This window comes from Martes martes (assembly GCF_963455335.1).
Source record: "Martes martes genome assembly, chromosome: 3".
Taxonomy (NCBI): domain Eukaryota; kingdom Metazoa; phylum Chordata; class Mammalia; order Carnivora; family Mustelidae; genus Martes; species Martes martes.
The window spans coordinates 94318209-94389214 of NC_137890.1; the positions used below are offsets into that span (position 1 = coordinate 94318209).

The window sequence follows — 71006 nt, forward strand, 5'->3', positions numbered from 1 at the left end:
CACAGCCTTCCAGTGGACCGCAGCACAGACACTGCTTCCTCCAGGAAGCCTTCCCCTGACTCCCCCAGTTTTGGCTTGAGTGTTCTTTCATACACACAGTGGATGCCTCCCACCCTCACCACATTGTCACCTGGATCTCATCTGGCCTTCCTTGCCTGTTGCTGTAGGTATGCATGCCTGTCCTTCCCAGAGGTGAGCTCTAGCCCAAATCATTCTGTGCTCGCCTTGCCTATTGCCTGACTCAGAACAAGGACCAATTGGAAGGCTCATGGAGCCAGTGAATGAATGAGTGAGCAAGTGATGCGTAGGACAGAAATAAAAGCCTGAAATTCACAGAACGTTAGGTGTTTATTTTTGCTGCTGCTTAGACAAGCTCTACAAGGTCAACACAAAACACACAGACTGTTTCAATGGCATTGATTTTAAACGTCAACCTCAGACCACGGCATTTAGGATTTCCGGAGCACATTGGTTCAGGCACTTCTGTACCCAGAGGCACATAGAGTTTACCAGGGTGAAAGGGAGTGACTCGCTCTCACGGGGATGCTGTTGCCAGCTGCCTGGTGAGGTAAGGAAGAGCAGCAGACACCAGATCAAGCCCAAGTGCATAGCGCACCCTGCCTTTCATGAGTTGATTGTCCAGCTGGTGGGTGGCCAGGTCCTTTACTACACCTGTTCCCTCCTGCCACCCACCCTGGAACCAGTTCCTTCCCCTAGGAGCACCTGCGGCAGAAGGTGGGCAGGGGTAAGGGAGGAAGCATACTGGATTTTGCTGGAGGTCAGCATCTTTGGTATAAGGAAATTCCCCGGGCCCAGGGAGGGTTAGAGAAGGAAGGCAGCCAATACAGACTGGGGTTGAGATCCCTGGTGGATCCCGGGTGCCCCTGTTCTCCCTGCTTCCCATCAGCAGGAAATGGATGGGCCCTCAGTTTGTGAAGCAAATGTTGGAACCTGTGCTTCGCCCGCCTCCTTTTCAGCGAGCCTCTCCGAGGATCGGGGCCCATTTGGAAGACAAGCTTCTGTCGCTCAGCCTTGAAGCAGCAGATGGAAAACATCTGCAGGAAGCAGACAGCTTCGCCTGCACCGCCTTCCCTCCATCAGTCACTGGCCTAATGAGATATCCTTGCACTTGGCTTTTTCCCCCTCTTTTCACTAAAGGACGCTTATGTGCTCTACAGACATGAAGAGCTCATGAAGCCTCCCTGGGGGGGGGCAGGGGCCTCTTCTTACAGCATGGTCTTGTCAGCCTTTGCTGGCTAGACTCTCTGTGCCTGAGATCCCCTCTGGCCCAGAAGACCTGAGACATGAGCATGATCAGCACTCCCCATTCAGAGCAGAATTCAGCATTTGCCTCACTTGTATCTTCCATTGGGACTTCATCCCCTCTATGTTCAAAGCTGCTTTTTTTTGTGGAGGTGACAAGATCGTCCTGGTTCTAGAAGCAGGGGCGGGGGTGGGAGTTGGGGGGAGGAGGGCTTGGCCAAAAACAGCTGTTTCGCCACAGGGGACATAAAAGTGGTTTCGGTAGGAACGAGCGAGCAAGGGATGGCATGGGATTTGAGGCCACATGTCCCATGACCCTGTCTGTGGTGCAGCCTCTTGCGCTTTGGGGCCGAAGCACTTCGAGTCTGTAGCTTTGGTAGAAAAGACCCTCCCAATGATTTTGACCCGCCTGGGGTTGGTGATTCTTGGGGGGAGGGGTTTGGGGGGTCCCGTCGCCCACTTTCTCCCTGTTTCCCTGGAGCAGTGGTGAACTTGGAGCCAGTCTGGTTTTCTGGCAGGTTCTTTCCCCGCCAGCAGAGGACATCTGACAAGGTCCCCAGTGTTTTTTCCACAGGGCCAATCCAGTGGAGACAATCAGTCATTAGTCCTTCATGCCCTGGGTGGGGCCCAGGAAAGCCTCAGCTGGGATGCCCAGCACTGTCTGCCTTGTTTAAACCTCCCCCTCGAGCTGACTTCCAGAGGGCCTGCTCTGGGCCTTCCTAAGAGATATCCAAGCTAATGATCTGAAAGGTGAGAAGGCACAGTGGTTTAAAGAACGGTCATCAGCAACTTAAAGGAGGGAAAGAAATTACACTTGTTCTCAAGATGGTTCATTAGTGGCTCCCAAATGGAGGTGACTTCACACTCCCACAAGAGATCAATGTGCCGCCACTGTTGGGGACTTAGGACTTCCAGGGGAAAAAAATCTCCCCAGCTCGGGGAGGACAAGGGAGATCAGCTTGGGCCCCATCCCCCGTCCCCGCCTACCAGGCAAAGGAGCCCTCGAAAGTTGGCTCCAGGGTCTAGACAGCAGGCTCACCCCCCAGGGGCCCTGGCTCCCGCCTGACCTCCAGATGCTGCCCAAGGTGAATGAGGGAGGAGGCCACCCCCTGCTCTGCCTGCTGGGTCTCGACTCTTTAGCCCTGTGCACTGAATCCGGCTCCAGGTTGAGCTCTTATCTGCCCCCTTAGAGCCCCAGCTCTGCAAAAGCCTCGGGGAAAGCAGCAAAAAGGAGTGGGGACACAAACGGACCGAATCCACCAAGGTACAAGCCTCTCACTGCCCTTTTTCACTGCAAAGAGGGTGTGTCCGTCTCTGCAGAGATCCCAACAGGGTGAGTGGCTGTTCTAACATCTGGCACTGGCTTTTTAAATCTGCAAGTTGAAATCTCAGAGACTCAACTTTTTAACTAAGTGAGTATAAATGCAAATCCCGTTATATATATGAAATCTATACAACACCTATGTCACACCCGCGTGTGTGCCCTTCTGAATATTACACCGCGTACATCAGGGTCCCAGGAATTCAAACCTCCAACCACCGCTCTGCACCCAATTTCACCATACCGCACGATCCAGAAAAGCAGCCCTGACAGGCCCAGGGGTACTGTCCAGCCCGGGTCTGGCTTCTGGGGCCGGAGGCAGGCACCTCACACGTGGCTCGTCTTCTGGGCCAAGGTGTGGTCCATTGGCAGAGTAAACTTGACGCCACCATCCTTCTCCCAGCCCCTCCGGATTCTGGAGAGCTTGAGGCGGAAGCAGGGGAGCAGGAAGAGGCCTTTGGCCAGGATCACGACGCAGGGCACCAGCAGCGTGAGCGTGAACGTGGGAGGCAGGTAGAACTTGTAATGGCTGTCTTCGAAGGCACGGGTCCAGCCATAGGTGAGTGTGTGCAGGGTGCTCAGCACCAGGGCCACAAAGCCCAGAGTGGACTGCAGGAGAAAGGAAGGCTGGGGTTAGGGACAGGCCGGTGACACGCGGTGATTCCTCCAAGCGCTTGTCTGCCTGCCCAGCCAAGGGAGAGGAAGGAGGGCTGCTCTGGTAGTTGAGACTGTGGGTTTGGATCCCAGCCCCGTCACTCCCTCTGTGCAGGACCTTAGCACTACCTAAACTCTGAGAGCCTCAGTTTCCCCAGCAGAAAAATGAAAATAATGTCTCTATCCTGCAGGTGTGTGAGGATCGAGGGAATCATGAGGATCTGATAAAAGTGATGCTGCTTTTCCCCGAACTGTGTTATTTGTACCTCTGGTGACTGCCAGGGGAAGGAGACTTGAGATGGAATGAAGTTCAACGACTTTACAAGTTTTGTGCATAGTTTAATGTACACTAGAGTCACAGGTGTCTGCCAGCTGACCAAAGCCAGAATTTCACCGATCATATTTGGCCTAAGATGAGCCCAGATAAAATAGTGGATTGGTTTCAAGTTGATTGAAACATGATCACAAAGTAACAAGCATACTCCGTGTGTGGATTTGGCACCATGAGTGAGGGCAGCTTGAAGTCTGCGGGCCGGGCGACCTGACACCATCTGGGAAGCCTGGCTTTAGAGCATCACGTAAATGCTCTTGGTGGGGGCTTGTCCCCCACCCACCCACACCTTGACTCATCAACACCTCAGATGGAAACCCCACCAGGTTCCTCTCTTGCCTGGAATGGAGTGGATACTGTGCGGAGACGGAGACCATCACAAACCCAAACGGAAGCGGTTTACGCCATCTTGCTGGGAAGGCGAGCGTGCCAGCCCTTGAGCCTCAGATGGGCTTCTGTGTACCCACTCACTCCAGCCAAGGCCTCTCTTTATCGCCCCAAGGGCTATACAGTCCTGACTTCCCATGGGAGCTGGGAAGTCCTGATTTGTAGCTCTAGCTTGGGAATCTCTAGCAGTTTCTTGTGGACCACAAGTGAGGCATTCCAGAGTCTACTCCAATGACACTGTGACCCCTGGGCAAGACACTAACTGAGCCTCAGTGAAAAGTCAGTGGTTTCCAGAGCTAAAGCTGGAGATGTGGGGGAAGCGCCGTACAGATGGGCCAGGGATGATGGAGAGCACGGGGCATCCAAGAGGCAGGGCACAGAGGCACAGAGGAGAGGCACTGGGTGCATTGAGGACCACGGAGAGATCTGGGGCAGGAGAGCCCTGTGTTTATTACATAAGGAATGAAAATAGCAGTGACTCATCAAGCCATGAACACGTATGCATTTTCTCCAAGGAGACGCCGGAAGGGTTCAACTGAAATGTGGCAGTATGACGGTACCTCGGGGTACTCTCCATAGGCTGGCTTGCAGCCTTCCACAGGGAAGCTACAGCTGGGCCTCCTGGATTTCCTTCCAGCCCCGCTTGTCAGCACCGATCCAGGGACTCGGCTGAGAGACACTGTCTTGCTTGCGCTCCCCCCAGGCACAATTCTAAGTGGGTCCGATTCTGCTATCTGGCCTCATTCTCGCTCCTCCCTTGCATGGGAAACGCCTTGCTTATCCCCACTCCAGTACAAACACCAGGATGGTCAACCTCGGTCCGTGGAAGAACACTGTTTGGAAGAAGTGCCTGCAATACTTTTATGAAAAAACAAACATTTTCTAATGGCTCTACACTCTACGTTCATAGACAGGTTCCCAAGTACAGCATTTTTGACCGCTGAAAAATACTAGGTGCCAAGAGATCCCAGTTTCTGGCCTTCCTAGCCATCTCTGTGTTTTCTTTCTTGGCTTTTAATAACTTCAAAGATGTTTTTATCCCATCTTTAACAATTTCCTGTTGGGGCCATAGTTGGCTCTGTGCTACTACCCACAGTTAGGTCGTATTAAAATGGTCAGCCCCCAAAACAAAGGCCCCCTGACTGGGAGTCACAACCAGACCCTTGTCACTTCAGAGGACTCTATCAGGAATTCCAAATCTCTTCTCAACTTCTGACTCACACCAACTTTGTCTAAGTTCTGATCTATCGATATTGAAGACTGGGGTTAAGAAGGTCTCCAACACTGAGGAAAGATTCAGAATATGCAGACTATAAAGAGAACTCCCAAACTCAACAACAGAAAACCAAACACCTCAACTCGAAAACAGGTTAAGTACTTGAATAGAAATTTCTCCAAAGAAGTCCTATGGATGGCTAAGAAGCACACGAAGAGATGCTCAACATCACTCATCCTCAGAAATGCAGGTCCAAACCACAATGAGATGTTGCCTCACACCCAAGAGGATGGCTACGGTCAAAAAACCCAGAAAACACGTGTTGAGAGGATGTGGAGAAATTAGAAGCCTTACGCACTGTGGATGGGTGCGGCTGCTGTGCAAGGTGGGGGCAGGGGGAGAGGGGCTCCTCAATAAATTGAAAATACAATTACCACTCACTTTGGCACTCCGACTTCTCATCTACCCCCAAGGAATGGGAAGCAGCATCCTGAAGAGATATGTGGACACCCCATATTCCCAGTAGCCAAAACACGGAGGCAGCCCCAGTGCTCACCAGCGGAAGAATGGATAAGGGAAATGGGTTATTTCTAAACAGTGGAATATGAAGAGGAAGGCAGTTCTGACACCTGGTGGGACATGAACGAACTTGAGGACCTGATGCTACGTGAAATCAGCCGGCCAAAAAGACAAATACTATAGGACTGCACTTATGTGAGGCGGTGAAGTCATACAGACAATGTGGAATGGTGGTCGCCCGGGGCTGGGGGAGGGGACCGTGGGGGTTAGTGATTCATGGCGACAGAGCATCAGTGTTGCAGGACGGAAAGAGCTCTGGAGATGGATGGTGGGGACAGCTGTACCACAGTGGGATGTACTTAGTATCGCTGAACTGGTTAACACTTCATGGTTAAGAGAGTGTATTTTGTGTTAACGTTATTTTACTACAATTAAAAAAAAATTGAGAGGGGAGGAAAGGTCCCCAGCACTGACCATCAGGAATAAAACTTGAACAAGCTGGACAACCACCCTGATGCTCCTCAACGAGCTGCCTGCCCAGCTGCCCGGCCCCAAATCCTTGCTCCCCTTACTCACATGGATTTACTGGGCTTTACTCGGATGGCTGGGAAGCCTTTTACTCCTGAGTCTGAGACTGTGGTTTTCCAATCTGGCTTCATGGTAAAATCACGGGGAGCTTGGGAAAAACAGGAATGCCCAAGCCTGGCCCGAAAATGCAGATGAGATTGTTTTGGGGTGGGGCTCCCGCATCATTAGCTTGTAGGAATTCAGCGACCATGCTCATGCGCAGTAAGGACTAAGAACAATGATTAGGAGACTCTCCTCAGTGGAGCCTTTCCAGTGTCAGAGATGAGAAGCCCGTGTGTGCCCCCCTGCCCAGTCTGCTGGATTATGATGGACCTGATTCTGTATGTCTTTCCTCAACGATCCACTGAGCCCTCGATGGGCCCATGCTCTGCACTTGGGGCTTCCCCAGATGCCGAAACAAGAAGAACCCACCCAGGCCGAGGGAGCAAGCCCTGGTGGCCCTGGGGAGGCGTCAGCATTTCCCTTAGTGACATGCCCTGGAGCTCCAGGGTTTGACCCATGTGGGCCACCGTCCCTAGCCCCTAATTTGGAGGGATGGATTGTACCAGACAATGTGGATGTGCGCTGGGAGGGCACCGAGATAGCGGCTCCCATTCCCACATCACCATCCTTTTGCCATCCCAAATTCCACGGTGACAGATGGCAGGAAGCCCCAGCCTCGGGCTAATGGTCTACAGAGAGGGCTAACAGCCAAAGATCAGACAGTAACAGAGGGCCTTTGGACTTTGCAATCCCAGTGGGACGCCTGGATGGTTCCAGTGAGTTCATTTTCCTCAAACTCTCTCCTTGGAAACAATCTGAAAATCCCACACTGCCCTGCCCCCAACCTCAACATCCCCTGCACTCGCCAAGCTGAGGTGATTTACACTGTATGTAAGCTTGTTAGCAAAAAAGAAATAGCCAGGTTGCCAGTGTCTCTTGCTCCTGGTCAATTACTGTGGCGTAGAGGGGCTGCGGACAGTCGTTCATGAAGCTGGGGTCAGAGATGGTCTCTGTCATTATTTTAGGCAGGTGGCTGGCGTAGGCAAGGTCACGGGAAGTCCCTCTCACTCTGGGGCAGAACTGAGCTGCTAGAGCAGAACCCTGATGTCTCCGAGCGGCCCCGACCCGGCAATTCGGCAACCTGACAAGGCTTAACTGGCTTACTTCGAGCAGTCAGCACAGCCAAGACCAAACCAAAGCCATATAGCCATAACCACAAACCCCCAAATTTAAACCTGGGGAAACAGCCTCAGGAACAAAAGGATGAACAGAAGCACAAGTCACCACCACAGCGTCAACACGCTGTTTTGGTGGCTTTCAGCTCCCTAAATCATCAGAGACCCAGGAGTCAGGCCAAGTACGTCGAGGAGCAAGGGTCTCCACGGCCTGCGGCTCAACTGTGGTGACCTGAGGTGGTCGGGTGTGGCAGCGGGAGGAGACAGGGTCCAGGCAGCCGGCTTTGGACTGAAACCTGGAATCCAGTGGCTCTGCAACCTCGGCCCACCACCCCAGCAGTTAGCACACACGTACACCTGTCACTCAAGGAGCTCACAACAAGACTTCTCGGGCATCTGAGTCCTTAGGTCAGGGGTAGGTCTGGGTAACTGTAATTCTCCAAAAGAGCCTTGTGACTTCAGACATGGAGATGGTGGCTTGTAGTTAAGAATCACATTTTCATTACTGTCCCGGACACAACCAGGTATACCACATATGTAGATACAACTACTAAATCAATATAATTGAAAAAAAAAAATCTCTCCTTAGGACATGCAAAGCCCGCTGACATTTTTGTAACATTCTGTCCTATTTCATTTTTTTAAAAAGCTGGCTGTGATCCATTGAATTCATTTCATGACCCACCAGTGAGTATCGACCACAGTTTGCAGACCCAGCCCTGGACCATTCTGATGCTCAGGGCGGGAGTCTCTTGGCCTCTTGTGAATTTAGACATTGGTAGCTTAGTCAGGGATAATGGAAATGTGGCCATATACCCTAAGAATAATAGCAAAGTGCTTTCTACTTTCTTCCACATGTCGTCTCTCACCACAGCTCTGCAGGCATGAACTCCATCTTACAGGTGAGGTGAGGTTCAGGGGGCGTTCGTCACCTGCCCATGATTCCAGAGCTGGGACAGGGGGAGGCAGAGCTGGACTCCAGGCCCTGGGTGCTGACAGTTCCTCCTCCCCATATTAGCGCCCTCGGGAGACAGGGCATTTGTTTTCATGGACAGAATGTGGGCGTCTGACTTTCCCAAGTAAAGCCCTGCCTCTCTACCCATCTCCCAGCCTTGCAACCCGCCTCCCCTTGCAGTGGCCTAGGGACTAACATATTTACGTTTCAGCTCTTCAATATGTAAAGTTGAGCACAGCCCAAGAGGTTCCAGCCCGCTTTTGCTAACAAAATCAAATCCTTGGGCTTTCTTGGGCAGCCAGAGCCCGGCTTGTAATCTACGGCTGCTTAGTGGAGCAACTTTTCGGTGAGGGGAGCGACCTGCAGTCCGTTTTAATTGCGGATAAACCATGCACTCCAGGATACTCCAAGCAGGAACAGGAAAATCCGAGATTTGGGTGTGCAACCCAAGGGGATTAACGGCAGATAAATAAAATTCTGTTTTTCCCCCGTTGCTGCTGGCATGTGTCGGCCCGGAGCATTCCTCCGGAGACCTTCTGAGATGAGCAAAGCCAGTGACGTTCAGAAACAGACATACTTCAAAAAAAAAACAAAAACAAAAACCCAAAAAAAGCCCAAACAACCACAACTGTGTTTTGTTCTAGGGAATGTAAGCGTCACCAATCAGGAACAATTCATTTGTATTGCATAAGAGCACTGCACGGTCAGTGTCCCTCTGTGAATCCAATACTGTGTCCTTAACATACAGAGAAGAGACGTGACAGATTTGTGTTGATACCGGGGGTGGATATGAGCGCTGTTCTCTGCCCCGATCCAGTATCAATGACAGAATGTAGAATTAGTCAGCACCCCTCCACGGAGGGATGAGTTAATCCACCAACACTTGGGGGGCTGACCGCGTACTCTGTACAGAGAACAGTGGGGGAATGCCAAAGCAATGTGAAAATGGTCCCTGTCCCAGTCATCCTTGTAACTGAAACGTGGCTGTGCCTGTCTTGTTCCCTATCACACCGGAGGCCTACCGCGGGGCCTGGCATGCAGTCACCGCCCAATAAACACTTCCCGAAAGAACACCTGTGGAAAGGCCCCAAGCCCTTTAGCAGCATTTCCTAAACCGTGTCTGGTGGATTGCAGTCGCTGTTGTCTGAAAACCAGAAACAAAGCAAAAAGCCAAACCTGCAAAAGTGGGGGGAAGGAGAGTGTTCATGGTCAAAGAAGTCTGGTTAACAAGGTTGGTTTGCTGTAGACATAACTAGAATCTTCGATGTCCCAAAAGTACACTGTGAATCTCTTAGGGAAGCAAATCTTTTCTCAAGTGTATTAGACTACAGGTCTCCTTTTCTCTGGGTGTGTCACAGGAATGGTGTCCTTTGGGACGTGCAGTTTTATCCCCTGTAAATGGGTGATCTTAATGCTCACCTCCTCTTGGGCCAAAAGGGGACAACAGAGCTGGTTGAAAGGAGGCTGCTGAGCGGTCAGCGAGCTCACTCACTGGCTCACTGACTCCTAGGCTAGACCAGTGACATACGCAATGATGGCGCATCATGGAATTTTGTTTGCAAAGATCAAGAACTGTAGGAACAGAGAATGTTTTAGTTCAGGGTTGACTGTTCTGTTGTCTAATTCTTTCACATGTCTACATCTGGCTTCCCCAGATCTCCCGAATACAAGCTTGTCCTGTAGCCTCTTTATCAGGAGACAGGGAGGAGCCCTCAAGGCTTGGGAAGGCCCCAACGTCTGATGGAGCAGTCCTGTCCCACAGATTATGAAAGCCAAGGGGGTTGACGGAGGGTCAGGGCCAAGGCCAAATGGGCTGATGCTCACCAGCGCAGGCAGAACTGCTTTACCTGAACAAAGCTGAACTCCCTCCAGTTGAGCGAGTTTGCAATGGAGGGCAGTGACGTGACAGCCAGCAGGGACAGCGTACCAAGGGCCAGCACTCCCAGGGAGAGGTAGATCTCCATCCGCCAGACCTCCTCCTCGATCCACAGATGACTCTTGTTGGCCAAGACCTGACGTGGGTGGAGGAAATACCATGAACATAGCAGCAGAGGTTCGTGCCCTGGGGTGAGGGCAAGAGGGTATTGTAGGGCTAGGGAAACACCGGAATGAGTAATATTCCCACCACGTCCCACATGGGCCTGGTCCTACTCTAAGTGCTTTTCAGGCATCAGCTCACCTAATCCTCAACCCTATGAGGTCGGGGGCACTGTTATCCCCACTTTATAGATGAGGGAAACGAAGCACAAGGATCAAGTAATTTTCCCAAGGTGACACACAGGGCTGTAGATGGCAGAGCCAGGGTGGGAACCCAGGCAGTCCGGGTCTTGGCTTTCTCAAATCTTCCTGGGGTCAGTCACCCAGTACAATCAGCCATGCAGACCACCGGCTTCCACTCAGGGCACACAAAGACACACAGAGACACTAAACCCCTCCACATTTCCTGACTCAAAGCCACCAGCTCCCAACTTCCCACTCAGTTCCCCATTTCCGCTGAGGAACAGAGCTTTGGCTCAACCATTGCCAGGCAACAGAGACTGACATCTATCACCATCACCAAGTCGTGAGTACTTATGGGGCACCTGCTGTGTGCTGAGCCCTCGGCTGTAGGGAGCCAGGGTGCCTGGCCTCCCAGAGTGCTGGGAGCCCCCACCGAGCTAGGGGCTCAGGGAGCCCCTGAGGGCCCAGAGGTTTCTACTGCCCACCTCCCCACTCCCAGCCCAGCCGGCACTTCCTCGTACGGCACACACACTCAAGGAAGCTTTTATTAAGGTCTTTTCATTGGAACCATCATTTGTCAACTGGACCAGCTAGCAGAGTTCCTGGAAATCAAGGTGTTCTCTGAGAAACCCCATGCAATGCTGGTACTTTCACTCTAGCAGCAGATCAAGGAAGAGTATTTTCTATTCGGAAATGTGACTCTGCCTTAGCAGGCAGGTCTCTGCTTTGCAAAACAGAATGACTCATACAAGTATGTGAGAAACTCTTTCAGCAGGGGAAAAAAAAAATAAGCCAGGACCAGTTACCAGATATAATATTAAAAATGAGTCCGGTGGGCTGAGCGAAATTGTTGAAAAGCTGATGACACAAAGCTTAAAGAAACTGAGAAAATGCCAGCCACTGGGTACCTTTCCTGCAATTGAGAAATGCAATGTCTTCAGTTCTATTTTGGAGGAGGCTGGCTCGTGTCGGTGTCCTTAAGCCACAAAAGGACCAAGGAGTCTGGGGACTCAGGTTCTCATCCTGACCCCAAGTCGTATGTGACCGTGGGCAACCCTGGGCTTGAAGAGGTGATGTCCACAGTTCCGATCCCATAACTGGGCTTGTGTACCAAGCACGCCTTGGCATTTTTGGGAGGGCTCTGACCGACACTGCCCTGCACAGGGCGGAGAGGTCTCCTGTGTAATGCGGCTCCAAGTCTTACTCAACCCTTCATGGTGTTGACAACTGCCACTAAGTAAGTCATCTCATTGCAAATTGTTTGTTCTTCCGATAGACTTCATTAGTCATTCCTCTCTGCGTTTCGGTAAGATCAGGCAGTTAATGTCACAAGTCAGAGCCTGGATGATTACACTCACATACCACACTCGCTTGCAAAATGTCTTTTTTTCCCCCCTCTAATAATTTCCACTCTGCAATGCCTCCGGGAAGCAGTGGGGTGAGGTGGGCAGGCGAGCAATGGGTGGCAAGGGACCTGTGTGAGGATCTGCACCCAGGCCGCCTTCGACAGCCTGTGGGGTTCTTGCCACCTGGCCGGACCACTGTGCTGGGCTCAGGGCTCTCTGGTGCCCAGAGTCACCCACGGCTACCTGGAATGTCTATTCAGCAGCTCTACATTCTCCTGGTAATTCTCCCGTGTTCACAGCTAGTCCAGCTGGCCACCTTGAGAATGACAAGAATAGTGGCTGCCAATAGGAGACGGAATAGCTCCATTCACATGTAGGATTTCCTTTCCTTGTGGGTTTCGGGCTCCAGCCTGAAGAACCCAGGAGCAGGAGGACCAGCGAGCCTGTGGCATGAGCCCCTCTCCTTGTCCCAAAGGTGGTGAAGAGGGTGGCGCTGACCCCCAGGGTAGCCCAGAGAAAGTGGACACAGGATGTGGAAAGGGTGGCCTTTGGTAATGAACAATGAATGGCTTCAGTCCGGAGACTGGGTGCCATGCCAATGCTGCCACGAGGGGGCAGTGACGAGACCCTGGGCAGTCCCTTCCCTGGCTAATTGCACCACGGCCTCTTACTGGCTGTGTTATCACAGAGGAAGAAAGGACGATGATGTGCAGTGAGTCCCATATGACTGGCACACAGTAGGTGATTAGCACAATAAATGGCTGGTGCTTTTTTTTTTTTTTTTAAAGATTTTATTTGTTTGACAGAGAGAGAGAGACGGCAGGAACATAAGCAGGGGAAGTGGGAGAGGGAAAGCAGGCTTCCCACCGAGCAGGGAACTCGATGTGGGGCTCGATCCCAGAACCCTGGGATCATGACCTGAGCCGAAGGCAGACGCTTAACTGGCTGAGGCACCCAGGTGCCCAGTGCCGTTGTTTTTAATAGCAGCTAGGAAGTTAGACTAGTTCTTGCCCTAAGCTCTACATGTCCTCCTCCTAAGAGATACCGGGTATTGGATTCACGGTGGCTAATTTAACAGCTGTTCCATGAACGTCCACTGGGAATCTCTCAGGAGCCATGGACTTCAGGGGTGGAAGGCGCAGTCACAGAACAGAATGGGGGCAGAAGACAGACCTATCAATGAGGGATTACGAAGAGGTGCGTAATAAACATCATGGAAGCGTGGACAAAATACAGCAGATTATAGAGGTGGGTATGGGGAGTGGGTGAGACAGGCAGGAGGAGCTTAATAGAGGCAGGGCTGACAAGGGAAATACAGGGGCACCCTGGATGGCTCAGTCGGAAAGCATCTGCCTTCGGCTCAGCTCATGATCTCGGGATCCCGGGGTCCTGGGATTGAGCCCCACATCGGGCTCCCTGCTCAGCAGGGAGACAGCTTCTTTCTCTCCCCAACTTGTGTTGTCTCTCGCAAATCAATAAATAAAAATCTTTAGGGGCGCCTGGGTGGCTCAGTGGGTTAAACCTCTGCCTTCAGCTTAGGTCATGATCTCAGGGTTCTGGGATCGAGTCCCGCATCGGGCTCTCTGCTCAGCAAGGAGCCTGCTTCCCTTCCTTTCTCTCTCTGCCTGCCTCTGTGCCTACTTGTGATCTCTCTCTGTCAAATAAATAATAAAATCTTAAAAAAAAATCTTTAATAAAGAGAAATACAAGTTTGTCAGACAGGGTGTCCCAGGTGGGTGGTCCGGGCCAGGAGGAATGAGCTGTGGCCACTCAGTGGGCAACATGGGACCTGAGTATCACCGGACCAGCAGTGGGGGCGGGGGGAGAACGCCACTGCACTGTGAAGGGTTTCTCATTACCCTGAGGATGGTGGGGGATCACTGAGCTGCTTCTCATCAGGGACAAGGTAAGATGCAAATTTTAGGTTCTCCAACCGCCTAGAGGAGGGTGGTGGTAAGCGGTCGGAGAAAACAGTGTGTGGGTTAATCGTTTTCTTTGATTTTTGCTTTTGATCTTTGATTTTGATCTTGAAAAGCATTTCTAGGGAGCCACACAAGCAAATCAGAAAGCCCTGTACAAATATTAGGTATTGTAAGGTGATCTACTGTCGATGAACACGGTCTCAGGGACTCTGGCTAGGATACCACTCTGTTTCCAAATCTGCAGACTCAGGGGATTGAAGGGAACCATGGAGAGTTTCCTGTGCCCAGGCTAACGGTGGTCCCTTTCCCTGCCAGGGTGGTGAGTGTTGGCTTGCCTGGAGGCCCCGTTGAGGATGGCCTGGGGGCAGGCAGGAGCCTGAAGTCAGGGGCTGAATACAGAGCAGCTTCAGCCGTCCAGTCTCAGGGCCTGAGGCCACAGACTACCCAGCCTCTCCCCCAACACTTCCAGGTTCCAGCTGCTGGGCTGCCCTGCCCAGTGCTGGCCTCCTCCCCACTCCTTCCCTCTAACCCTTCCTCCTCCCCGACACTCTCACACCTGCCCTGGGTTCAGCCCCAGCTCTACCTTCGGAACTCTGCAGGACAAGTGAAAGCCCGGTGCATGACAGGGCTTCACAGTCTCCAAGTGATGCTGTCCTGTGGGAGTGACAGTTGCCTGGCAACCTCCATGTTGGGGGGTGCGCCTGCAGCCCTACAGGGCTCGCCCCTCTGTGCTCTGGTTATTTGCAAATGGAGTTAATACAACATCAAATAGAGCCTTGGCAGGGGAGAGAATTGAGAGAATGGCAATCAAGAAGGCGGATAGGAGGAGGTGGGCGCAAGGGTCTGCCTTGTGCTCTAGGGGGGAGGAGGAATTACCTTCTTCTCCACCCACTGCCTGAAACACCTGCCACCCAGATCTGCCACCTCCTGGGCAGCAGACATTGTGCCAATCCCTGAGAAGCCATGCAGAGCCTCCTGCTGAGCGGGCTGGCTCATTTTAGAAGAAAATATCATCAAAGAGCATCACAAACAGAAGCAATGGGAGAGGCCTCACTCTGCATTAGGGCCTTCAGGACAAAACGGGGGCTGTGACCTGCTGAAGGTCAAGGTCTCTGTTCTAATTAGTGATGCTGGAGAACAAGGGTTTAGGGCTCTGGCCTTCAGGCGTTTTCACCACCCCCACTCCCACTGCAGAATCAGGACAGCAAGAGACAAGCCGGGTCTTATGCCATTCTGCAGCCCCAGGGCCTGGCAAGAGTTGGTGCTCAGGGAATGAATGAGTGAATGACCTGAGTTCTGGGATCATTTACTCAACTGTTCATTTGGACTTAGTTTCCCCAAATAAAGCAGTAAGGATCTAAGCATGGATCTGAAGTCAAATGGCTAGATCTGAATCCCAGCTCAGCCACTTACAGGCTGTGTGACTTTGGTCAAGTGACTTAACCTCTCTGTGCCTCCATTTGCTCACCTATAAAATAAGGGTAGCCTAGCACGTGCATTAGAGGAATGAGGGTTAAATGAATTCCTGGGGAGTCCAGGAAGCACTTAGGATGGTGCCTGGAATGCAGCATGTTCTTTTTCAAGGTTTGTGCCCTATTATTTTTCCCTTCTTCTCATTTCCAGTGGGCATCTTGCTTCTCCGCCTGAAGTCTGGGGTTCTTCCCTTCTCTTGGGAAAGCCTCAGCCCACAGATGCAATGATGCCAGGTGTCCGTGGGTAGGGAAGGATGGGGGCACTTGAGAAACTACCAGCAGGGGAGCCCCAAGAGTGAATGGGGGGCTGAGGTCCATGGTCCTCTGGAAGTGGCCCAGACTTGCCTCCAGGTCCCGTTCTGGAAGGTTGCTGGGCTTCTGAGGGGATGGCTGCATGGTGGGTCTACCTGATGAGATCCCTGTCTCCCCCGCGAGAACAGGAACTACAGGGGCTGCCTGGACTGGAATGAGGGTCTCACTGGCAACTGGGCCAAACTCTAGTGGGTGACTAGTGTCCTGCAGTGGGAAGGACCCATGTGCTTGGCCAGGGGCTGGAGGTAGCATTAACACATGGTAGGGGAAAGAAAGGCAATGTTGCTTATAGACTGGAGCCTGGGACTCAGAGTCAGGCCCTGTGAGCTTTGTAAACCGGGGGGATCATCAGGGGGCCCTTTTCTGTGGGTACAGGTGCCCGCTGGTGCTGCCTGTGTTGCTACCTGGCTTGGCCTAAAGGCCCTCCATTCCCCAGGAATCCTGCTGGCAAAGAGTGCCATGGGGTTTCCTAAATGAATGAATCATTAACACCTCTCCCCAGCCCCCCAACTCTCCAGCTTGCTTCTGTGGCCTTCCCTACCTCACCTGATGGCAACTGCCTCCATCCAGGTGCTCAGGCCAAAAACCCAGAGTCATCCTTGACCACCCCACATACCTTCTATTTCAAAATGCTGTGCACCTTGGCTTCAAAATTTGCCTTCAATACTTTCTTGCCCTCTGCTGCTCCCACCTCACTCCGGGCCCCTGTGACTTCTCATCTGGGCTCCTGTGCGGGCCCCCAATGGGTCTCCTGACATGTGCCTTTGTCCCCTGCTGCCTGTCCTCCCCACAGCAGCCAGAATAAGCCAGCTAAAACATTAGGCAGAGAATCTCCCCTCCTCAAAACCCTTCCCTGGCTCCCTGTTTCACTCAGAGCCCAAGGGCAAAGCCTTTCCTCTGCCGTCAGGGCCTCCCCGGTCTGGCTTCAACTACTCAGGCCTGGCCCACCACCCCTCGCTGGTCTCTTGGATGCTCCCACTGGAGAGCCTCTGCTCTGGTTACTCCCTGGGCCAGCTGGCCGCTCTCAACCTCCTTCCGCCTCTGCTCACCTGTCACCACCTCAGCAAGGCCTTCCCTCTAACCTGCTTTAAGACAGTTCCACCACTCTCCCCTGCTTGGCTTTTCTCCTTAGCACCCAGGTCCTTCTGCGGAACCTCTAAAACTGTCCTGTGCCCATCCCCCCCACTACTTCCAGCCTTGGGCTGCATCCCCCAGCGTCCACACCACCCCGCCTGGCTCACCAGTCCTCGGCATCTCGTGCAGCTGCCCTGGCAGGACCCCGCGGGCTGGGGGTGGGGTGGTGGCTGCACACGCAGGCCGTACCTGTTTGATGGCGAGGTTGACCACCTCGTAGCGGTTGACGCGGCCCAGGGGCAGGCAGAAGCTGTAGAGCGCATGCAGTGCGGCGCAGAAGAAACTCAGCAGGCCTATCTGTTTGCGGTGCTGCAGCCAGTGGTCCAGCCAGTCCGGGAAGCGGCGGTACTTGGTGCCACGGTGCAGCTGAAGGGCGGCCGCCAACACGCCGGGCAGGTACACCAGGGACAGCAGCACATAGGCCACACACGGCAGCGTCGTGTTGACCACGGACACAGGCAGCTTGTAGAACTTGCTCTTGCCATCCCGCACGTAGGGCTGAAGGACGTCCCGGACAAAGTTGTAGACGTAGAAGAAGATGAAGAGCCCCAGGGCCAGGAGGGTGGGCACCTTCCAGCCTGGGAGAAGGCGCAGGGGCATGGCTTCCACCTCCCGGGCAGAGACCAGGGACCCCATGTCCACAGGCATGAAGCCCATGGCCTGCACCATCTCCGAGACCGCCCGCTTGGCTTCCGGGTGGTCACTGCAGATGGGCACCTGTGGGGAGGAGGTAAGGGGAGAATCAGAGGGGGTCATAGGCCACAGGGGCGAGCAGGGACTGGGGGGCAGTGTCTCCACCCAACTCCTCACTGAGCAGCAGAGGAAGCTGAGGCCACGGAGCCACAGCACAGAAGGTGGCTCTGACTCCCAGCCCAGGCTCTACCCCTGGCCTCCTGTAGCCTCCTGGCCCCTGGTCCAGCATGACCACGATGCAAAGAGAGGACCCAGGGCTCACCCAACAATGAGCGTTTTTGTCCGGTTCATGGCTATCGGCAACCACAAGCAACATGGCACCTGGGGAGCCCCCAGGAGCCCCTGGAGTAGGTACCTGGAGAACGGTGGCCTGCTCTGGGGCTTGCTCAGTAAATGGGCTTCGAATATGGCCCAGAACGTGCAGCCGTGGATGTAGCTCTGTCCCTCAGTCCATGAGTGTCCCCTTTGATGGTGTACCTCGGCCCCCATGGCCCTCAGCCAACACACAAGCCAGTCCCAGACTCATAGCCCATGGCTTCCCACTGTGAGCTCCGGGTGGTGTCCTTGGATCTCTGAACACTGTGGCCTTGCTCACACAGCTATGGTCTGTCTGGTCCACTGACATGGACTCAGCACCTTCTATGCGCTAGGCTTTACACACGTAGTCCTGCTGCCTTACCAAAAGCCTACAGGTCAGTACAGCCCCATTTTGCAGGTGAGGAAACTGAGGTCCAGAAGCTTCATTACTCACCTCTGTACCTTTGCAGGTGGTCCCCACAGCCGGGGATATCCTCCCCGCTCCCTGTACCTGACACCAGGACCAGGCCAAAGCCTAGTCTTCCCTAGCCAGCTGCTATCTCTGTTCCCTTCTAGGCCCTGTCACCCAGTCCTCACACACTGTTCCTTGCCTGTCCACACGCGGGAGTCCTATGGTGCAGGCTACACGCAAGGCCCTCCAGTCAGGGGCAGTGAGACCCCCGAATGCTCTCCCACAGAGTGGCACAGAGTTGGGCACAGGAGGCATCTGGGCTGGATGAACTGGTGGAAGTTCTCACTCATGTAGAGCCTGACATCCTTTCGGCATTAAAAACCACCTTGTCGGGGCGCCTGAGTGGCTCAATCGTTAAGCATCTGCCTTTGGCTCAGGTTGTGATTCCCAGGGTCCTGGGATCGAGCCCTACATTGGGCTCCCTGCTCAGCGGGAAGCCTGCTTCTCTCTCTCCCACTCCCCCTGCCTGTGTTCCCTCTCTCGCTGTCTCTCTCTCTGTGTCAAATAAAAAAAATCTTTAAAAATAAATAAATAAAAACCACCCTGTCTTCATAGGAACCCCTCCTGCCAAGAACTGTATGCAGCTCTGGCCATTTCGGGGAGCCATTTTCCACCCCCCAGGAAAAAAAAATCCACTATTGACTATTCTGGAAAACTGACTCAGTTCTTGGAAGCCCTTGGAATTCGAGTGCTCAAGTTTGGGACCTGGCACATAAATGTGTTACTTTCCTCTTTCTAATAAGTCCATTCTCATAGCAGAGTCTCTCTTCTTGACTCCAGACAGTAAAAATAAAGTGTCTTCCACCTTGCCCCCCCGGAAATCGAGTTACCATGGAAGAAAGGACATGGGTTTCAGATTCGTATGAACAGTTCGTATGAACTGGGTTCACATCCCAGCTCTCCAGCCATGGGACCTGGTGTGCATAAGTTCATTAACATTTTCTGAGCCACAGTTTCCCACTCTGTAAAATGGAACTCTACAGTGATGTGAGATAAGCCTGGCGTACTAAGGGGCCTCAACAAAAATTAGCCATTTATATTTATTGTTTTGATGGCTGGTATTCCCCCCGCCCCCAGCACCTACCTGTCTGTTCCCATCCCTTGGGCCAGACTGCAGGGTCCAGGCAGAGATGACATTGAAGGCCTTGACCACTGTGCATGTGGGGAAGAGGGAAGCCAGGTACTCAGCATTGGATTCGTGGTGCTGGAGGTGCTCCTGCTCTGTGGGGTTGCTCACATCCACGAGGATCTTGCCAGCCAGCTGGTCGCTGAGGCCACACAGCGAGGAGTAGTGCTCCCGGAACATGGCCACGAAGATGACGTCAGGGGAGTCCACTGCCTCCGCCTGGAAAGTCACTTGTGCCGCTGAGGGGAAGAGCCCGGCCGTGCGTTTGGGGTTGCGGCTCCCCACCACCACGCTAAAGCCAGAGCCCACCAGGCGTGTGACCAGGGAGCGGGCAAAGTCCCCGCTGCCCAGGATGCCCACTTTGGGGGCCTCACTGGGGGTCTCGGCAAGGCTCCCATCACTGTCCACCAGGCGGCGGCTGATCAGTGGCTTGTCCATCTCTCCTGACACTTGGGTGGCTGGAAAGAAAGCAGGACTTGATCAGCGGAGAGCTCCCAGACTGTCCTTCATACCACCTTCCTCTTACTTGTCCACTGTAACCACATGGTGGCCAAACATTCACCCAACGGACCTCCATGGGTGTTAACAGGTGCCGGTACCGACTGAGCGAGGCCTTCCCCAGGAGGGCACAAACTCAGGAAGAGTGGGAAGGACCTCTGCCTTCTGACCTCTGCCTACCACCCTCTTCCCACTGTCCTGAATTATTTCCTTGGGACAAACACGCAAATTTGTGTAGTGCTGAGAAGGAAGTATATAGAACTTCCATGATGAGGGTGCCTGGGGGGCTTAGTCGGTAAAGCATCTGCCTTTGCCTTGGGTCATGATCCCAAGGTCCTGGGATCGCGTCTGCAGCGGCCTCCCTGCTCAGCAGGAGTCTGCTTCTCCCTCTATCCCCTGCCCCCACTCATGATCTCTCTCTCTCTCTCTAAATAAATAAATAAATAAAATCTTTTTTTTTTTTTTTAAAGTAATGCTTGGGGCGCCTGGGTGGCTCAGTCAGTTAAGTGTCTGCCTTTGGCTCAGGTCGTGATTCCGGGGTCCTGGGATCCAGCCCTGCATTGGGCTCCCTGCTCAGTGGGAAGCCTGCTTCTCCCTCTCCTACATCCCCTGCTTGAGTTCCCTCTCTTGCTGTGTCTCCCTCTGTCAAATAAAGGAAAAAAAATCCTAAAAAAGATAAAAAATTTAAAAAAGGAATGCTTAAAAAAAAACCCACCAACTTCCATGATGAATGCTATGCGGTGCCATACTTCTTTTCAGAGGAGTATGTGAGAGATGGATGGACAGTGTTACTGTTCAGGAGTGACCCCCACCTCACTGCCGCTGGGTATTTTCTGATTACTAGGAAGGGTGACATGTCCCTGTGCTTGTTCACATTTTGCACTTTGGGAAGGCACCTCTGTGCTCTTCCTTGAGTAGATGACGAGCAGCTTGAAGGCAGGAACCTCATCTTATTTGACTTTGGGTCTCAGCAGGGCCTGGTACAGAGCTGGAGTTCAATGTCAGCTGAGTGAACCAATGAACACTGACCTCTGCTCTCTCAAAGGAGGGCTGGAGTGGGACGTGACAGTGAGCGGGACCCTGAGATTGCGTGGGTGCCCTGGGATCTCCTTTACTGACCCGGACACATGAGTGGCCATGGTGGAAAATCTGGGCTTGAGCCAGGAGCTCACAGTGAACTCGGGCAGGAAAAATTCTGCTGACCTTGCCACCAGCTTCAAACTGAAATTTGCCATTTCCTTCGAGCATGAACGTAAGCAGCAGACCCCAACAGTACTGGTTGTCAGTGCTGACCATATCCCAAGTTTAATTGTGAAAGAGTTCTTCAAATACTATTTAAACTTGTCACTCACTTAAAGTTATGGTAGACATACATTTATAAAGCAAATATTAACAGATGTGAAGAAATAGATGGCAGCACAATAATGATAGGGGACTTCATTACCCCCCCTCAACAATGGATAGATCATCCAGAAAATCAGCACAGAAACGTTGGACTTGAACTACCGTTGAGATCAAATGAACCTAACACATATACAGAACATCCCATCCAACAGCAGCAGGATGCACATTCTCATCCATCCACAGAACGCTGTCCAGGACACATCACACATTAAGTCATAAAATGAGTCCTACAAATTTATAAGGATTGAAATCATAGGAAGTATCTTTTCTGATCACAATGGTCTATAACTAGAAAAAGGGCAAATTCACAAATATGTGGAAATTAAGGCATACACTCTTTTTCTTCTCAATTTTTTATTTAAATTCTAATGAGTCATCATACAGTGTAATACTGGTGTCAGGAGTAGAATTCAGTGATTCATCACTTACATACAACACCCAGTGCTCAACATAACAAGTCACTTCCTTAATGCCCAGCACCCATCTAGCCCATTCCCCAACCACCTCCCTCCACCACCCCTCAGTTTGTTTTCCATCTTTGTCTCTTATCGTTTGTCTCCCTCTCTCCATTTCTGCCCCTCTCCTTGTGTGCATCTGTTTTATTTCTTAAATTCCACATATGAGTGTAATCACGCGGTATTTGTCTTTCCTGACGGACTTAGTTTTGCCTGACATACTACACTCTGGCTCCTAAAACAGACACCTAGATCAATGGAACAGAACAGAAAGTCCAGATCGCCTGGGTGGCTCAATTGGTTAAGCAACTGACTCTGGCTCAGGTCATGATCCCGGAGTCCCAGATTCGAGTCACACATTGGGCTCCCAGCTCCATGGGGAGTCTGCTTCTCCCTCTGACCTTCCCCCATCTCATGTTCTCTCAAATAATAAATAAAATCTTAAAAAAAAAAAAAAGAATAGAAAGTCCAGAAATGGACCTACAACTATATGGTCAACTAATCTTTGACAAAGCCAGAAAGAATATCCAGTTAAAAAAAGATCGTGTCTTCAACAAATGGCACTGGGATAACTGGCCAACATGCAGAAGAATGAAACTGGACCACTTTCTTACACCACACACAAAAATGAGTTCAACATGGATGAAAGACCTAAATGTGAGATAGGAATCCATCAAAAATCCTAGAGGATGGGGGGCCTGGGTGGCTCAGTCATTAAGCGTCTGTCTTCAGCTCAGGTCATGATCCTAGGGTCCCGGAATCGAGCCCCACATCAGGCTCCCTGCTCGGTGGAAAGCCTGCTTCTCCCTCTCCCACTCCCCCAGCTTCTGTTCCCTCTCTCTCTGTGTCTCTCTCTGTCAAATAAATAAATAAACTCTTAAAAAAAATATCCTAGAGGAGAACACAGGTAGCAACCTCTCTGATCTCAGCTATAGCAACTTATTAGAAATGTCACCAGAGCCAAAGGGAAACAAAGGCAAAAATAACTACTGGGATTTCATCAAGAAAAAAGCTTCTGTACAGCAAAGGAAACAACTAGAAAACTAACAGGCAACCTGAAGAATGGGAGAAGATATTTGCAAATGACGTATCTGATAAAGGGTTGGTAGTATGTAAAATCTATAAAAAAATGTATCCAACTTGGGGTGCCTGGGTGGCTCAGTGGGTTAAGCCTCTGCCTTCAGCTCAGGTCATGATCCCAGGGTCCTGGGATCGAGCCCCACATCGGGTTCTCTGCTCAGCGGGGAGCCTGCTTCCCCCTCTCTCTCTGCCTGCCTCTCTGCCTACTTGCGATCTCTCTATCAAATAAATAAATTTAAAAAAATCTTTAAAAAAATGTATCCAACTCAATACCCAAAAAAACCCCTACTAAACTCTTGGACAACCAATGAGCCAAAGAAGAAATCAAAAGGGAAATTCAAAAATCTTGAAACAAATGAAAATGAAAACTCAGCATACCAAAACTTATGGGATGGAGCAAGAGCGGCTGTAAGAGGGATGTTTGTAGCTTAATGTGTATCTTACAAAAGAGGAAAGATCTCAAACAACCTACCTTTATGCTTCAAGGAGCTAGAAAGAGAACAATTCCAAAGTTCTAGCAGAAGGAAGGAAGTAACAAAGATCAGAGTAGAAATAAATGAAATAGAGGCTAGAAAAAACAATAGAAAAGATCAATGAAACTAAGATCTGGCTTTTTAAAAAGATAAACCAAATTGATAAAACTTTAGCTAGACTAGGAAAAAATAGACTCCAAATAAAAAATGATAGGTATATTATAACCGATACCACAGAAATACCAAAGATCATAAGAGACCACTACAATTATCAAACAATTATATGGCAAAAAATTGGACAACCCAGAGGATATGGATAAATTCCTAAAAACCTACCATCTACCAAGACAGAATCATGAAGAAGTAGAAAAGCTGAACAAGCCAATAATGAGTAAGGTGACTGAATCAGTAATAAGAAATCTTCCACCAAGTATTTCAAGAAGATTTTTAATGCTAGCCCTTCTCCAACTGTTCCAAAAAAATCAAAGAGAAGGGATCACTTTCAGGCTCTTTTTAGAAATTAGAGTCACCCTGATACCAAAGCCAGATAAGGATACTACAAGAGAAGAAAATTATAGGCCAATATCCCTGATGAGCACAGATGAAAAAATCTTTGACAAGTTACTAGCAAACTAAATTCAGCAGCACATTAAAAGGATCCTATACCACTATCAAGTGGGATTCATCCCTGGGATGCAAAGATGGTTCAACATATACAAACCAGTAAATAAATGTGACACGCATCCACAGAATGAGGGATAAAAATCATGTGAACCTACCAACACATGAAAAAAAAATCATTTGGCAAAATTAACATCCTTTCGTGATGAAAACTCCATTCATAGTGAAGGAGTACACCTCCACATAATAAAGGTCATATACGACAAGCCCACACCTAACGTCACACCCATTGGTAAGAAGCTGAAAGCTTTACCTACCTCTAAGATCAGGAAAAAGACAAGGATGCCCCTCTTGCCACCTCTATTCAACATAGCATAAGAAGTCCTAGCCACAGCTTTTAGCCAAGAAAAAAGAAAGAAAAGGCATCCACATTGGAAAGGGAGAAGTAAAATTTGTTTCTGTTTGCAACTGACGTGATCTTACATATAGAAAAAAAAAAAAGTAAATGAAGGAAAACAAGACAACCCCTCCCCAAACAAGTAATTCCGTTTAAAAATGGGCAAAGGACCTGAACAGACATTTTTCCAAAGACAACATACAAATGGCCAACAAGTATACGAAAAGATGCTCAACATCACTAGTCATCAGGGAAATGCAAATCTAAGCCACATTGATGTCTCTCCTCAAACCTGTTAGGATGATTATTATCAGAAAGATCAAAAAGTCAAAAGATAGTAAGTGTTGGAGAGAATGTGGAGACAAGAGAACCATCGTGCACTGTTGGTGGAAATATAAACTGGTGCAGCTATTACAGAAAACAGCATGAAGGTTCCTCAAAATATTAGAAATAGAAATACCACAGGATCCAGCAAGCCATCTTCTAAGTATATATCCAAAGGAAATAGAATCACTATCTCAGGGACGCCTGGGTGGCTCACTTGGTCAGGCGTCTGCCTTTGGCTCAGGTTAAGATCCTAGGGTCCTGGGATGGAGTCCCACAATGGGCTCCTTGCTCTCTGGGGAGCCTTCTTCTCCCTCTGCCTGCTGCTCTCCCTGCTTGTGCTCTCTCTCTTTCTTTCCCTGACAAATTAACAAATAAAATCTTTTTTTAAAAAAAGAATCACTTTCTCAAAGAGATATATCTGTACCCCATGTGCACGGCGTTATCAGTCACAGTAGACAAGATATGGGAACAATGGGAAGTGTCCACTGGTGATGAATGGACAAAGGAAATGTGGTATATATACACAAAGGAGTATTATTCAACCTCAAAAAAGAAGGAAATCCTCACATTTGTGTCAACATGGATGAACCTGGAGGACATTATGTTATGTGAAATAAACCAACACAGAACAACAAATACTACATGATCTCACTTGTGTATGTCACACTGTACACCTTAAATATATAGTTTTATCAATCAAACTTCAGTAAGGGTGGGGGAAAATAAAAAAAAATAAAATGACAGTAAATATCACACCAGCCATTAGATGTTGTTATTTAATGTATTCATAAAGAGGCACGTCTATTACTATGACACATTTAAAAACACTTGGGAACTATGTTTCACTGTAACTGGTCTCCTTTGCAATCCTATGTTATTTTGTGCATGTAGGAGCATTATTTTTTTTTCAACTGACATCTTCTTGATTGACATTGGAAGTGTTTATTATCATTATCATTATCATTATTAGTTTCAGGGGTAGAATTTAGTGATTCATCAGTTGCATACAATAGCCAGAACTCATTACATCACGTGCCCTCCTTAATGCCTGTCACCCAGTCACCCCATCCCCCCAGCAACCCTCAGCTTGTTTCCTAGTGTTGAGTCTCTTATGCTTTGCCTGTTTTCATCTTATTTGTCCTTCCCTTCTCCTATGTTCATCTATTGTTTCTTCAATTCTACATATGAGTGAAATTATATGGTATTTGTCTTTCTCTAATTTTACTTAACATAACACCCCCTAGTTGCAGCCACATCATTGCAAATGGCAAGATGGCATTCCTTTTGACGGCTGCATAGTATTCCATTACACACGTGCGTGCGCATGCCACATCTTTACCCATCCATCTGCCGATGGACATCTGGGCTCTTTCCATATTTTGGCTGTTGTGGACATCGCTGCTATAAACATTGGGGTGCAGGTGCCCCTCTGAATCACTATGTTTATATCCTTTTGGTAAATACCTAGTAGGGCAATTGCTGGGTCCTAGGGTAGTTCTATTTTCAACTTTTTGTTTTCCAGAGTGGCTGTACCAGTCTGCATTCCCACCAACAGGGTAAGAGGGTTTCCCCTTTCTGTAAGAACATTATTCTGAGTAGAAGTCCAGGGGTCTCACCAGCCTATGGGGCCATGGGAACCCTTGGCAAAGAAGAGGTAAGACCACTGCCACCACTGGAGCAGCAGGGATGGCTTAACCCCCTCTTCCCACTTTCCACAGCAGTCTCTTGGGTGAGGGCTGTATATGTGTATGGTGGGTTTAGGGTCTAATGCAAGGGAGAGCAGGGGGAGCAGGAGGCCCAGGAGGCTTTGCTCCAGCTCTGTCATGGACCAGCTGTGTGTCCTCAGACAAGCCCCTGTGCCTCTCTGGGCCACAGCTTCCACCCTTGCAAATGCAGATCGTGATCTCAGCTCCAAGATGACAGAAAATGAAATCTTGAAAGGTTTTGGAAAACTGTGACCTGGACATCTGACAAGGTGACACCACGCATGCCTATCATATGCTGGACATTTCTCTAAGACCTTTCCACGAGTGATGGTTGTCTAGGCCTCATACAACCCCACAAAGTAGGTGCTATGATTCTCCCCAACTTAAAGGAGGAGGAAACTGAGCTCAGAGAGGTTGAAGAACTTGCTCCTGGGAGCACAGAGGGTAATGGGGAAAGGAGAACAGGATGCAGGTCTGCCAGCCTTTGCAGTGAGCTTCACCAAGAGTTCTATTGTCCAGACAGAGGAGCTGTCCAGAGATCCCTCATAGGTGGTAGAGCTGGGACCCTGTGGCTGAGAAGAGGGGATCACAGTAGAAGGGTATGCACTGACTGTCCATTCCAAGAGTCAGAGGACATGCTTTGCAGCCAGGACCCCCAACCTGTTCACGTGGGACTCAACTCTACGCCCTCATGGGCACAGTACCTCCCTGCAACATGGAAAGCATTTTCCGCCTGGTTCTGGGGACAAGGATATTTTTCCAAATGGTGATGAGCTAGGCTTCGCAGATGCCAGTGGGGCTCCCGACGATCCCTCGAATGCAGACCTGGAGTCGCGTGTCCGTGGAAGGCTACCCTTGGCACCCAACTCTGCCTGAGTTCTACTTCTGACTCTGCCAACTGCTAGCTGTGGCTGTGGGTCTGCCAGTGCCTCCTCCATCTCCCCAGCAATCGAAGGGAGACAATCACAGCACCTTCCTTAAGGGGAGGTTGTGGGAATAAATAAGTCAATATATGTAAAGCACTTAAAACAGCGGGTGTGGCTCAGTAATCGTAAGCAGATGCTGGTGCCAGCACTGTACCCATAGCAGGGACAAGGCAAAGGAAAGATGCAGAAAGCCCTGCCAGCCCCTCTTCAGCCCTGGGAATGTGGGGAGTGTCATGACAAGGACTCTGCCCGTGGCCTCGAGCTCCCAGGCCTGCATGGGGGATTTGGCTAAGCTGAATGTAAACCCCTCATGGGGACCCCAGCATTTCCCATGGTCAGTCAGGGCTGGGACAGATCCACAGGGACCTTCCCCCATCCCTGCATCGGCCACCTGAAGACACCTGCCCTGGGGTGAGGCTTGCCTTTATGGGTAGGGGGGCCATAACCACCCCGAAACCCCCAGACTACCTTCTCCATGTCTGCTAGCAATTCGGAGGGTCCCATGGAGGTCCCTCTGGGCCAGAAGTGTCTCCTCTGCTCTCTCCTCCTCAACACATGTGCTGAACAGTCTTAAGAGAATAAAGATGAGAGGGGCGCCTGGGTGGCTCAGTGGGTTAAAGCCTCTGCCTTCGGCTTAGGTCACCATCCCAGGGTCCTGGGATCGAGCCCTGCATCAGGCTCTCTGCTCCGCAGGGAGCTTGCTTCCTCCTCTCTCTCTCTGTTTACCTCTCTGCCTACTTGTCATCTCTGTCAAATAAATAAATAATCTAAAGAGAGAGAATAAAGATGAGAAAGACATGGCCCCCACTCTTGGATGGTTTACAACTGTGCACGCACATGTGTGGTGCAGAACACATTCTGTAAGACGCATCCACCCACGACTGGACATAGAGTGCCACAGGACGGAGCCCAGGAGTAGACACTGCATCCCAAGGGGAAACCAGGGAGGGCTTCCTGACATTTGCAGCATTGGCAGGCTAGGGGAGAAACCCTCGTGGTTTACAGCCTCATGGCAAACTAGACCGAATGGAAGAAGTCGGTGACAGCCAGACTTTGAATCTCGTCCATGCTGAACCCCAGACTGAGCACCCCAAGGTGGAAGTGGGGAGGACTTATGTGGGGCTGGTTCCCGAGGCTCTGTGCTCAGAACCTGACTCGGTATTGCTTCCCTTCCGGGGGCCGGGGTGAAGGCAGATGCAGCATAGGGAAGCCCTGGGCAGGGGTTGGGGTTGGGGGGCGGATCTGGGGCTGGTCCTGGCTGTGCCCGGACCTGGTGGTGGGATAGCGGAGTGTTGCTGAGCCTCTCTGGGCAGCTTCTCTAACTGAGCGGCTGTGCCAAATCACCTGCAGTTCCCTCCCAGGGTATTAATGGTCCCACACTTAGGGGCCTGCCTTCAGTTATAGACTGCATGGAAACCAAACACAAAGCATCCCTAAGTGCTTCTTGCCACCAAGACTGGGTCCCTGGCACTGGAAAGTGCCCGGCTGTAATGCTATCTTGGGAGGCCTCCCACCCCAGGGGCAGCTCCAGCCACTACAAGATTCGATGCAGGGACAGAGCTACCTCGGTCGGGGCGCTGGGGTCACTTACTGGGGAGAACCCTTTGTGCCTCAGTCCCCTCCTTTAAATGGGGCGCTACTTGTACTTCCTCCAAGGTTGTTCTGAGGATGAACTGAGTTAATGGGCAAGAGGTCAGAGCCGGGTTTTCTGACGCGTGTGCTTGCGTGTATGTGTGCGTGTATGACGTGCGCATACTTGTGCGTGTGCATGTACTGTGCTCTAAGGGGCTTCACAGGCCGCCTCCCAAAATTCTGCCTTCCCGGTGCCCAGCACAGGGTCTGCTGCCGGCATGAAGGCCAGAGAAGGAAGAGCAGGTGGTACAAGTCCCAGAGGCCCAGGATGGGGGGTGGCGTGGGGCCAGTGGAGCCCTGTCTCCTGTCCTGTCCTCCGGGCCCTAAGGTGAGTGACTGATCCTGGCTGGGCCCTGGCTCCCTGGTGGTTCTATTTACAGAACTGGCGGAGGAGGGGGGAGGGGATCAAATTACAGCTGGAGTGGGGATGGCAAGCTGGGGCCTGCTGCAGCGGTGTGTGCACAGACCGGTCCATCTGCCTGCGTGCCCCACCCCCGCTGCCCCCCACCAAGCAGCAGACAAAACCCCGCACTGAGGCTCCGTTGTGCAGAAACTGGCACAGACCACAGGTCCTCATCCCCTCTGGGTGTTTGCCCAGGCTTGCCTGGTCCCTCCCACTTCCCGGCAAGGTCATGGCATGGGCTGTGTTTGTGGCTGGGAGCCATGTGGGGTCCACTGGCCTGCCTGCCTGCTCCTGCCCACTCCCGCCCACTCCTGCCTACTCTCAGGCAGGCCACTAATGGTGGCCAGTCACGCCACGGACAGCCTGACAGCCTCTTCTGCGAGGGCAGTGGACAACCCGCAGGCTCACGTGGCCAGCGCAGTCTCTGTCCATGAAGGGGTCAGGGAGGGGTCACATGGGGGTGGCGGGGGTGGGGTGGCTGGCTGTGGCACCTTGCTGCTGGATGGAGGAGAGGTGGCTTGTGGGTGGGCTAGCGTGCCTTCCACCCTCTCCCACGCAGAGGCTGACTTAAGCCAACATCTCTGGCCCTAGCTGTCCCTGGAGACCCAGAAAGAACTAGGGTACAGCTCTTAATCTCCAGAGGCCCACCGTTATCTTCTAACTTTGTTTAGGTTTTATCTGGTCAGTAAAATTAAATTTGAGGTTGGGGGGAAGACACATTCCTCCTACTACTGTTATGTTTACCTGTAAGATAAATATATTGAAAATGTAATTTGTGCTGTATAATGTTAGGCACAGAATAAATCCTATGTTAACATAAATGTCAATGTAGATAAATGTGAAAGGATAAGGCTAAACTTTAAAGAAACTCTAAGTATTCTTGCTGGCCCCAGGGAATGATCCTTTACAATCCATGGGAGGCCCATACCCATCCTGGAGACCTCAGCCCAAAGGCACCAATAACTGCCCAGGTTCCCTCCTGGGACAGCTGGGGGCCATACGCACCCGGGGCCTTGCTCAGCAGCTGGGGACTTGCGAGTCCTTGCCTGGTGGCTCCTAGGCTCACTGAGCTGCTATACCCTCCTGTCAGCTTTGGCAAGGGAGAGACTGCCACGATCGGTTGCACAGCTATTAACTCTGCAATCCAGCCCTGTGCTGGGCGCATCACGGAGGTTTCATGTATATTTCTGAAGAAAGGCAAACATCCTGGATCTCACAGCTTCAAAACTTACTCTGCTTATCCCTGGGGACCAAAAATCCTTCCAAAATGCAGTGCATATTTCAAGAGAAACAGTCAGATCCTCACTGAGCACCCTGGCATCACCCCAAACTACAAGGAGGGAATGTCCTTGGGTTTTGTCCTCGTTTTTGTAAAACCCTTTCATAAGTTTACAGGTTTAAATCCTCCCTCGTCAGGACATTGATCACAGCTCGCTCTCTGCCTACTTGCCTCTTAAAGCCCTCCCAGGTCCTGCTGTGGACAAGAAGTACCGGCCACACACCACTGAGAAAGCACAAAGACAGCCCACAGAATGGGAGAAAAAAATTGCAAATCATTGATCTTATAACGGGGCTTGCTCCCAAATATATAAAGAACTCTTACAACTCGGTACCTAAAAGACAAATAACCTATATGACCATGGGCAAAGGACTTGGATCCACGTTTCTCCCACGAAGATACACAAACCGTCATGAGGAACACTCGAAGCTGCTTAGCCTCATGAGCCCCCAGGGAAACACAAATTAAAGCATGGCAGGCCACTTCATACCCCCTTGGATGGCTTCAACAAAGGCAGACCTTGGAATTGTTGGTGAGGATATAGACACATCGGAACCCACAGCCCATGTTGGCATAACAACAATAAAAAACGTGTACCCACGGGGTGCCTGGGTGGCTCAGGGGGTTAAGCCTCTGCCTTCCGCCCGGGTCATAATCCCAGGGTCCTGGGATTGAGCCCCACATCAGGCTCTCTGCTCGGTGGGGAGCCTGCTTCCCCACCTCTCTCTGCCTGCTGCTCTGCCTACTTGTGATCTCTTTCCCTCTGTCAAATAAATAAAAATCTTAAAAAAAAATAAAGTGTACCCACTGCGAGAGAGTCTGGACGTTAGGACAGAGGGTTTCTCTACAACACAAACCGGGACAGAGGGTTTCTCTATGACACAACGATCCCACTCCCAGTTAAACACCCAGGAGAACTGAAAGCACACTGTCCACACAAAATAATGCTACCAACGTTCCTGGTAGCATTATTCATACTTCCCCAAATGTAGAGACAACCCAATGTCCACCAACTGGAGAACAGAGAAACCAGACATACTCTTGCTACACAACAGAGTATCATTCAGCAACAAACAGCAAGGTAGCACGGCTATGGGGCTAGGGAACCCTGAGTCTTGGAACCACTAGGCTAAATGAAAGAAGCCAGTCACAAAGGCCACACGCTGTACGACTCCATTTATATGAAATGCCTACAAGAGGCAAGTCTACAAAGACAGAAGTAGATTAGTGGTTGCCTTGAAAGGGGGCTGTTGTGGGGGTACGGAAAGTGCTCACGGTACAGGGTTTCTTCTCGGAGGTGATGACAGGATTCTAAAATGGACTGTGGTGATGGCTGCCCAACTCCAAGAATATACTAAAAACCATGGGGTTATATACTTGAAATGGGAGAGTTGTATGGTAGGTGAATTACAGCTCAGTGATGTTGCTATTTAAAAAAAGAAGAAACTGAAGGATGCCTGGGTAGCTCAGTTGGTTAAGCGTCTGCCTTGGGTTTGGGTCATGATCTCGGGGTCCTGAGATCAAGTCCCGCATCAGGCTCCTTGCTCAGTGGGGAGCCTGCTTCTCCCTCTCCCTGCTGCTTCCTCCTCCTTGTGCTCTCTCACTCTCCCCTAACAAATAAATAAAACCTAAAAAAAAAAAAAAAAAGGAAATTGAGATAGTACAGCCTGATGTGTGTGAACAAAGAGTAAACTTGCTTTGCATGGACTCCAAGGCCTCCTCATGAGATTAGAACATGGCTCCCGTGACATCAGTGCTGGTGGTTCTAAGTTATTCCCTGGTTGTGTCCCATATATCTGAGTTTCTTGGCCCCATGACCTCTAGAAAAGTAAGTGTGTAGTCAACACTATTAATAACTGTTGTAGGGGAGCAGTGCCACAGGCTGGTCCTCTGGCTTCCGGGTGGACCCTGCAGGTTTTGCTCATACAGCTCCCACTCTGAGCTCCAACCCATGCAAGCAGACAAGTCACCGAGGGCCATGGTGCACGGCACATGAGGAAGGTGCCGAGGTCTGAGGCCCGCCCTTCCAGCTCCCGGGATGCATCCATGAACAAGGCTGATGCATGCCAATGAGAGGGGGTAATGAAGCATCCTCTGCTACTCTCGCCAATGGCAGAGGGTTTTTATAAGGACACGCAGCTGGAAACTAGCACTAGCCACGAATCTGCCAGCACTAGGTTGGATCCTTTCCTCATTCCCCCACCAAATGCATTCCCTCCTTAATGAAGGAGAGGAGCAGCCCCGGGGTGCCATCAGGGTCACTGGGAGCCTGTCTGGGTGGGCTAGGCTGGCTCCCCTGAGCACAGCCATCAGAACATGGGCTCAGGAAACAGCTGGATGTTTCCGACTTGCGCAGGTTCAGTGGCCTTGGTAAACTGCAAGGCAGGCCAGCAAGAACACAGGCTCGGAAAGAGCTGGGGTCAGATTGCAGCCCTACCACTTACTTGGGGGGTGGCATCAGCAAGTCCCTTTACCTCTCCGAGCCTCGGTTTCCTTATCTGTACTACAAAGTAACATTACCTACTTAAAGGAGACTTCTGAGGATTATACGGATCAGTGAAGTGCATGATCCGAACCTGTTCAATTCACTCCCTTTTCATTTTGTTCCTCCCTGTCCAGGATTTTTGAAAACCTTCTGTCTGTGTAAAGCAGGAATAGACGCGCACAAATCAATACATGGCTTTCTCTGCTGAATGGAAAAATTTACTCTGAAATTTTCTAAAAATGTGCTCTGAGATAATGGCCTGGAGCTATGCACACATTTCCCACAAAGGCAATTGCAGGGAGGGACCTGCGGCTCTTTGGGGTTCAGGGAGTGGGGAGAAGAGGGGGCGGCGGAACAGGGACAGGGGGAGGACAGGAGGGAGAGGCTAGGGTCAGAAGTGGGGCACCAGAGTGGTCTGGGACTGGGCCATGGGCTTCCTGAGCTCTCCAAGGATGGCTAGTCCCAACATCCGGCTCCCCACAAGGGACGGTCGTCATGCCACGGGTGTCCCCAGGCCCCCCTTCCTCACTGGGAGCCCCAGTTCCTGGATCAAACCTGCACCAGCTGCTTCTCTGCTTCCACAGCCCTGAGAGCATCCCCTTTCCCACTGACCACATTGCTCTCTCTCCCGTCTGCCCTCTCCCCGGACTCTAAGCTCCTCAAGCGTGGGAAGTGAATCAAACTCACTTTTGTTAGCCTAGCACCCAACCCCTATCGGGTCAAACCTGAGCCTCACCGGGGTCATCTGGAGGGCTTGCTAAAACTCACTGTTGGGCTTCATTCCAGAATTTCTGACGCTGCTGCTCCCAGGACCACGCTTTGAAAATGACTGCAGGATACCTTTGCAAAAGGTGTTGTGTGAAGGGTGAACCACTCCAGGTTCGATTTTTTTCCTGGGTTTTTATAGTCAGGCCCAGCTCTTCACCTGCCTCCTCTGTAAGTCCTCTCTGCCCCCCTGGGACCCCTCGTACCAGTGCTCTCTCCCTGTGCTCCTCCCAGCCCTGAGGGTTAGGTGCCCATGCCTCACCCCTGCAGCCCCTTTGGCCGCCCAGAGCTGGGTCCTTCTGGGGTAATGGAAACATTACTCCCTGAGCCCATGAGGCAAACTCTCCACGAAGTGCTCCCACGGCCCCTCCCCTCCCGTCCCACATATGGGGTTGCCAGACCCACTGCAGCCAGAGGGTTAAGAGGGGGCAGCACTGGGCTGTCCCCATACAGATTCTGGGGACCCAGGAGCCCCCAACACCTTGACTGGGGACATCTTCCAGTTACCTGGCTGGCCAAGAATTCGGATGGCCTGATTTAGCATCCGGGGCTCTTCCGCTACCTCAGTTTGACAGCGAGGCCGGGAAGAAGTGTTCAGCGGACCAGTTCATTACCACCCACGGCCCTCACACAGGCAGGATGGTGGTCCATGCTGGTTAGGAGGAGTGGAAGGGGGAAGTCCCCATGGTCAGCACCAAGGCTAGTGGCTTGATGCAGAGAAGACACTCAAACCCTTAGGGTCCTCATGCTGCCCAACCTCAGGGGGCCCCATCCACATTGTAATCCATATGAATAGTAACTTCTGGAGTTGTGCAGTGCACAACCTGTGCAGTGTTACACAATAGTTGGTCCTACCAATCCTGAAAAATGTCCTCATTTGATATTCCCTGAAAACCTACTATGTCCCCAGTAGGTATTCTGGCAGGTGGCCAGAAAACAGTCTACCCTCTTGGGGCTCTTTAAGGAAAGGCCAGCTACAGCCTGTGGTGAGGAGAAGAGTGCTCACACGAGGGCATGCCCAGGCGCTGTAGGAGCCAGGGAGTGGCTTATCTCTGCCCAGTGAGGTCAGGGCGCTGGCACGTGGGGGCAGCCAGCTCCCTACAGGCTGGTTCATCCAGCCAGGCTGGAGGCTATCAGGTCTGGGCTTGGGTGCCTTCTTGCTTTCCAGGGATACCTGGAGCCACAGAGCCTGGGGCCAGATGGGTCTCATGGGCTGTGGCAGCCCTGGACCCCTCTCCCCTTGCCATGGTGTAAGTGTGCAGAATCAGAGATTAGAGCCCTCTATTCCTGGGCAGAAGGAGGTGTGGAGGCAGGGAAAGGGGCATAAGCAGCTAAGACAAACCAAGGGCAGCTCCAGGGGCTTTGGCCAAGGAACTCAGCCTGCCTCACTGGCCTGGTTGGGGATGGATGCATGCTTCTCCTGCTTTGTCCAGCCAATGGGACACTTTTTCAAAGAAGCCTCGAAGAGGCCCTCCCGGTCCTTCTGCAGAATCTTCCTCTGGGCTCCAAGGGACACTGAAGTCGGTCTCCAGTCTCCAAATGTGGGTAAGGTTCTGCACTGACTTCCCACCCACCCACCATGGGCTGGCTCTGTGCAGACCTCTAACTTTGGCAAGAATCCCTGAGAGCTCAAAAGGCTGGTCCAGGCAGCCTTGGGAGACCTCCTGACTTCGTCCCAGACCCTTAAAACAGAGGGGATCTCACACTCTGGGCTTACTTTGCATTGGCATGGGACCATTGACGGCACACGCTGGTTTACTTTTCCATCGATACGGGCCACTTCGTACTCATTTCTATGTCCCTAGCACCTAGCCTGGGGCCCGGCACCGACTAGGTGCTCAATTAATGTTTGTGGCTTAAATGAATCAACCGCTAGTTTCTGTACCTACGGGCAGAGCATATTCAGAAGTCCTTGGTTGTTCTCCTCGGAACCTAATGGGCCCTCTTACACTCAGTGGTGATTAAATATCACGACTTTCTAACCCTTACCACGGCCCCGATCCTATTGTTAGACCTGGTCAGGCATTTCACTATTCGATACACTTAATCACACAGAAGACTTATGTACAGATGAGCTTAAACATTGAAAATAAACAGAAAAACACAAAGAGACTCATGCAGCTCTGGCCAAAGTAGAAAATCAAACAGCAACTGTGAGCCCTATCAGGGTACAGCCTGGTATGTGGGTACCCACAGAAGAGGGCTTCAGGAATGCTGGGTCAACGGCTCCAGGGCCTGTGGGCTTTTGAGCCTGGAGGGGGTTTGGTGGGGGGAATAACCATTTGCGATGGTCTCCCCAGTCTCCATGAAGCAGGGGTGTCCAGGGGCCGGCAAGGTCCTGTTGTGGCCTCCCCACTCACACCGCATGCTTTTTTCTGGACATAGATGTAATCTTTTTGCCTGGAAGTCCCCTTCCCTCCAAATGACAAAATTCAAGGTCCAGCAGAAAGGCCACCTTTTCCATGAAGCCCTCACGGTACCTCTTGTTCGACACAGAACGAAGCCCCCCACCCACCCCAGTCCTCTTGACTCGGCAGGGGTACCAGGATGGGACCAGCATACAATGGTGGGTACTTTCCCTTAGAGGTCCAAGGGGTGGATGGTGGTGAGGTCCCGGATGCCCCCCACCCCAGCCTCAATCACCCCGCACCCAGGTGCTAATGTTGACATTAAAACTAATTCCCTTTGAGAGAAATAATTCACATTTCCCATGCAGGTAAAAAGAATAACAGTTTCTGTAAAACCTTTCCTGTCGTATGAATCTGAAATAAACAATCCAAGTAAAAAGCAGGCTACTTACTATGCAAAGAGAAGCAGCTTAAGGGAAGTCCCTTAGTTCCCCCTTCCCTCCATGTGACAGCCCCTAAAGCCACATTGTGTAGAAATTCTGGGCCTCCCCGGGGCAGTGAGGTCCGTGCTCCCACAAGGGCAGCTGGGCAGTCCCATTCCAGCATCTAGCCGGCGCCTGACACGTAGCACACCTGCAATCATGGAACAGCAGTCACGGGGAGATGTGGCCAGACTCACACCAACGAGATCTGACCCTGGACTTGCACTCTCGGGGTGTGGCCTGTGGAAGGCTATCGTTACTTCCATTTTACAGATGAGAAAACTGAGGTCCAGTTAGTCCCAGCCGGTTCCAGGATTCCGGCTGCCTCTAGGGTAGTGAGGGCGGGCAGCTCGTTGCTGCAGGAATGACTAATAGCTGGTCACCTGGTCACATGGGACTCTGGGGTGGTCTGCTCCCTTCCTCGTGGCTTTCCTCTGCCCTGCTGAGCTGCCCAAACTCAGACTTTCCAGCCTCTCATTCTCAGCTATTTCTGCAAACCCGGGGCCGCCCTCTATCCTAGCTTCTAAACCACAGCAGCTCGGGTCCCAGGCCCTCCCTCTCTCCAGCTGGGGGTTCAGGAGGCAAGAGCAAAGCTCCACCTGACTCCGGGTACCCCACCCTCCGATCCTTCAGGGCTGACCTGAGGGTCGGGGGGTGGGGGGACAGGATAAAGGATGCCAGTCTCAAATCAGGGTTTAAAAGCTGGGTTACAGCCACGCACACCTTAATTGGTCCATTTCTATGTTCTCTGTGGCCATTTTTCCTTTCTGATGGACTCTTACAAACATTTTACTGTTATATTTCTTGTAATACTGCCTAGAATCATTATTTAGACATCATAAAAAAATCATCATATTTCTAAAAGAAAGGCTGACGGTTCCTACAAAAGGGAACAGAAAAAGCCCGGGCACACGCGCAACACACACACACACACACACACACACACACACACACACACACACACGCCAATCCTCACACAAGTACACATACCAGCGAGTTTAGTGTGACAAAAAAAGAGAGGTCTATCACCACACCGCTTTGCAAAATAGACATGAATGAATAATTTATAGGGCTCTTTACAAACATCTAGATTTCTTAATCATTCTAGAAAAATCCGGTTCGATTACTTACAGCAGCAGGTCTGTGCTAAACCAACCCAGAAAAGTAAAATTTACGGTTCCCAATGGGCCAGCCTTTCACAGACCTGCACTGTAAACATCTTTTTTTTTTTTTTTAATACGCCAGAACCCACAAAGCCATCGCTCTTACTAGCCAAAGGCACCATGTGTGATAAATCCTCAAACCCTTTACTTTGCAAGAAGGTTCCCGACTTCGCGTATGGATGATCATATTTCCCGCTTTACTTTGGCAAGAACTCCATGACGCTGCGCTCTTTGCAGCCAGTTCCAAATCAGGGGTGCCTGCACCAAGGCTGTGAAGCCCTAATTCTTTGGACTCCCTGAGATGCTGGGGCACAAGGAAGCAGGCCAGGGGTTGGCGGCGTTGGGGGGAGAGGCCCACATGCCATCCCATGCCACCGCGGATCCGTGCCCTGCCCAGACTTACCGACAGCAGGCTGCTGTGACATGTGGCCAACGCCAGCGTCTGAAGCCTGAGTCCCCCGGCAACCCCGCTGTGATCCAGGCCACAGCCTCTTGCTTAGGGCTCCCTCTGATGTATGGGCAGCCTGACTCTGTCTTTTAAGTCAGGGCTCAGGCTGACCCTCAGAGGCGAGGGACCCGCTGGGCTACGGCCCCCCTCAGCTTACACTCCAGCTCCTGGCCACAGGGACCGGCTCCTGGACTGGGAGCAGTGACTGATGCCCGGTTACAGAGTGCACAGCAAGAGAGCCGTTCTGGCTGATACTTCCTGTTTGGGGAGGAAACCTCACTGGGGATAATGAGTGGCTCAGACTCCAGTGCCTCGGCCACAGGAATTGAGGCAGGACAGCCAGCAAAACCCAGGATGCCGATAGTAAATAAATGTCATCTACGCTAGGTGGAGGCTGCCTCCCCGTGTGTGTGTGTATGTGTGTGTGTGAGAGAGAGAGAGAGAGAGAGAGAGAGAGAGAGGTGCGTTTACTCCCCATGTGTGCGTGTGTGTGTCATGTGTGTGGGGGGGTGTGTTTACTCCCTGTAGAGAGAGAGAGAGAGGTGTTTACTCCCCGTGTGTGTGTGTGTGTGTGTGTGTGTGTGTGTGTGTGTGTGAGAGAGAGAGAGAGAGAGAGTGAGAGAGAGAGAGAGGGAGGTGCATTTACTCTTCGGGTTACAAAGCCAAACATAATGGCTGCAGAAAGCGGCAATTTGTCAATTGCCGTGGGGGTAATTTATTGCAATCACCGTGGCTGGCATTGGCTTCGTGATCATTTTCTCAGAGTTTCTGTGCCGACAAAGCGTCCATGGTCGTCCTTGTTAGTCAGTGCCCACATGGGGAGAAGGACGGACAGAAGGACCCACAGACAGAAGACCTCGCCGCCACAAGGGCGAAACCAGGATGGGCGTGAGCCTGCCTCCTGCTGATGGCTTTTCCGGCGACCCCAGAGGCCACGCTGGCAGACCAGAGGAGGGCAGAGGCTTGGACTCTTTTTTTAATCACCAAAGTTAATTATACCATGTCCAGTCTTAGGACAAGTATATTCTACAGCTTTCCACTTGTTTGAAAACTGGTGATCTTGGAAAATGGAGGTTTTGAGTAACCCTGCTCATTTTGAGAACCAGAATACATATACCACCCAGCTCTGGGCAGGTCACTCTGTTATTACAAGTGGCAGAACAGGGGCTGCACAGTCATCTGACTGCTGTGTCTGTGTCCTGTCTCTTCGGCCAGAGAGAGACCTCCCATGGACAGGGGTATTCTTGAATCCCGTGTCCAGCATAGATCAGGGCGCACAGATTGCAGTGTGACCTTGCCCAGATGCCTTTCCTTCTCTGTTCTGATCATTCAGTTAAACACTGAACGTGAAAGCCCCCCAAACCCCATTTTGGTTTACACCTTTCCTGTGCTTTGCTGTGGGCACTCACTGACTGCTACCCCAGAATCTTCTCCCTCTGCTGCCTGCTGGTACTCTGGATGGTCACTCAGCTTCCCAGTGAGACTGTAGGCTCCCCAAGGGCAGGGACCTGGTGCCCTGTACCCCTAGGTATCCCCACCCCTGCTCATGGTATTCTGCTCACTGGGAGTGCATAGGTGCCTGTGGGGTCCAGGGGGGTTCTTAGGCTGCAGGTTTGGGGCAGCCCCAGCACCCCCGATTCAGTAGCTGGGGTGAGCTCCGCGTTCTCTGTCTCCTCAAACTTCTGGGTGCTCTTGGAGAAGCCATCCCCTTGGAGAAGCTGTACTTTCAGGACCTCATCCATCCATCCATCCATCCTTCCTTCCTCCCTCCCTCCCTTTCAAGATTTTATTTATTCATTTATCAGAGAGAGAGCAAGCACAAGCAGGGGGAGCTGCAAGCCTAGGGAGAGGGAGAAGCAGATTCCCCACTGAGTAAGTAACCTGACACCGGGCTCAATCCCAGGACTCTGGGATCATGACCTGAGGCTGAGGCAGGTGCTTAACTGACTGAGCCACCCAGGCATCCCAGGACCTCACCCTTTCTTATGAAAGCAAATGCTCCAGGTGTGAGTGGACAGGGACATGCCCATGGTTCTGAGAGGTCCAGGCTGGCTGTGATTCCCCCATGTCCTGGGGTTGTCAGTGAGCCCTCAGCTGTTGCCCTGAGCTTCTGCTCTACCTTCACCACACACAGCCCTGGCAGATCAGAACACTCAAGAACTGGAGCAAAGTTTACAGGAGGACAGACAGGCCCAACAGGCAGCACACAACAGGTCACTGTCAGCTCTCCAGTCCAGGAACACCTGGAGGGCAGAGCTTTCCTGGGCAGAAGTCCCCAACCCCAGCACAATCCTTGGCTGCCCGGCCCAGCACAAGCTCTTTTCCTTCCATTCCAGTTCCGGTACTTCTGGCCAGCCGGAAGCCATCTGCATGGACCAACCACCGGAGGCCTAGTCCTACCTCTGGTCAGGGCTGATTCATTGGACAGTGGTGACTGGCTCCCCAACCCTGACCCAGCACAGGCCCCTCACATTCCAAAAGGCCACCCTAAGTGATGCCGCATGTCACCCTGTCTTGGCACAGACTCCACCCAGAGGGCCCATGTCACAGCCAACATCCTCCCACTATGAGCCCGGAATGACTGACCTTCAGAGATACCCTTGCCTCGACTGCCAGGCATGCTGGGACGTCCCGAGCCCACCCTCCCGACACCCTGATGGCCACACCACAAACACACGTGACAGTCAAGGCTCATCCAGCAGAGACGCCCACACCCCGGCTTTGGGAGACCTGCTGTTCCCCCCACCCCCCACCCCGAACGGAGACTGCCCCATTCCCCAGTCCCCAAATGCCTTTACATTTCCCTGTGATTGAGTTTCTACATCTCGGGGCTCTATCTTCTACGGTTTAATCTCCTAATGGGATAGCTCTGGAAGGCTTAAGAACGTGACTGCTTACATCCCACCTGGCTCCCAGGAAGCGGGAGAGAGAGGTGGAAGAAGTTACTGCCTGATCGCAGGACAGTTGGCGCCCACCTGTCCCATGATCTGCCAGGTGACTGTGGTGACTGAGGAGGACAGGCTCATCAGGAACAGCTGTGCAACTAACTGTCCAGTGATCGTGTTCCACGTGTGAGGGGGAGGGAAGCCTTCTGCCCTGGGATGAAGTGACCATGAGGGCCTTTGTGATACTGCGTGATTGAGCAGAACCTGATCCTGCCCGACAGCCCGTTCACCCCTAGCCGGTTCCCTCTCGAGTACCTGGCACCCAGCTGGTTCTGGGAAATGTTTGTTGAATGAGTAAGTGAGGCAGAATTTGGACAAGCATGTATAGGTAGTAGTTAGGAGCCTCAAGGTTGGGGGGAAGGATGGATTGAAGCCTAGTGTTTCCTTGGGAAGGTTATACCGTCAGGAGAAAAATATTATCTAACTCCCGAGAGAGCTGAAGGTTCAAATGAGCTCACAGTTATAACGCGCTCAGCCCGGGGCCTGGCATGTGGGTTACTGAGTGTTCGGGGATGATGACTGTCATTTCAGGTGTGATCCAAGGCGTGCCCGTGGCATGCCGAGGACGTGAAGGGCAGATGTGCAGACATCTGGGGAGCCTGGATGGCTGGCGGGCCCAGCTGCAGAGGGCAGCAGGAGGGAGGGAGAATTCTGTAGCTGAATGTTTAAAAACCACCTAGAGTGGCCCCTCCCCACCTCTTCTCTCCTACCTCCAAGTTCCGTAACCCCCATAGCCTCCTGGATTGGGGCTGTGCTGGCAAAGATAGAATATGAGTGGGAAAAAGAGGCACACGTCCCACTAACCCCCAGGAGGGATGAAAAGAGGCTGACCTTAGTTTTAGTAACTGTTTAAAAAGGCAAGCTTCTTTGTTTTAAAGCAAGAGGCCCAATCTGGGTCCAGGGGCTAGGAAGCAATTTCATGGAGTGCCCATCTGACGCAGCCAGGACGGACCCGCCAAGCCAAGTCGTGGCCACTATACGGGAGGGGAGGGCAGGAAGCGAGGGAGATCCAGCCCCAGGGAGCCTGGACATTACTGAATCAACTGCTTCCCTGGCCTTTCCCAGTGTGCCTGAAAATCACCCTGGCCACCGAGATGCTCTTTTTGCCGACTGGCCAGGGAATGAAGCAGGAGCACAGACTTTTCTCCCAGTCTGGAAGACTGGCCAGGACAACAAGCAGGGAGCCTTGAGGCATGGGCCCGTGGCCAGCTTTGCAATAGAGAAGCAGCCACTCTCCGGGCCTTAACCACCTTCTCTAGGGAACTGAGGGGGCTGGGACTAGAAGAGCGATGAGCCTAGAAGGTCCCCAGCTGATAAACGCTCAAATTCCTGGGGGAAGAGGTTGGGCTCTGATATTTAATTTATTGTGCTCCTAAAACTCAGCACCTGACACAGCTAATCCCCCAGGCAGGCACTATCGTCACTGTCTTACAGATGTATCAGGCCCAGCGTCCTTAGCAAGGTTTTACAGATGGAGGGAGGGCAGGGAGTTGTGAGGACTTGGTCAAAGTCACATGGGAAAGAGCTGGGGTTCCGACTCATTCCATGGGACTGTGAAGCCAGAGGCTCTCAGCTACAGTCTGCCAGCTCCTCGGCTCAGGTGTGCAGCTTTGCACTATAGTCATTAACTCTCACTTTTTAACTATTTTGGAGCCCTGCCCGGTACTCTGGTAAGTGCAAGGAGGGAAGGGCCACAGGGCAAGGACAGGAAACAGGAACGGGAGGACAATTCACCTGTTTGTCTTAGAGCGCCCACAGGTCCTAGGGAAGGCAGCAGGCTTGGGACTGGCTATCCAACCCTCTAGGAAACAGGTGGCCTGGACTGAGCTCCCTGCAGACTCAGAGGCCAGTGTAACCCTATGCTGACTCCAGGCCATCCTCCTAGGTTGCCTGGCTGGGGCCAACTGGCCCATCATTCAAGGTCTCCTTCCCTTCTGTACCCCTGCTCCACTAAGGCCATTTATCCATCAGTTGATGATCAAACACCTGCTCCAAGCTGCACTCCCATCACCCCTTCCCCCCATCTCCGTAGGCCAGGAGGGAGAGCCACAGGCTGAGATGAGGAAGACAGTCCTCCAGGTGCTCCTGGCTGGGTGCGGGGCGTTCATGCAGACTCAGATTCAGTCAGACGTGGAGAGGATCTAGGCATCTGTGTTTTTAACAAACCATGCAGGTGACTGAAGGGACACATCCACGTGAGACCGTTTGGGCTTGTGGCTATCCTGGACCCCAGCACCACCTTCTCTGCGCTGCCACCTCTGAGAACATGTCCTGTTTGTCCCACCGGTGGGCTGCCCTGGGCTCGCCAGTCAGATAAACCTGGGTGCAAATCCCTATTTTGGCAACTTGCTACTTGTGTGTTTTTGCCAAATACCCATGCTCTCTGAGGCTCAGTTTCCCCATCTGGAACAAGATGATGGCGCTGCCTTCCTGCCCTGAGGATTAACTGGGACAGTATGTGCAAAGCAAGCTGTCTGGCACAGATAAACGCACACTAAATGTCTGCTATTAATTATATCATCAATGCACCCTGATGGACAGAAATACTTCCCTGGGGCTATTTCCAGAACCCCGCTTCTGGAGCCTGTTTCCGAAGCCTCCCTGGACACCTGGGAGGCCTTTCTGTGCCCTCCGCCAGGGCTCCAGCACGACCTGCCCGCATTTTCTCCCGGATTTTGGCCTCCTGACCCCCCAAACGACATTAGCTCAGTACCTTCCCCTTTATCTACCCAGAGTGCCCAAAAGTTCCAACCACACCCTTGCCCCCAAATTTCGGGAAAATGGACAGGAGGGGTAAATTTGCCGGGCAAGCGCGGGCAATGGTCAGCCTGGCCTCTTCCAGTTCAAGGTCGGGCGCCCCCGCCCTTGTCGCCGGCTCTGCTTGGGGCTGTGAAGCGGATGGGAGGCCTGACGGTAAGGTCCCGCCCCCGCTCCCCGCCCTCCCCGGATACTGGCCGGCCGGAGCCTCGGGACCCAGGACCGTGCCCTCGGCGGGTCCGCAAGGCGGCAGCCTGGGTCGGGACGCCCGCTCTCCCTAGTCCCGCCCCCCTCGGAGCGCCCCTGGCCCTGCCTTCCGACCCCGCGCACGCGGCCGGCGTCCCCGGGGGAAGGCAGGCGGGCAAAGTGGGGGGCCGGCGATCCGGGTTCTCTGCTGCCGGGCGCACGTGGTGGCTTGGTCCCCGCGGCCCCGGTCGCCTGCAGACGCGTGGCGGCGCCGGGCCCCGGAGCGGCGGTGGCGGGGGGCGCAGTGGGGAGCCGCCGGGGCGGGGGTCCCGGGCGGGGCACAGCCCACAGCCCGGCTGCGACACGGCGGAGGGGTCACTCACCAGTCCGGCACGCCGCTCGGAGCCGCGGCGGCGGCTGAAGGTCCGCGCTGGAGGCGGTGGCCCGGCCCCGAGGCTCCTCCTCTCCCCGCGCCCCGCCCGCCCGCGGGGACGGACCTGCGGGGGAGGTGGCCGCCCGCCAGCCCGCCGCTTCTTATCTGCCTTGGCCACGTCCCCCAAGGCCGCAATCGGGGAGCTGCAGGGCCCCCCCATCCCAGCCTGGACCTGCAGCCCAGGCGGCGGCGGCCACCGCCGACCTTCCGCCCCCGGCCCGACGTTCAGAGCCTGCCCGCCCACTTCCTGATCTGCGTCCCTTCCTCCCTGCCGGGGCTAAAGTGTGCAGGACTCCGGGCTGCCACTTATCCGGGACAATGAGGGCGTGGAGGCCAGGGTGACTTCCTTAATCTGGGGGACACCTCAGATCCACTGCCATTTTATAATCGAGGGTAACTGGTTGGTCAGGTTTGCACCGATGGCAAGAGGCCGAGGTGTCAGACTGGAAACTGCTTCCTTCTTTTCCTCCACAGAAGCAGCAGACAATAGAGACCCCTTCTCAACAAGGCAGCATCCAAGGCACTGTGGTCCTGGCACTTTTCCGTCCCTTGTCCACACATGGGGTAGAACTTTAATCCTCGCCCACTGTCCCCGGGTTTCAAGACCTGGGAGCTGGCGGAGGGCGCTTAGGCGGAGCTGCTGGGGACCACGGGCTTGCTTTCCTGTCTAGACCTCCTAGGTCCCTCCACACTCCCTTGCCCCTGAAAAAAGGTGGCCCCGACACTGCCTGCTGCCCTCCCTTGCCCCCTGTGGGTGGCATCACAGCACAGCACAGATGTTTGGGGTGTCTTTCTAGAGGTGTGTGAGCCCTTCTGAAGCCTTTTCTCACCTCCAACCTCACCTCACGGCTGGGCGCTGCTGACTTATTCCCTTCCCTTTACAGGGGATGAGGTAGGGGCTCTGGTTAGGCGGGGGTACCGTTGGCATTAAGGTCCCTCATCTTCTGGGAGACTGACTGGGGCAGACCCTTGGGACGCCATCTAGAAAATGCCTGGGGGGCATATTCCACCAGCGCCTTTAGATTATTCCCAGGAGCCCAGCAGGGCAGGGGAGATAAGCCCTAGGGAGGGTTATCTGAGCCCAGAGGCCAGACTCTGGGGACTGGGCCCTACAAATGGACCCCAGAGAGCGTAGCAGGGGGCGAGGAGGCAGAGTTCTGACCTTCCCCCCCAGTGGTGGGGAATGCTGCTGGGAAGGGTCTCTTCTCCCCACTCCCACCCCTGCCCTCCCTGAGATCCACCCATGAATACCTATGTTTGCTCACCTCCTGCCTAGAATACTCTCTGCCCACAGCTCTCTGCAAGACCCAGATTCCCTCCTGCCTCCTTTTGCTCCATCCCGCCACAGGGCAACACCCTCTCGGAGCTCCCCACTCAGGGAACCCTGCCATACCACACCATGTCCCATGTGCCAGGGCCCTGGGAGCCCAATGCCTCACCCCTGCCCTTGGATGGTGGGTTGCTGCCGCAGTGGGTTGTAAACTTTAAGAAGACAGGAGCCTGTTCCTAACCCCCTTTGGTGCCCCCCCCCACACTGGTGCTTTTTAAGTAACTCTGGCTGATGGCAATCTCTGAGCATCCTTCCTGCAGTGCTAGTGAGCAGCACAAGGAGATTGAGCTTGAGAAATGGAGGCACTCAGAGGTGTTCCAGCCTTCTTGGAAGGACCCTTGGATCCATCCAGCATCCTTCCAGAGAGACCTGGTGGGCCTCTTCGTGGGGCTTCCCATGAGTTGGAGAGAGAGAGAGAGAGACGAAGGCTGGCCTGACACAGGACTATAGAGGGAGGAATGTCCGAAGGGGAGTGTGAACTTCTATAAGAGAACATCCAGGGCCTGAAGGAGACAGGGAGGGTGGTCAGTGAACGCCCTACTGTAGACCAAGAGCTTAAGTGGAGAGAGCACCACCTACTCCACTGATCTTGGTGCTTTGTGCGTCTGTATCCCCCACCAGGATTGGGAGCAGCTTATCTGTCAAGGGGTCTGGTGTGGGTGTGGGCTCAGGAAATGTTTCCTAAATCCTTTGAGGGCCAAACTCTTGGAAGCAGAGGAGCACTGTCCTGACCTAGGGGAGAGGACAGCGCATTGACACTGGCTGAGCACCTCCTCTGTGCCAGCCTCACGTCTGATCAGGCCAAGGGCAAAGCAGTCAGAGCCGTTCTTTCCAGACGTTTGGCAGCTCGTGTTACTTCTCTGCTCCACCCACACTCCATCCTCTCCTGCTGGCCTCCTCTCCTCCCCTCAAACAGATCAGGCAGGGTCCTCAGACAGGCCACAGCCCTAGCTGTTCCCTCTGCCCAGCCCCTGGGTGTCCCGGTGGCACTCCTTCAGGTGTGAAGGACCTCCTTCAGGTCCTTGCAGAAATAGCGTTATCTCTGTGAGACCCGCCCCGTCCTCCCCCATCCAGGTACCATGTCCTATTTTTTTCCTGCTTTTTGAAAGCTATCTCCTAACATGCCATGCAACATGCTTTTCCCGTTTGTTGTGTCTTAACTGTCTGCTCCCACAGAAATGTGAGCTCCCCGGGGCAGGGAGCTAGCTCTGCCTCACTGACGTCTGTACTCTCAGTGCCCAGTGTGGTGCACACAGCTGAGTGAATGTACCTCCCATTCTTACCCTTCTTCACCTCCCTCAGCATCTCTGGGAAACTTCCCCCATGGTTCTTGACCAGCCCAGAGCCAGCATGTTACTGGAGCAGAGGAGGTGTCCAGTATGTGCGCAGAAGCATGTCTGGGCCAGGAGTTGCCCAGTATTCTCTTTATGAAGCCCCTAGTGTGCCTCCTGAGATGGTCCTTTTCTCTGAAGACAAGTCTAGCCCTCTGGCTCCGAAGACAAGAGCATCCAGGAAGAGAATCTAGGCTCACCGCCTTCTTGGGCCAGAGAGAAGAACGTTGCGCCCTCTCAGCTTCTTGGATTGATCCAAAATTTATAGGCTAGGACAGAGCACATCCATTTCACAAAATAAACACCCTAATTGACTGTGAGGAGATGGCCACGAGAAGCCATGTGCTCAGTACTCTGATGGCTGGGGGCCAGGCCCTCCTGGATCTAGAGGGTGCTCCAAGCCTCTGGGCATAGGGAGCTGCTCCCTCTCTCGTGAGGGAGGAAATGAGGCTGCAATTCTGATGCTCGATCCTGACGGTGATCTGGGTAAATGAAGGAATTTCTCTGCCACAGTGGTGACCCAATGGGTAAAACCGTGTGGGAGCCACCCCGAGCTGAGGCAGCAGCCAATGGTAGGAATGGTCTGTGAGGAAGAGGCACGGAATGGGGGAGGCAAGCTGGCAGAAATGTGCTTGGGGCCTGGGATTGAAGTTCACAAACGGTCTCTACTTGGCACCTTATTTCAAACCAATATTGTATGGCATGGTAAAGGTGCCTTCCAGAGCCCTGGGAGCTCCAGCTCAGTACCCCGGAGCTTAGTGCTCTGGCCTAAGGCTACCCTTTTTCCAGTCCTCTGTTGAAACGTGAGCCCTCCCGAGAGGAAAAGCGCTCTGAGCTCAGTGTAATGATCTGTGTATCCCCAGGAGATTTAACTGTGGCCAGGACAGGAGCGTGGAGAAGATTCTAAAGGCAAGCGCTAAACGGGGAGTGTGAATAACGGGCGGGGGATGGGGTGGGTGGGAGAAACCATTCCTCTAAGGGAGCTCACTAGCACATAGTAGGCATTTAACTTGCTGTGTAACATCAAGTGTTTTGGTTTGTGACCAGACCAACAGTGGCCAATGAGAATGTAGGAAGCTGCCCCAGTAACTCCAGGGAACATTCAATGATCCCAGAAGCGGGTCCTCCTTGTGGGTCTACGGGAGCATACTTCGCCTTTAAGTTGGGGGAGTTTGCAAAAGGCACACAGCTGGAGAAATCTGGGTTTCAGCTCCTTGCTCCAAAGGTGGTGCTCGTGATGGCCTCAGAGAGGGTTTAAAATTAACAGAATCCCAGCCCCGCCCCTGACATCCCGAATCAGATGTGCATTTTAACCAGATCTGCCAGAGATTATGGGCACCGTCAAGTTTGAGAACGCCCTGGTCTAGGGTACCCAGGAAAGCAGCAAGTCCTTGAACTCCTGGGCCAAGGCTGAGGATCAGAAGCCTAGTCCAGGCTACACTCTGCCTTGGCGGGTGGCACTTTAATACCGCACTTTGCTTTCCCAGGGGTTTTTATGAGCCAAACGGCCTGACTTAATCTGCTTCTGAATTTTTGTAAATAGGGACTAAATGATTCTGCCCTTCACAACACTCAATGCCTGTTATATAAAGCTTCAGGAAGAAAAATGTTAGATGAGTATGCTTACTCCTTTCCAATAACTGGTCTTAGTTCTCTTTTTACCGTGGTGACTAGGATACTCAGACCCCCAGTCATTGACTATATGATCCTCATTGAATATACTGAAGTTCTGCTTTATTCTCCCATAGTCTGTGACTTTCTTGGTGTCAAATTTACAATAAGCCTTGTCGTTAAACGTCTTGCTATAAGCTATCTTCAGCTGCTTTTGGAAAAAGCCAGTTGTGTAAGCAAAATAAATAGGAAACACCTAGGTGCTGCCATGGCTAGTCCTTTGTCCCCCTCGGCAGCCATCACCCTTTCCCGGCGAGAGCAAGGTCACAGCACATTCTCTGCTGTAATTTTGAGAAGGGACAGAGGGCTGGGGAGAAGGATGTGCTCTTCCCTGTAGCCAGGCATCACCGAGGAAAGCAAATCCCACCAGGCAGGGGTCACATGGAGGGGGGACATTGTGATAAGGTGCTCACACCATGCCCCCACCCCCCGTTTCTGCTTGGTCCATCCCCATGTCTGTCTCACCTGATGGCGGGTGCAAGGTCCTATCCTTCATGCCAGGGGACTCTCCACAGCCTGGGGTGGAGGGATCCTGTGTCCCCGAGGCCTCGGCCGCCATCTCTCCACGTGCTGCTCCTTCTGCTGGGTGGTACACGCTCGGCTCACTTGGTGCAGGGGGGTAGGCGGAGGACAGACTCCTCCGAGGCGACTCACAGACTCAGACTGGGCGAGTCTCAGCTCTGCAAGGCAGAGGTGGGGGTCACTGACCTCAGGCTCATCTACAAACACACTGCGGTCAGCCACAGAGATAAGCCCTCCCCACCCCTCCCCTCCCACTGTGTTTCAACCTGCTCCCTTCTGTTTCATGAGTCTTGGTTCTCCAGGAAAGGTGAGGGAAGGCAAAGGACATTGGTTGAGGTCCCACCTTGAGGCCGGTGCTGGGCCACGTTTAAATCACCCTCCATACGCCTCACTGGCCCCTGCCAAGTGACTGGGATCTGCTCCATTCTTTAGATGGGGGAGGGGACCTGCTTGGCCTCATGCACTGAGGAAAAGACAGCATCCCGACTCCCGGATCTTTCTACTACCTTTGCCTCGTTAGATGGAAGGCTCCTATGGGCAGTGGCCAGCACCCCTTTGGTGACCCCCGTTAGTGCCCAGGACTGGGGCCAGTGTGGTGCTGGGAGCGGAGCAGGGGCAGTCCACGTGGTGTGACTGAGGGGACATGAGCCACAGCATGGGATTCTGTCCCCAACACTCGTCACGGTGCCTGCCGTGCCTCGGTGAGGTTCCATCAGCTGTCCCCAGCCTCCACAGGGGTGGCAGCTCCACGGGGCTATGTCCTCCTGAGGTTTACAGAGCCTGGAGCAGGTCTGTGGAACGCCAGGGAGGCCACCAAGAACCTACTTCTCTCTGGCCTAGTGCCGGTTTCACTGACACGCACACAAGTGTGTTGTCATCCTCAGAGCCACCTTCAAATGTTTGCTGGGATCGCAGTTCTATGCCAAAGCCCAGGAGCCACAGTCAGCCAGCCACGGGGTCTCCTGGGATGAGGAGAGGGCCGGCCTTGGTCTCTGGAGGCATCTGGAGGATAAAGAAACACCCCTGGGTTCAGATGGGGTCTCCCCACAGAACCTTGATCTCCTCAGCGGTAATCTGAGAGAATATGCCGCTGCAGGTGATGTGAGAATGAAGTGAGAAATTTCCAGATGAGTGCCTGGCCCTTAGTGGGTGTCCATTAAAATGCTGCCAGCCAATCTGAGAGGAAAAGAAAGTGTGTTCAGGGAAAGGAAGACAGGCCACTGAAAACCCCAGTTCCATAAGAAATATACTTCTTAGCAGGCCCCGTCTTCCCTCTTGGAAAAGTCTTCTTCCTTCGTCCTGTGTCCTGATCTAGATCCTCTCCTCCTCTGAGAAGTGCTCAGGGAACCCTGTCTCCTCTGACCTCATGGCAGAGAACCGGTAGGTGATGAATGCCTACCCCTCCCTCGTCCCCTGTCCCAGAGGTCAGCGCATGCTGTGACACCCTAGTCTGGGAATCAGGAGACTTGGCCATGCTCTGCCTTGGAGCTCACCATCAAATCTCCCCTTGCTGAGCTTCCCACTGCTGCCAGCTCAACATATCCATGAAATGGGGATGATGAAGCGGGAGCAGTAAGCTAAGTACGGAGGGTACTCATGTTAAGTCCCTATCTCCCCTCACCTAGATTCCCTTGGCTCCTTGTCCTCTGCCACAGTCAATTCCCTGGGCCTAGGCCAAGGGTGGGACTGCAGACTGCAGGTCCTACCTTGGCCCTGATCTAGAAGCAGGGTGGAAGACAAGGGTGGAAAGAGAGTCCTAGGACCCTGGGTGTACTCCGTCCCTTCACTGGGCCCGAGGGTGGAGGGCCTGATTTGGTGGCAGCAAGGCCCAGTCTTCCTTCCACTCTCCTGTTCAGGGTCACAGTCTTTCCTAAAGTTCCAGAAACCTCCATTCCCCCAGGGTGGAAGGAAGGATGGGAGGGACCCCAGTCTCCCCACTTCTGCTCCGGGCCCATCTGGCTGCTCTGATTCTGGAAACTGTTCTGTAAGGCCTACAGCCTCCCGGGCATACTCTCCACTTTTGCTGGGTGCATGAGGATGTCAGCTCCCCTGGATTCTGGTTCCAGTTTTGCTCTAGCCACCATGACCTTGGCCAAGACCCTCCTCCTCCTCAGACCTCCATTCCCCCAGAGGTAAAATGCAGTGGGTTGCAAATGCCCAGTGGAGCCTGAGGTCTCGGCAGATGCCTCCGTGGGGTGAGGACCTAGGTCAAGGCTGGGTGTGTGTCCCACCCCTTCCTTATCTAGAGCAGGGGCCCTCTTATCTATCTATAGGTGGGATCAGGTTGACCATCCCTGTGGTAGAAATCCCAAAAGTCCCCTCCACAGCTAGCATTCTCCTTTGGTTAAATTAGGGCCGCTGAAGAGTAGGGGAGGATCGGAGGTGTCAAGAATCTGGTCTCCCCAGGAAACTAATTTCTGATGGTCGCTGCCAAGGCAGTCAGGGTTCAGGGTCAGCAGGTGCTGGGAGAGGGGAGGTGCAGGCCTAGGGTAGATGTTTTCTGTGCTGGGAGGGGGCTGGGATGGGGCAGGGGCTGTGGGTGCCCTTTTGACACTGAAGCCCACAGGGCTGCATCTCTCCTGGTGCCCTTTCCTGGAATGCAGTGATGCCTGAATGAATTAATTGGCTACAAGATACACGTATACAGTGCTTATGCAAATTTATGCAAACAACATGCAAATGTAGCTGGCCTTAGGCTGGGTGCCCTGGGATGGCAGCTGTTGGGGGATGGGGTGCCCCTGTCATTTCTGACTTTGCCTAAGGCCTCTGAGGATGTCATAGGGAGAGGCCCACCACCTTCCCTCCCCTCTACACAGTCCCTTCTCAGAGGGCTTAGACAGGAGACCAGAGACTGTGGATCGGTGGCACCCGCCCCCGTGCCTATGCCCCACCGTACAGGAAGACTCCAGGGATACTGAGGGGACACGGGAGAGGAAGATTCCAGGCCTGGATGGTCTGGTTTGGGTCAATGTCCTCATTCCTTAGGAAAGGACAGGGAGGTTTGGAGAATGTGCAACTGGTGGTAGGAGAAACAGAATTTGGCCCAAGGCTGCCCGAGGCTGACTCCACGCCCTTTCCCCACAACTGCCAGCTCCAATGCTGTGCCCTCCTGTGTGTGTGTGTTTGTGTGGGCATGGGGCTGCATGGAGCCTCCAGACCTCTGCAGTAATGGGGCCTAGACCTGCTTAACGTATAAGCCCCGGGCCACCCCTCCATTCTCGGACCCAGCGCCTGGTGCTTGGCAGGTTTTCTACAGTGGTTCTCACGAAGGGCTGAAAGCCTGCCTTTAAGGTGGGTACTTGTTGCTCTTTTCTTGAGTCAGCCAGGGTCCAGGCCAGACTGCACCCTGAGTGGCTTTTTGGCTGCAGAGAATGGCTATTCCATTAACCAGTCATTCCCCCAGGGTGGAAAATGAGGGGGCCTCGGCATTGGGCAAGGAGGTCCCCTCTAGGCCTGAAAGCTCAGAGTTCCTGCTGATTGAGATGCACCTCTCCCCCATGCCCCCTGGCCCGCCCTTCCATTCCAGGGAGTCACACTGGTATAGGCATGGCGACTGGAGTGACAAGGTCAGCCCGCCAGTTGTGTGAGCCCGGAGCTCTGGACTTGGGGGGCCGCCAAACTTTGTGGGACATTTTGCCCGGAGACACTGGGCCTGGTTGTGCTGGGGGCCACTGGGGATTCGGTCCCCTGTCAAGCGGAGACAGCAGTGGTTTCTCGGGCAAGAGCCATGCCTACACAGCTGGGCGCATGGCCACCTCATGTGGTCATGGGCCATGTGGGGGCAAGATCACACGCTGGGGGAAGGGCCTGGTGCGGAGCCCTTGCAGGTGGTCTTCTGGGAAACACTAAAGAAACAATAACAACAACAAAAAAAAAACCAGTGGTGCGGTTGGGCAGGTCTACTTTGGGTAGATGGTAGTAAGAGCTTAGACTATAATGATTTCAGCCTAAAAAGCCAGGGTGCTTTCTTTTTTTGAGGGTGGGGAGTGTGTGTCACTGGCCAATGGGCTTGGAGACTCACACACTCCAGCCTGCTCTCTGGCCTGGGGCCTGGCGAGGCACAGCGTGGTGAAGACCCATTGAGGCCAGTGTTGGTGGTGGCAGAAGGAAGAGCCAGAGCTGGCCGGGGTCCGGCCTCCTGATGGCTGTGGTGATGGTGCAGAGTCTCCAGACCCAGAAGGACAGTTTCCTTTTCCCATCAGCCTTGATGCCCTGGGATGTCTTCCCAAGCAGCACTTACTTCAGAATGTGACTGGTTCTCCAGGTGAAGTAAGACACAACTTTTCGCTTCACCGGGCTTATCACGCAAGGACCAGGTACAATTATGGGTAAGATACGATGCCAGGCCCACGGCAGAGGCCCGAGTCCTTGGCAAAGCACGCACGGAAGCCGGTGGCGGCGTGGCGGCCTGGCAGCAGGGCAGCACCGGGCTTTCTGCCCAAGCAGGGCAGGGGGTGGGGGAGGCCTGGGCACTTAGGCAGGGGTGGAGGCCCAGCTGGCTTCCCAGCCCATTAGCAAGGCAAGCAGCTCCTGAAAAATTAACCACAGGCCTCGGTAATGTACTTTGGAGAGTATATCCCCTCAGGTGCTCAAGTGCAAACTGTTGACCTGAGGGGTAGGCTGGAGGCACGCAGGGCCTTTTGGAAAAGAGGAGAAGAAAAAGGCAAAGAAGTCTGCCCCACACCTCCCTCCTCGAGTGTGTTTGAGGCTGTGACCCTGAGGGGCGTTTCTTGCATGGTCCCCGCTTGAGTGTCCCTACCTTTGACCAGACTCCAAGGCTCTGCCCTCTCTCCTTGAGGGCATCCCACTATGGGACATGCTCCTAAGGCAGGACCACATTTCCCGGTCAGCCCTCAGAGCCGCTTTCTTGAGGCAGAAGCCTGGTCTTAAACACTCCTGCACAGAGCTCCTACTTGAGCCTGGGCAGGAGAGCACGCTTGGGCAAGGGTCCAGAAGACCCTGGAGTTCCTTCTGCCCGCCACTGGGCCTCCTTCTGGCCCAGGGGCCATCCTGCTGTCCTTGAACCCTCACTCACCGGCGTGGGGCTCTCCCACTTTCATAGCCTCTGACCTCATCATCAGCACTCTTCCGGGAAGGTCCTCCATCTGCCCATTTCTCAGCCGAGATCACTGATCCTCTAGTGGTGGGAATCGAACCCAGTCATGCGGCGGACGGTGCTCTAGGGCCGGTGAAGCTCTGTGCAGCATGAGTGGGAGTATGGCCTCTACCCTTTCTCGCTATGGGGAGGTCACTTCCATAGAGTTCTTCTGGCTCAAGGTGTCTATTTCAGTGGGCAAATATTCATTTCTGAAAGCTTTTATTGGGTGGCTGATTTGTCACATGGGTGTAAGGCAATGGCTTCCCAGCTTTTTCACAGGGTTGTACAACCTGACCCAGTACAGACCCACTTAAATATGGATTATAGATCCATCACTGAAATGAAAGTGTTCAGAGACAGGACTTGCCTTTACGACATGGGATAATATCTGATATTTTAAATTTAATTCTATTCCATTGCATTAAAGAAAAAACTCGTTGACCCACTGCTCTAATAACACCATACACTGAAATTTGCAAATGCTGGCTGGCGGCCACATGTGCAGGGTCAGGACGTGAGGCCGCCAGAGCAGGGTGGCAGCTATGCTGGTGGCTTGTGGCTTTTCAGGATCCACAAACTGGGGCCCCTGTAAGTGAGAAACAGATGGAGGACAGGCCCAGCCCCACACCTTCTCAAGCAGGTACTCAGGGCATGGCTGGGGTCAGAGAGATACTCTGCCAGGGAAGCAGGGACTCCAGCTTCCCTAACAGGCTGTGTGCCTTTGACTTCTTCACCCTCAACTCCCTGCTCCCATATCCTGCTCCAAGCTCTGAGGTTACAGCTGGAAACGTTCACAGGCCTTTGCAGCTTGGGCATTCTGGGATGGCCCCAACTTAAACTTGGCTTCCTGGTCTATAAAATCCTGCTTCTCAAGAAAAAAAAAAAAAAAAAAATCCTGCTTCTTCGAGGCAGAGCCATGGAGTGCTGAGGCACTGGAGGCCGAGTGGGGGCCGCAGCAGTGCAGGGGGAGCTGGGCGGAGGAGGAGGACGGAGAAGGAGGGTGGTGGGAGAGAAGAGGGCTGGAGGCTTCCTCTTGTTGCTCTGTGCACTCCGGGAGGCTTTGCAGGTATAAAACCTGCTTCTGTCGAGGATAGGTCTCCATGATACGTGCTTTTTTGGGTCTCCATGACACCTTCTTTCTGGCCTTCTCCAACCCCTTTTGCCGTGCACACACAGCATGCAGGCCTTCAGGATGCAGCAGCGCCCAAACCACAGTTAAACACCCATAAGCCGTGAACTTCTGATCAGCTCGCCCTGCTCTTCTGAAAGCTCTTCACTTAGAAATTCCATCTCTTTCCTACTGGTACGTGAGGATTTTTTTTTTTTTTAATGAGGATAAGAATTACATTATTTTTGAAAGCAGGCTATAATTTGAGCCACCTGGGCTAGGAGGAAGGCAGAACTTCTCTGAGAGAGAGAGAGAGAGACGGAGATCTGCTCCTTTGGGATGCTGCCTTTAAGGACCCAGCTGGCCACAAAAGGCAAACCCTCTTCTAATCGCTCACCTCACCCCCCAGGGGCAGACTCATGGGAGATAAATTGTCCTGCATTTAAATACCAAGGATTTTGAATTTCAGGCAACCTGGAAGGGAAGAGCGAGAAGTCAGACCTCTAGGCAGGACAGGAGGAAGATTTGGAAAGAAAAGGGTCCCTGAAACTGGCGGTGGGGAGTCGGGGGGAGGGTGGTTTGGAATCTAGGAGCATCTGTGTAGAAACTGCACTGTGGGACATCCTGCTAGAAGTTGTTCCAGCCCACATGTCAGTTAAGCACGGTGTTCCCAGACCTCAGTGAGTATACTTGTCTGGGACACCTGCTTTGTAACTACTTTTGGGGGATATGTTTTTTGGAGGCTCAGGAAAGAGAGCAGGCTATGTTTATTCCGGGGGCCTAAGGACACACAGACTGAGCTGAATAAGCCCCAGTGATGGCTGGAGGCAGACTGCTATATGGACTGGCCAGGAAAACATGAGCCCCTGAACATCCAAGAAGATCTGGTTCTAGAACATTCAGGTGGCCTACCCTCTGGCTTTGTGCCGGTCTCTCCAGTCAGACTTTCAGAAGTGGCCGTATGCCTCTTGCTGCCTCCCACAGACTAGCCTGCCATTGTTCTTTGCTGCGTGTTTGCTAACTCTGCCTACATATTTTCTTTTTTAAGAAGATTCATTTATTTATTTGAGAGAGAGAGAGAGGGAGTGAGTGCACACATAGCATGAGGGGCAGAAGGAAAAGGAGAGAGAATCCTAAGCAGACTTCCCACTGAGGGTGGAGTCCGACGTGGGGCCGTCCTAAACACCCTGATCACAACCTGAGCTGAAAACAAGAGTTGGATGCCTAATGGACTGAGCCACCCAGGCGCTCCTTCCTACATATTTTCTTTAGGCAGGGCAATCAGTAAGGAGAAACCAAGATCCCCTTAAAGAAAGCTCCCACTCCTATTTTGTCTTAGGGTCCTTTCTCCTTGACAGACAGATAACGAGAGGTCACACTTCCATGGCCCTGACGTGCACCAGGCTCCATCACGCACACTGACATCCATTAATGATCTCATCAAGGCCTTCTGCCCAACCCATGAGCTAGGTCCATTACCAACACCCCCATTTTATAGTTGAAGAAACCAAGGCACTCCAGAGTCCACAGGCTTACCCACTCTCCCTAGTGAATAGCCCTCAAGCTGGTGTGTTTCTTGAATCATCTCTGATTAACCCAGTGCTTCTCATTTGGGTCAATATTGCTGCTCCCTGCTCCCCTCCCGGGAACGGGGAATATTTGGCAATGTCTGGAGACTTGTTGGTTGTCATAACAGGGAGGGTGAAGCTAGCATCTAGCAGGTAGAGGCCGGAGATCCCACAGTGTACAGAACAGCCCCTCCTCAACAAAGAATTGTCCAGTTACAGACATCCATGGGCTGAGAAACCTTGGATCAACCAAAGCCCCTCTAGGGCTTTCTGAGAGAAGTCCTCCTACCGTTGTTCTGCTTTCGTGTTTCTCTTTCTTGCTCCACGTCCGGTTCCTTCTCTCCTACCTAGGATTCTACTCAGCGCCCCAGAAGCCCTCCTGCCTTCTCTTGGCTCTGGCTCAGATCCCTGGGACCTGTGCCTCAGCCTGGAGTCCCACTGAGGGCAGACCGCAGGCGGGCTGTGTGTACATGTATTTATTTGGGAGGGGAGCTCGGGAAGCTGAGTGAGGGGGAGGAGGAAAAGCCAAATCAAGGACACATTGTTGACTTGGTCTCCCATCTGCTGGAAGCTTTTGGAAAGTGTGTCTGCTTGTGCCCTGCCACCCCCGTACCATGGCCCCAGGCTGCTCTGAGGGTCCCTAACCACTCTGCACCCCTGGACCACGCACGCCTGCTTGTGGGGCAGGCTGCCCATGTGACTCATGTCATGGTGTCAGAGAAGCCGCGGGACAGGAGAGGGGGTGAAAGCCTGCAGGGGTGGACCGGCCCTGCGGTCAGAGGGGGTGTGAGATGCACACTAGAGGTAACAGCAAGGGGCAGACCCGATGGGCCAGCGCTGAGACCCCCATCACAGACACGGAAGCAGACCCACACAGACCCCCTGACTGCCGGTGCATCATTCTCTAGCTGGGAAAAAGATAGGATTGTTCCAAATGGTTGATAAGGCTGGAAGACCCTGATAATCCAGTTTCACAGTCACTTAGCAGTGGTGGTGATGTCAGAGCTGGAGTTTCAAAGAGTCTTAATCTAGTCTAACCTTCTCCCTTAGAGATGAAATGATTGAGGCTCACTTTTTTATTCGGTCAACAACGGTGCCTGCTTTGTTAGAGAGACGTTAAGGGAACTCTGCCGGTGACCTCTGCGTTGAGTGATTCACCGTGAGGTCCTGGAGGGGTACGGTGAGGGGTCCAAGAGACCCAGATGGGGGAGTGATGGCCCTCTGCTGATTTACTGAACCTCCGGGCAGTGATTCCCTGCTATTTTGGACATACCCAGAGAGACCTGGGGCCCTTGCTAGAGCCTTTGCCCATCTCCCCCAATTGTTAATGGGTATTGATCTGCAAACAAACGCTTAAGTGCAAGAGAGGAGGGCTCTGTTTACAGAACGGGCATCAATTTTTATAGAATTCAGCGTCCTAAAGTAATATGAATACTCCAGTCTGCACTTCTGGTTCTGTTTAACCTTGGATGATTCATCTTTCCTCTCTCAGAGCCTTGTTTCCCCAAGTTTTTAATGCAGCCGGAGTCTTCCAGGAGGGCTGATTGGTCTGATTGGTTGAATGCATGAACCAACCCATAAAATGATCAGTGGAAGCAGCCTTGGAGGTAATGCTACCTGATCCTGTTTAAAGATGGGAAAACTAAGGCTCAGGGAGAGGAAAATCGAAATGCCCTCCAAACACCCACAAGCAAATGAAGGAGGTTGGCATTTAAGCAATATGAGGTGATGAGTGTTAGGGCAGAGGCATGTGCCAGGAACCCATGCATAATGAGACAGGCGTGATGCAGTCTGTCCAGCCTGGTTGGACGGTGGGAACTGGGTGGAAAACAGCCTTGAATCCCCCTAGATGCCACAGAGGGATCTACCTCACTGTATTTCCTTCTTTCCTCTCTCACCCTTCCCCACTCAGGGTTCACTGGACTGGAGCACTGACCGTCTGGAACAGAATATTGGCCCTCACAGGATCTAGGGAGGATGAAGAGCAAGGCGGGAAGTGCAGGCTGCCAGAAAGAGGGCTGAGGTCATGTGACAGGTCATGTGATCAGTGTGGACACCAGATGCCACCACCCTCCCCCTTCTCCTGCCAGGGGCAACAATGTCACCTCAGACAGCAGGACTTCTGCTATGCCCTGCTTTGAGCTGTCATTCATTCTAGACCTAAATTGCTGGTGGGAGCATTCATCATCTGAACTTGGGGCACCTGCTGCCATCCAGCTGGTTAGGCTAACGAGAGCAAATTCAGGCCTTTGACGCTCTTCTGGAGGAGGTCAGGGCTATGCCTCTCCAAGACTCACCTCGTGACCCATTCCTGAAACATGCGGAGGTAGTCCAGATACTAGGTCCATCCTACTGTGTGGTCTCCCTGTGCCCACCAGTGTAGGACATGGTCCAGGTCTTAGAGAGCTCATAGCCAAGGTGTGACAAGGCAGCTGAGACTAAGTCCCTAGGAGATAGCAGCCTGGTCATAGGGCTAGCCTCATTCATTCTGGGAATATTGGAGAAGGGAGGCTGGCTCAGTGTCACGGAGCATCTCCAGAGAGCATCCTGGTGGCTATTCTGACCTTGGTGCTCGGCGGCATCCCAAAGAAGCCAGGACCACAAAGAACTTCATTAGGAAAGAAGGACCTGCTGCAAACCAGGGGGATGGTCACTCCACCCACAAACTCTGCAATGAGCCTAGTAACCCTAGATCACTGGAGGGCCTAAAAAATAGTATCGGCTCTTCTCTTCCCTCTGTGCACGTCACAAATGGGGGCAAATGACATGCACAGGTCTACACCTGCTTTTCCCCACTCAGCATTGAGTCCTGGAGATTGCTCCTATCAGGGCATTAGGATTCTCATTCTTTGTGATGGCTGCAAAATGTGCCTTATTTATCTCCTTTTTGATGGAAAGTCCAGTGGTTTCCATGCTTTGCTTTTACAAACAATGTTTATAGGTTTTTGTGGATTTTTTTTGTACATATATGTAACTGTATTTGCAGGATGAATTCCTAGGAATAGAATGCATAGATCAAGTGGTATGTGCATTTAAAGTGTTGCCAGCTATGGCCAGATTGCCCTTGAGCAGAGGGTGTATCAGTGTGCCCTCCCAAGAGCAACATACAGGAATGAGAGCCCTCGTCCCACACCAGGGGGAAACTGGAATGTGGGGGAGATAGGGAAGGTGGAGTAAGCTTACCAGTTCCCTTCAGACCCCACCAAAATGGCATTGTCCCGTGCTTGCCTGGGAAATATTTCCTAGTACTCTGGCTGTGTTATAAATGTTAATTTTCTGAATGCGAAGTGTTTTCTCAGGGCTTTTTCTTCCTGATGGCAGAATTGGTCTGGAGGGCCTGTGTTAGCCCTCAAGGTGATGGCTGTCAGGGTGAAGGAGAGACAGCAGAACTTTCCTCCGGCCATACTCTTCCTTGCATTTAAAGTTAATCGGCCCTGTGGCAAGCTCACTGCTCAGCCAAAGGGAAGTAGCAGTGGCCCGAATAGGCAGGGGACACCAGAGCAAGCACTCTCTCCCTTGCTCACGAGCTCCATCTGTCATTCCACATATTTGCATATGCAAATTCAAGTATGCATGCATGCACCCACACGTGCATCCAGCCATGCATGCCTGCACCCACACGTGCATCCACGAAACCCCAGCCCTGTGTTCGGCACTGTTCTCTGTGCTTGGAGAGAGGGGAGGTGAGAGGAAGAGGAGGGATATAGAAATGCAAATGAGCAAGAACACTGTGCTGTCTTCTGTGCTGACGCAGGGGAAGGTTGGTTACAATAGATCCCACTTAATGAAGAGCCCCAGTGTATGGGGCCCTTGCTAGGTCCACGGGATGCAGAAATGGTGAAAAATTTGCCATCTCTCCCCTAAGGAGCGATCAGGGGCTCCTGGGGTGGAAAGACAGTCACATTAAGAACAATTATCAGTGGGGCGCCTGGGTGGCTCAGTGGGTTAAAGCCTTTGCCTTTGGCTCAGGTCATGGTCTCAGGGTCCTGGGATTGAGCCCCGCATCGGGCTCTCTGCTCAGCAGGGAGCCTGCTTCTTCCTCTCTCCCTGCCTGCCTCTCTGCCTACTTGTGATCTCTCTCTGTCAAATAAATAAATAAAATCTTAAAAAAAAAAAAAAGAACGATTATCAGGGAAATGTACTCCATGCTGCAGGAGCACTGAAGAAAGGGATTCATTCTTGCTGGGGGTGAAAGGATGTCACATTATTTTTTTTCTGCTTTAAGTCAAATTAAACTGGCTGCAAGCCCCCATTTGTTGAGATAGATGAGAAATCCTATCTGTTGTGTTTTGGGCGGGCCGTGGAGATTCAGGAGAAAGTCCCAGGGTCTTCTGCTCTCATTGATTACTCTGATAAGTCTCATTCCAGCAGTCATGGTCCCTCTGCTTCCAGCAGGCTGAAGCTGGAGGTCTTTATCAAGGTCAGGACCCTCAGGATTTAAGGTCAGCCTCCATGTAAGACTTGCCAGTCTTACTTGCCGTGTGACCTTGGTCATTTGAGCCCTCTAAGCCTTCCTTTTTATATATACAACAAGGGCAATATATATATATTGCCTCCATAAGATGAAAGCAATAACCATACTTAATTCCTACGGTACTGTAAAGATTAGGTAAGTTATGCAAGCAAAGAGCTTAGCATGGGAGCTGACCCATGATACATGAAGAGGAAACACTAGCCATAGTTGTTATATTTATATGAAGAGGGGCGGAAGGAACTGGAGATATTTGAATTGTCTACTCCACAAAGACCTAATGTGTATTTCAAGATCCAGACCAAATGGGAAGATCTCCTATTGATCCCGTATTTCTTTTCCCTTCAGCTTAGAATTGGCCAGCCTCTCTGGAGGCATCCCGTACCCTGGAGTGGATGCTGTGGTGGGCTGCACCTTCTAGATGGAGGTACTTGCCTCCCCAGCCCCCCTGAGTATGGGCTCAATGGTACAAGGAAGCAGCTCTCTCTGGCAATTGCCCTCAGTGGGAGGCAGTCACCTTGGCCAAGCCCACACCCCGCTGGGAGCAGCCCTCATTCTATGGGATGGGAGTAGGGGAAAGGCCAGTCCTCTTGCCTCAATTTGAAAAAACTCTCAAGGGCCATCGAGCTCCGAGCTCATCACTGGGCTGGCTGAGGACTATGTTGTGGCCACCTCTCAGCTTAACTCCACCCTCCGCCCAGTTTTGTTGCTGTCATTCCCTTGCCAGCATCGACCTCTGGCATGAAGACCCAATCGAAGACGCACCTCATGCATTTTCTCCATGGCTATTAGTTTCCTCTGGTAACGCTGGGAACTTCATGAGGATAGGAACTAACTCTATTAGTATAGAACTAACTTTATTAGTATAGCAGTTCTCCTCACTGCTGTCCACGGCATGTAGCCCAGAACAATACAGTGCATTAAGGTTTGTCCAGGTGTTGTCAGAACCCAGTGGGGAACATGTTCGCGTAAGAGGATTGGCTTCCAAGGGGTGATGGTTTCTGAGCTGAAGCTAACACTAGCCTTGTGTGTACCAGCTAAGTACAGAGGACTCAGCTTGGGTGAGGGGCTCCAGGAATGTTACCCATCAGGGACTGCACCAACCGTGGGTGAGAATTCCCAGGCTGAGAAGCATGGATGGTCAATTCCACAGCAAAAAGTTCGGTCATGCAGAAGGAGGCCAAGCTGACCCTGGGGTGTCCCACCTGAAGAGCAGGAAGATCAGCTCCCAGTTACCTCCAATGCTGCTTCTGTGGGGGAGGGTGGGTGAAAGCTTTGCAAATGCACCTCTGGAGCTGAGGAGAAGTTTGGGGAGAGCTGGACACACAGACAGGACACACATGGGGGTAGAGATGAGAGCTGAAACTCGGGAAGCCAACTGGGTAAAGCTGAGTGAGAGCAGAAGGCTGAAGATCCAACCCAGCATCGGGAGATGGGGGAGGAGGGCAATGTTGGCCAAGAGGGGAGGGTGGGAGGGAAGAGAGACAGAGAAGAACCAAGGGGGTTTCCAAAGTCAGAAATGTTAAACATTGCTTGGATGCCAAGGGGCTAAAGCCAAGGGGAGCCAGGGGCTTGATTTGGGGAGGCCCCCAGTGGCTTTCGGAAGGCTGGCTAGGGCAATGATTGAGAGCACGGGTTTCAGAATCAGAACTGGGTTCAGCTTTTAATTGCTGCCTGTGCGACCTTGAGCAAATCACTCAACCTCTCTGCTCTCCGTATCTCTACCTATATAAAATGCGATCATCGCTGAGATAAAGGACACATAGTTGGGGGGGCACTTGGCAAAGAGCCTTGCTGTGGGCAGTGGTAGTCACCAGCAGTTGGCATTATTGCCAGGTACAGCAGCTCCTATGGAAGGTGGGGTGGGGAGGTGAGGATACTTAAAAGGAGACCAGGGTGAGAAGGGCTTTGTGGGGCTGAAGCCCCGGGGTTTACTGCCGGGGGGAGGGGCCCGGGCGTGGGCAGAGCGGGAGAGTCACAGGTGGGAAGGGGTAGCTGATCCTGGAGGCATGGCAGAGTCACAGGCCCAGAGAAGGGAGAGCCTGGAAGTGTCTCTGTGTCCCTCCAGGCTGGGAGGAAGCTGGGCCCCTTGTTGGCAGTGGCATGAAGCCATTTCCCCTCATCATGGGTCTGCTCATAGCCATAAAATATGGGATGACATTGGATTTGGTCATTAAGTAAATGGGATAAAGAAATAATTGGAAAATGGATCCCTGCCCGGAAGGAGGAATTGTTCCCTGTGCTATTGTTGTCTATGCCCTCTGAGTAATCTGCAAAGCCAGGCAAGTAAGGACGTCAGGTTTAGGTGTGATGAGAAACTCCGCCTTGAAAAGAGCCTGAAATTACCCATGACAGTGGAAGAGCCTTTGTCTCCTGTACAGAATGAAGAGGGAAAAAAAAAACCCTGAATGTTTTTCCTGGAGTGGAAAGAAAGGGAAGGAAGGGAGGACAGTGACAAGAAGTGCTTGACTGTGAAACCGAAACCCCACTGCTTCTCCCAGTTGGGGCCAGGCAACGCTCACCACCCCACCTGGGGAGTGGCCAGGGGTCTAGGATTGGGTGGGGCACTCAGGCCAAGCGGCAGGGATGTGGCTGGAGGAGGTGGCACCGGCTTCTGCCCCCAAGGCAATTTACCCATCTCTTGGCCCTTGCAATTTACATCCCCACACTCGGCCCTCAGCACACGCTCCAAACCAGAGCTGCTCCTTGGCACTGTGGGCAGAAAGCTGGGGTGGGATTATCCACGACACAGCTCTGGGAGGAGAAACTGGCTTCCTTGTGGAGGAGGTGTTGGGGAGGTTGGTGGGACCCCTTTCCCTTTCCAGAACCCCAGATCCTGTATGAGGAATCCATACCGTTGTACCAGAATGTGGTGTGCCTGTCTGCTGCCCCAGAGCCGCTCAAGACTACAGCTGCATGCCTCACGCAGGGGCTTAGACCCCATTTCATACCCCATCCCACCGTCAATTGTCAGAGGTCCACTGTGCCTTCATGTCAGCAAGCTCCGAATTAGGCACCTGCTGGCATTTGAAATGTTTCTCTTCCTCCCTTTAGTTAAAGTCAGGGGCCGCCTCCAACAGAGCCTTCCAACTTGAGTCAAACACATGGCACAGTACCTCGGTTTTTCCATCTCTAGATTAGACCAGCATGTCCTGCAGGCTCGTGGGGGTCTGTAGCCTCAGGCTCTCTTCTGCACTTGTTCATAATGCAGATTCCTAGGCCCCCAGAGCCCCAGAACCAGAACTGTAGTTAACAGCATACCTGACTTCAGGGAAAAGTCTCCACTTAGAGCGCTGTGTCCCCTCCTAAAGACAGATCATCCTACAAGAAACAGCTGCCCCCAAAGTGGCAAAGTCATCCCTGTCTCTGTGAAGAAGTTGAAAAGCATTGAAATTCTCCAAATAAGGTGTGCAAGGATCTGTCGTTGGTCAGCAGAGAGAGCAAAAACGGTTTACTGAAAGATAAAGATAAAAGTGGGATGCGCCAGCCAGTAACAGAGAAAGGGGGAGTTTTTACAAAATCAGGTTTTCTTCCCCCCCCCCCCACCCGTATATCCTTTTGATGTCCATCCAAACAGATCACTGGTCATGTAGCAGACAGAGAAAAGTGCGGTACATTTGTGCACATGCCTGGCTGTCTTTCCATACCATAAAGGAAATAGAAGGATTGAGAAAATAGGGTAAGGTCCTCAGGGTATGGTGGACCCCTCTCGCTTGCTGCTGGGACGTAGCAATTTTTTTTTTTAAGGTTTTGTTTATTTTTGCGAGAGAAAGAGAGAATGAACAGAGGGAGGGGGAGAATCAGACTCCCTGCCAAGCAGGGAACCCGATGCGGGACTGGATCCCAGGATCCTGGGATGATGGCCAGAGCTGAAGGCAGATGCTTCACCGACTGAGCCACCCAGGCATCCCGGGATACAGCAGTTCTGTTCACACCCTCCCTGGGCTGCTCTCTGAGCTATGCCTCTTCTACCGCCTTTGTCCCAGCCTGAATCTGGGCTCACTAAAGAGAGTAGCTCAGGCCTCTTCCCTGAAAACCTCACTGTCGAACCTCTGACCCCATCCCTTTCACACGGATATGAGAGTTGTTCTCAGGTCTGCCCCCCTCCCTGTTCTCAGGGGCTGTGGCCCGTGCTGGAACCCCCTCAGCTGTCCACAGAAGAGGGACTCACTCTGCATCAGAGGAGCACCTGTACAACATGGCTTGCTTCTGTCTTTCTACTGCGTTCTCCAAATGGTTCTGAGACACACTGAGTTGGGGAAGCAGGGGACGTGATGTCTGAGACCGGTCTCGGGTTTTCATGTCACTGTTGTCTTTCCGGTGGAGCCCTGGTGGGTCCTTCTGCCCATCCCTTGCCCACCCTGAGCCCTCCTGCTATGGCTGCCCCATATCGTTGGCTTGAACCATCACCCTAACCCTCCTAGGTCCAGCTACAGCCCTGATCTAGCTCCTGCCCTTTTGCTCCCAGGTTCCATGCTCCTTTTATTCACTTTTAAACATTTAACTCCGTACAGGAAAATCCACACTTTTCATTTGACAAACCCATATAGTCATATAATCACTTCCATAATCAATTTACAGAACAGCCCCAGTGCCCGTTATAACCTCTTGATGTCTCTTCTGTGGCATTTTCTCCCCTAGCCTCTAGCACCTGACAACTACTGATTTGTTCCTATAATTCTGCCTTTTCCAGAATGTCGTAGAGTGTCCATGATATTTACCAGAATGTCATGGAATCATATAGTATGCAACCCTCTAAGTCTGACATCTTTTACTCAGTGGAATGCGTTTGAGATTCATCATGTTGTTGTCTGTGTATCAGTAGTTCATTTCTTTTTCTTTTATTTAAATTAAGATTTTATTTATGTATTTGAGAGAGAGTGAATGAGAAACAAGGAGCAGGGAGAGGGGGAGGGGCAAAGGCAGAGGGGGAAGCAGAGGCCCCGCTGAGCGAAGAGTCCAATGTGGGGCTCGATCCCAAGACCCTGAGATCATGACCCCAGCGGAAGGCAGACGCTTAACTGACTGAGCCACCCAGGTGCCCCAGTAGTTCATTTCTTTATCTGGCTGAGCAGGGATTCCTTGTCTACATGTACTATAATTCACTTATCCATCCACCACCTGAAGGACACGGTGGGTTGTTTCCAGTTTTGGGTGATTAGGAACACAGCCACTATAAACACTTGTATATAGGTTTTTGTGCGAACATATGCTTTATTTCTCTTGGATTCATACCAAGGAGTGGGATTGCTGGGCCATGTGATAAGTTATGCTTAACACTGTAAGAAACCGCCAAGCTCTTTTCCAAAGTGGCGGAACCGTTTTGTATGTGTGTACCCACAAACAATGGGGGAGAGTATGTTTGTGTGTACACATACACACGTGTATTTATTTGTATCTGTATGCATGTACATACAATGTGTGAGACTATGTATGCATACATATACACACATGTTTGTATTTATTGATTTATTTATTTTTTAAAGATTTTATTCATTTATTTGAGAGAGAGAGAGCATGAGATGGGGGGAGGGGGCGGTCAGAAGGAGAAGCAGAAAACTCCCCCACCCCCTCACCTCCACTGAGCAGGGAGCCCAATGTGGGATTCCAGGACCATGACCTGACCCAAAGGCAGACACTTAACCAACTGAGCCACCCAGGGGCCCCGCATTTGTATGTATCCACATGTATATACAAGCAGCATATGTGAGTATATATGTATATACACACACACATATTTGCATTAGTAGGTCTGTGCACATGGGCATTGCACTGGTTAGGCCCGCCAAAACAATGTTAAGTCAAGTGGTGAGTGGACATCCTTTCCTTGCTCTTGAACTCAGGGGAAAGCTTTCAGTCTTTCACTGTTCGGCATAATGTTAGTTGTAAGTTTTTTGTAAATGCCTTTCTTCGGGTTAAGGAGGTGCCTTTCTGTTCCCAGTTGGCTGAGTTTTCTTTTTATTGTGAATGGGTATTGAAATTTGTTACATGCTTGTCCTGAATCTCTTTTGATTGACATACATGTTTTCTTCTTTAGTCTTTTATTTGGTAAATTACATTGATTTTTTTAAAAGATTTTATTTATTTATTTGACAGAGAGATCACAAGTAGGCAGAGAGGCAGGCAGAGAGAGAGGAGGAAGCAGGCTCCCTGCTGAGCAGAGAGCCCTATGTGGGGCTCGATCCCAGAACCCTGAGATCATGACCTGAGCTGAAGGCGGAGGCTTAACCCACTGAGCCACCCAGGTGCCTCGTAAATTACTTTGATTGATTTGAAATGTCAAAAAAATCTTGCATTCCTGTGATAAATACCCATGGTCATCATAAATGGTCATGATGTATTATCCTTCTTATATTGGGTTGGATTTAGTTTGCTAACATTTTATAGATTTTTCCATCTATGTTCATTTTTTTCATTCTTGATATTAGAAATTTGTTTTCTCTCTTTTTTCTTGGCTGGCTTGGCTACAGATCTATCAATTTTATTAATCTTCTCAAAGAAACAGTTTTTGGCTTCATTGACTATTGTTTTTAACATATCGTTTCAGTGAAAGAATTTGTTTTCTGATCTTATCATTATTATTTCTTTCCTACTGCTTGCTTTCAGTTTAATTTGTTCTAATTTTTCTAGCTTAAGTTGGAAGCTAATATTATTGATTTGAGATCTTTTTTTCCCCTAATATAACTACTGAATGCTCTGAACTTCCCTAGAAGTGTTACTTTGGCTGCATCTCATAAGTTTTGATGTATTGTTTTCATTCAATTCAAAATATTTTCAAATTTCCCTAGTGTAATCATCTATGAAAAACATTACAAGTCTGTTGTTTAATTTTCACGTATTTGGGGGTTTCCCAGGTAACTTTTGTTACTGATTTCTAATTTAATTTTGTTAGGTCAGAGAAGATACTTTGTATGTTTTCAATTCCTTTCAATTGTTTAAGTTTTTTCCCTCGAAAATGGGCCAGAATATGTTTTATTGTGATGAATGTTCTGTGTGCCCATGTGAAGAATGTATTCTGCTATTGTTGGGTCAATTAGGTCAGGCTTGCTAATGATGCTATTCATTCCTTCTATATCCTTACTAATTGTCTGTCTATTTTTTCTCTTAATTACTATTAAGTCTCCTAATATAATTGTGCATTTATGTATTTCTGTGTTTACTCCAATCGGTTTTCCTTACATGTGTCTTAAAACTTTGTTGTTATGTGCATACACATTCAAGATTGAATTGAACCTTTTATCACTATATAATGTCATGCTTTGTACATGATAATATTCCTTGTTCTGAAGACTACTTTGATATGAAGGCAATCACTCCAGTTTCTTCTGATTAATATTTGCATGGCATATCTTTTTCCTCCTTTCTGCTTTTAATTTATTTATATCTTTATATCTAAATTTTCTTTTTTGAAGACAGTATATGGCAGGGTCTTTAAAAAAACCCAATCTGAAATCTCTGCTATTTGATTGGGATTTAGGTCACTTACATTTAATGTTTTTATACACACACACACACACACACACACACACACACATATGTATCATATGATATATATATTTGGATTTAATTCAACCATTTTTTTTAAGAGAGAGAGAGAGAGAATGCATGCATGTGTATAAGTGGAGAGAAGGGCAAAGGGAGAGAGAATCTTAAGCAGGTGCCACACCCAGCACAGAGCCTGACATGGGCCTCGATCTCACAACCCTGAGATCATGACTTAAGCAAAATCAAGAGGCTGATACTAATTGACTGAGACACCCAAGTGCCCCATTTCAGCCATTTTATGATTTGTTTTCTATTTATTCCTCTGTTTTTTCACCCTGCTTTCTGGATTTTGCCTTCTTTTGATTATTTCAATTCTTTTTAGTATTTCATTTTAGTTTATTGGCTTTTCACCTACATCTATTTGTATTTTTTAATGGTTGTGCTACAGAATCTAATATATATAACTGTATTATTTCCTGGGGTGGCTGTAACAAGGTATCATAAACTGGGTGGATTTAACAGAGATTTATTCTGGAGGCCAGAACTCCTAAGACCAAGGTGTTGGCAGGGCCATGCTCTCTCTGAAAGTGGTAGGGAAGGATCTATTTCAGACCTCTTTCCAAGCTTCTGGTAGTTCCTTGGCTTGTGGCTGGATAATTCCAATCTTTAATTGGTGTTCTCCCTGTGTCTGTGTCTTTATGTCCAAATTTCCCCTTTTTATAAGGACAGTCATATTGGATTAGGGCCCATCCTAATGACCTCATTTTAATGTGATTATTTCTGTAAATACCTTATCTCTGAAAAAGGTCGCATTCTGAGGTCTTCAGTGTATGAATTTGAGGGAAGACACTGTTCAACCCATAACAATAATTAACTTTTACAGTCTATTTAGAGTTAATAATTTACCACCTCACTTTATTTTATTTTATGTTTAAAGATTTTTTAAAATTTATATCCCAGATTGAGAGAGAGGGAGAGAGAGAGAGCACAAACAGGGTGAGGGGCAGGGGGAGAAGCAGTCCCCCTGCTGAGCAGGGAGCCCCACGCAGTACTCGACTCCAGGACCCTGAGATCATGACCTGAGCCAAAGGCAGATGCTTAACCAACTGAGTCACCCAGTTTTCCCTACCACTTCATTTTTTAAAGATTTTTTATTTTTATTTTTAAGTGATCTCTACACCCAACATGGGACTCAAACTCAAAACCCTAAGATCAAGTGTTGTATGCTGTACTGACTGAGCCAACCAGGTGCCCCAATATTTCACCACTTCAAATCAAATGTGGAAGTAACTATATAGGTCCTTTTACCCTCCCCACTGGACTTCATTTTACAGTTGTCATACGTATTGCAAGTAATACATGTCTTACATGAAAACTACTCCAGATACCATTATAATTTGTGCTTTGAGTTGTCATAACTATCCTAAGAAAAGTATTTTATATTTACAAAGATATTTGCACTTCTATTGTTCTTCCTTCATTTCTGACATTTCCAGTTTTCCTTTGATATCATTTACTTCAGCCTGCAGAACTTTATCATTTCTTTCAAAGCAGGTCCACTAGCAGTGAATTCTCTTAGACTTTTTTATTTTCCGCACCCTGGATTTGTTCCTCATAGTTTGTCTGGGAAGAGAGGCCTAGATCTACTGGTCCAGATGGGCAGAGAAGGAAAGGCAGCCAGTTCAGGCACATAGGAGTTCTGTGATTTGGTTGGTTGGAGTCTCAATCTTCCTTCTTGTCTCAAAGTCACCCCCTAAAGTGTGGACATCTCAGAACGTCTGAATCCGAGTCCTTCTGCATAATTTGGGTGTTGAGAATCCAGGC

General features: G+C 51.6%; 1 protein-coding gene across 2 annotated transcripts; it reads right to left on the reverse strand.

The window, feature by feature from the left end:
• Window positions 1-329: 329 nt before the first annotated feature.
• STEAP3 (STEAP3 metalloreductase) lies at window positions 330-49596 on the reverse strand. 2 transcript variants are annotated; one of them, XM_080798660.1, is made up of 5 exons: window positions 49396-49596; window positions 19344-19843; window positions 16987-17514; window positions 10239-10403; window positions 330-3193 (listed from the first exon to the last, which is right to left on the reverse strand). In XM_080798660.1, exons 1-5 carry the CDS (start codon window positions 49487-49489, stop codon window positions 2912-2914), a joined length of 1569 nt encoding a protein of 522 aa, XP_080654786.1. In that variant the 5' UTR covers window positions 49490-49596; the 3' UTR covers window positions 330-2911. The 2 variants fall into 2 exon arrangements, with proteins under 2 accessions (XP_080654786.1, XP_080654787.1); XM_080798661.1 differs by lacking the exon at window positions 49396-49596 and adding an exon at window positions 44549-44642.
• Window positions 49597-71006: the final 21410 nt, after the last annotated feature.

Bases quoted from the DNA above. Each gene is read 5' to 3' on its own strand.
- STEAP3 (XM_080798660.1), bottom strand. From the start codon at position 49,489: ATGGCGGCCGAGGCCTCGGGGACACAGGATCCCTCCACCCCAGGCTGT. The intron at 19,844-49,395 runs GTGAGACAGACA...CTTTCTTTCCAG, and splicing joins GACCTTGCACCCGCCATCAG to CCACCCAAGTGTCAGGAGAG. The intron at 3,194-10,238 runs GTAAAGCAGTTC...TTTCTCCTGCAG, and splicing joins GGGAGTTCAGCTTTGTTCAG to TCCACTCTGGGCTTTGTGGC.